At 47.3% G+C, this 69233-nt stretch overlaps 4 protein-coding genes and 1 non-coding gene across 10 annotated transcripts; 2 read left to right on the forward strand and 3 right to left on the reverse strand.

Annotated features, from left to right (window-relative positions):
• Positions 1–5821: 5821 nt before the first annotated feature.
• Positions 5822–30426, reverse strand: NCAPD2 (non-SMC condensin I complex subunit D2). Of its 5 annotated transcripts, none has more exons than XM_058018295.1 (31): positions 30329–30426; positions 29448–29523; positions 29294–29352; positions 28666–28847; positions 28020–28159; positions 27618–27745; positions 27410–27533; positions 27170–27317; positions 26114–26311; positions 25478–25612; positions 24838–24922; positions 24043–24220; positions 23715–23836; positions 22574–22783; positions 20441–20615; positions 18845–18929; positions 18576–18709; positions 17467–17599; positions 15873–15957; positions 15607–15768; positions 15175–15389; positions 13432–13543; positions 12981–13104; positions 12626–12781; positions 12248–12425; positions 11116–11210; positions 8993–9073; positions 6752–6938; positions 6402–6528; positions 6112–6270; positions 5822–5955 (listed from the first exon to the last, which is right to left on the reverse strand). In XM_058018295.1, exons 1-31 carry the CDS (start codon positions 30417–30419, stop codon positions 5873–5875), a joined length of 4167 nt encoding a protein of 1388 aa, XP_057874278.1. In that variant the 5' UTR covers positions 30420–30426; the 3' UTR covers positions 5822–5872. The 5 variants fall into 5 exon arrangements, with proteins under 5 accessions (XP_057874278.1, XP_057874277.1, XP_057874276.1 ...); XM_058018294.1 differs by lacking the exon at positions 30329–30426 and adding an exon at positions 29614–29761 and having other exon boundaries at positions 24043–24217; XM_058018293.1 differs by lacking the exon at positions 30329–30426 and adding an exon at positions 29614–29761.
• LOC131080785 (small nucleolar RNA U85) lies at positions 28922–29244 on the reverse strand. The gene has a single exon (XR_009114217.1). It is a non-coding gene; the product is annotated as a small nucleolar RNA U85 (small nucleolar RNA).
• Positions 29989–30715, forward strand: MRPL51 (mitochondrial ribosomal protein L51). Its single transcript, XM_058018298.1, has 2 exons — positions 29989–30273; positions 30444–30715. The coding sequence occupies exons 1-2, from the start codon at positions 30003–30005 to the stop codon at positions 30638–30640; spliced, it is 468 nt and encodes a 155-aa protein (XP_057874281.1). The 5' UTR covers positions 29989–30002; the 3' UTR covers positions 30641–30715.
• Positions 30716–32980: 2265 nt separating this feature from the next.
• Positions 32981–38283, forward strand: VAMP1 (vesicle associated membrane protein 1). Of its 2 annotated transcripts, none has more exons than XM_058045747.1 (5): positions 32981–33038; positions 33686–33845; positions 34656–34814; positions 35079–35130; positions 38067–38283. In XM_058045747.1, coding segments are annotated over exons 1-5 (459 nt in total). In that variant the 5' UTR covers positions 32981–33036; the 3' UTR covers positions 38153–38283. The 2 variants fall into 2 exon arrangements, with proteins under 2 accessions (XP_057901730.1, XP_057901731.1); XM_058045748.1 differs by lacking the exon at positions 38067–38283 and adding an exon at positions 35531–37947.
• Positions 38284–43651: 5368 nt separating this feature from the next.
• On the reverse strand, positions 43652–50638 carry SCNN1A (sodium channel epithelial 1 subunit alpha). Its single transcript, XM_058018361.1, has 13 exons — positions 50621–50638; positions 49986–50359; positions 49361–49616; positions 48327–48511; positions 47446–47546; positions 46614–46777; positions 46209–46307; positions 45660–45777; positions 45337–45415; positions 44956–45013; positions 44773–44828; positions 44168–44243; positions 43652–43978 (listed from the first exon to the last, which is right to left on the reverse strand). Exons 1-13 carry the CDS (start codon positions 50636–50638, stop codon positions 43652–43654), a joined length of 1911 nt encoding a protein of 636 aa, XP_057874344.1.
• Positions 50639–69233: the final 18595 nt, after the last annotated feature.

The raw sequence follows: 69233 nt of genomic DNA on the forward strand, positions 1-69233 counted from the left end.
ACACAGGCATCCTCAGCGAGGAGAGAAAGTGGTGAGTCATAGCAGGCTCAGTCTTGTGATTTTAGTTCATGTCCTGACTATTTCCTTGTGGCTTTCCCAGGGTGATGTAAAGGCAAGGTGCTGGGGCTCAGGTTAGGGTTTGGGTAAGAGGGAGCTGGCTGGATTGCAAAGTAAAAAATACTATTGCTGTAATTGCTGAGGATAAAGATTTACTCAAGCGAAGAAGCCCTTAGTGGGCATCCTGACAGGGCTCTTAGCCTTAAAGAGGGTCTTTAAGGGGGGTAATACTGAGCTTAGGAGCAAAACTCCTGGCCCAACAGGATGCATCTTCCCTCTGAAATATGAGAACCAGAACCATGATGAGAGATGTGACTGTAGTATCTGGTGCCTGCTGACACAGTGTGGGCTTAGAAAGGACCGGGCTCTTCACTGCTAAAAGCTTTTGCAGAGCACTAAAAAGCTTATGTCTGTTTCCTGTCTTGAAATGCTGGAGCTCCTTAGGGGCTGGATTATAAAGTCACCCTAGAGCTGAGGCTGCTGAAGGGCAGAGTGCAACAAGAATACACAGCAGCCTTCTTGTAGTTGGAATTTGGGACCACCTCTCATTTGAGGTTCAAACACAGCCTCCCTCCTCCTCCTCCCCTCCTGAAATCAACCTCAGCTTTCTCCCTCCTACCTGTAGTCTCTGTCTTGGTAAGGACACAGTCTGAACGCTGGCAGAGAGCAGAACCAAGAAGAGGAAAAATGAGCAAGGCCACAACCGAAGCCCCAGCATCTTCTTAGCCCAGGGCTGGTGGGAGGCAAGGCAGGACTTGCAGCATCTGTGTGGGATGTGGTCCCTAGCCCCTCTCTGCCTTTATAGCTTTGGTTCTGGCAGGCAGCTGGCCCCAGCTCCCTGCTGAACCACCCCCTGGAGCTCCTGAACCTTTCAGCCCTTTTGTCCAGGGTGATATATTTCAGGGTGAGCTCAGCAAGACCCCTTCCTCTAAAGAAAAAGGACACAAAGGTGTTTACTGAGTGTCTGGGAAGACAAATGTGAGTTGAGCTGCTGCTGGCCAGGACTCGGAGGTGTCTGTCAGGGTCAGGGGACACTTTGAAACACATCCCAAAAGGAGGATATTGAAGGCTGCATTGTGTAGGAGTATTGAACATCCTCCTCATAGGCAGAGTGCTGTTAATGCGATTTCTCTGATCAGTGTGAGCATGAACTGCAGCTCAGGTAGAGTTAGGCACACTGCTGGCTGCACAGAGTGGACACAAATTCAGCTCTGTGACAACACAGGCCTTTGTTTTTAATATTTATATCTTGGTGAGACAGTTGGGCTGGGAATGAAGAGCTCCTGCAGCAGAAGGTGGGTGAATTCCAGTACTACACAGAATTTGTAGCAGTGATAGGAGCATGGGTCTAGCACTATTAGCATATAATTTGCAGGCTGTCTGTCCCAAGTCACCATCTGGAGGACTGGGCTGAGTTTCCAGAGGAACCGTCACAGAAAAGAGCTTGTTGAGACTCAGCTTGCACTTTGTCAAGCTCAGGCACACAATGGGAGCAGGATAGCAAGGAGCAGATTCCTACCTCCTAAATCTTCTGGCCGTTAGTTCCCCCCACTTTGTTTACCTCTTCCATTTTACTGTAGTTTCTCACCAGCTGAACAAGGCAATGAGGTCACTGTTTAGAGATCAGGGTGCAGAGGTCAGCCTGGGTATGAAGACAGAAACTAATCAGCAAAGTTTGTTAGGGGAGAGGAATGGGGGGACTGTACCCTAGCACAGGATTAGCAGTGGGTATGCTGGGAGAGTTTAACACCCCAAACTTCCCTTTGTTCAGTACTGTTGCACAAGTCAGGCCAGAACTTGACAGAACATGTTCTTCTGCCTGCTTTTGTTTATTTTTTCAAAGAAAGAAGAAAATTAGGAAAAGGTCTTCTGCAGAGATAACAAAAGTCACAGTTCAGATATTTGCTGTCTCTCCCTCCTTCTCTCCATTTTTTGCAGGCATTTTACACTTGCAGATGCATGTTTGTGGGTCCATTTCTTCTCTGCCCAAGGAGACAGAAAGTTTTACAAACCTTTTGCATCCAGTCCTTGAGAAGTGAGTATGGCCCTTCACTGTGGGGCACTGATGCTGGAAGCAGTGCTTTGCACAGCTGTGGACATCCAGTTTTGTTAGCTCCAGCTGATGGCTGCAACCCATGGCTGGTGCTGTGTCCAGAGCAATGTGATGCTCTAGTGATCCTGTGTGGCATTCCTGTCACCCTGCCACCTGGGCCACCACATGGAGGGGCTCTCGATGCCCCACTGAGACATTTTGTGGGAAACAGGATTACTTTGAATTTTCAAAGCACAGGGAACTGCTGGACAGCCACGGGACACACGCCCCATGTGGGCATTAGGATGGGGTGCCTGGGCACAAACGGGGTACAGGGAGGTGTGTGCACAGCCTTGTGCTGGATGTGGTAGTGTAAGGAGCCCTGTGGTGTGAAAGTTCCAGAGGGATGGAAAAGGGAGGAAGGACAGGAAGTCAGCACATGTTCCTGCTGCATGCAAGGTGTCCCAGAGGATGCTGTTCTGTACTTGCCAGTCACATGTGACTGTCCAGAAAGAGCTGAGTCAGTGTGCTCGAGCACTCCTGCTGCCGGCAGGAGCAGCTTCGCTGGAACACACCGGTTACATGAGTCAGAGTCACTCCTTTGCTGAGGGAAAGGTAAGGGCAAAAGGAACAGCACTTTGGTTTTGATATGAAATGTAGCAGCAGTTTGATCTGGCATTCCTTGAATGGGGTGCCATTCAAGGCAGAAGAATGCCAGAAGAATGCCAGAAATGTGTTTGCAACTGCTCCAAAATTCCAGTCCACTTGCACAAAGACTGAGCCCTGCAGGGGTGGGCAGGCTCTGAGAACTCAAATGACAAGTGTCCTCCTTGGGTTCAGCAAGAGCTGGGGCTGGCAAGAGGGAAAGAGCCATCACTCTCACGTATCAAGCAAGAAACTTCAGAGACTGCAGAAACTTTGCAAATTTTCTTGCGGATTCTTGTAAGTTCTTGCAAATCCAGCAAAGCCTGGATAAAATGCAGGTGCTCAGTGACTCAGGTGCCGTGATGTTGCAGCTGCTCTGTGTCCCAGATCCTTGCTGGGACTGCAGTAGAACTGAATAGTTACTCTGACATGTCCTGGCAGTGACTGTGAAGTGAAAGGCTTTGGCAGACAAGTCCTTGATTGCCCCAGTTTTCTCAGACTCAAATAGGTTATTGTCCTTTTTTCCTCTCTGATGCTAACAAGTTTCCTTTATAAAAACCCTTCCCTTTGGATGCTGGGGCACTGACTCTAGAGCTTGCAAGACCAGAAAAGTGCTGCTGAATCACAATCAGCCTTCTACCAACAGTTGCTCATACAGGAAAGGAGCAGGGCAACTGGACACTGGGACATCTGGGAACTGAGTGAAGAACCCTGAGGGAACACCCCTTGGCCCAAGGTGATAGAAAGGGACGATGGTGCCTGCAGGCTCTAGAAGTGTACAATATTGACATTATTCCACTGGTCCCATTTGTAGGAGTTCAGAGCAACCATGGTCAGGAGTCCCTAGAGAATGGAAACACCATTGATCTTGGCACTGAGTAATCCCACTGCCTCAGGAGCAGGGGAGTGGGATTACTCCTTCAGCAGTGATTTATGGTCATTGTGGCAGTCACCAAAATATCTCTGTGAGGAACAGAAGAGCTGCAAATATCTACTTAAGGCTGTAGCCACTGTGTAGCTGCCAAAACCCCTCTTAGATTTTGCCTCATCTTTCTTCAGGACTTCCTTTGCCCATGACACAGGACTGCTAATTCTTCTGATATGAGGGGAGGATAGTGAGGAGGAAGGTGCTCCTCACTATCTGCAGAAAGGGACCAATCAGAGCTCTCACCCACTGACTTCTCACTCCCACTTTCCCAGGTAGTACAGTGTCTGAGTGTCCTGAGCAAAGGACAGACTGCAAAGCAGTGAAGGAGCCAGCACATCAGTCCAGTCACTGATTGCCAAACCCTCCTTCCAGAAGGATGATTGTGTTGATCTCCTGAAGGAAAAAGTTCAACCACTTGTAGAAAAGTATGGTCTGAAGGTGAGCCAATGCCTAAAAGTTTTATGGCCACCTCACTTCCTCTATCCACCCGTTCATATCTCCCCTTCTATATCATTAGCAACGTATTATCTCACATCGACACACATTGATTGCTTGTAAAACTTTGAGCCTGGGCAGGCATCCATAGATGCTGTCTTTTGCTTTTTTAATTCCTGTATGTGAGTGTCATACCCAGTGGGTGGTGAGGGAATCACGTATGGTGTGCATGACTCTGTGTTGTATTTACTGTCAATGCTGTAGCTGCTACCTTTGCCTCCTGGAGCCCTCACCGAATATTTTATCAGGAAGGAGGGGAAAAGGACAACATTACTGTAGCTTTCTGATCTTTGTATTTCATGTGATTGTCCTGTGGCTACTGGTGTGCTCTGGAGTTGGAGCATATCTATCTTGGTATTTGGCTATTTTAGTCTGGTGGCAAGTGGGCAAGTATTTTCACTGAGTCATGGGTCTCAAGTGGGGTGTTTATAAATACACCTGTTACCCCATCATTCCCCACTTTACTTGTTTCTGAAAGCATTTAACATGATTTTGTCCATTCAGGTGTGCTCAGGTTAGTGCAAAGCTATGCACTTCCTAATGATTGGTTTTGTTTTTTTTTAATAGGGATCAAAATAAGCTACAACAGCTACTTCTGCAGTCAGCATGCTCTACTTGCTGGGGGAACCTCTGAGCACAACTGTGGGAAGGTGGTAGAGCCTCAGAGACAGAGACTGCAGATCTGCAGGAACCAGTGGAGAGGAGGAGCACCCTTCCTATTCCTGCCCAGCTGGTGACTAGTCTGCTTTCCAGGCAGCTGATAAGGTAAGAGGAAATAATTCTGTAGTAAGAGCTCTGGGACAAATGCCAACTTGCCTCTAGACAGAAGGTTAAAGGTTATTTATGTGATTAACACAGAATCTAATTTAGGGCACTTCATGTTCACAGGGCAGTTTAAGGAGTGCCAGGACTGACTTGAAAACTGATGTGGCATTTGCAAAATGAAAAAACCCAAGTGCCAATTTTACTTGAAACATAATTGGATTTGCAGCAAATACATTCCAGAAAACAGTAAGACAATCAAGGGTATCAGTATTCTTAGTAACTTATCAAATAAGCATTATTACAAGTTACTTCTAAAGTTTTAGCGTTGGGTTGGTTTTGTTTTTCAGTTTTTAAAGATGTATTTTTTCCTTTACCTATTGTTTATTCAAGTGCTCTAGTCTAAGGTAGCCTTTCTCTTTCTCCTCACACCCCACTCCCTGAACACTTCTTTGATGCAATATGCACAAGAAAAACATGCAGGTGCCTTCACCTCAAAACCCTTGGCTTGGATTTACAGGATAAGGGCTTCAAAAAGCATGAAATATAAAAGGGCCTAAACCCAACACCACTGCATTGGTCCTGTGATAAAAGCCGAATAGTGTAGAATAAAGCACATACAAAATAAGAAAGGAATGAGCTTTTTGTACTCTGTGGGTAGTTTGGCTCTTCTTAGACTTTCTTCCAAAGATTAAAAAAAAAAAGTTAATAAGAACAGCTTATTCTCATCTGCAAAGTCAGGGCAAAATCAGTCCAAGTGCCATGTTCATCATCACTGCCTTTCTTTGTGGAGATATCAGAAGAAAGGGTTGGAATTGCTTTATGCTGGTGTTAACTTCCATTTTGTCCTCCTTTAAAGCACTGTCGTATTCTGGGGTAGTTGAGACAAGAGAAGGCGACGGTTGCATAAAGGGAGTTTTATTTTTAGTTAAAGGCAGTGGCAGATGGCTCCTTCAGCGCCGCCGTCGGGCTGAAGATCTGGTGATGGGAGTTGTTTTGGTGGGGGTTTCTTCCTCTCTTAATTCTGCTAATAGCTCTAAAGAGAGTAAAACATGTCAATAATAAGCACTCTGCCTTGAGCAGAGAAATCTACAGGCAACCTCCACAGTGGTCTGAAGCCCATGACCAAAGAGACATCCCTGTTGGGCATGTAGTCCTTCCCCCCTCAGAGCACACGTGTGCAGCGCCTTACCATCCTCAGAGTTGTTCTCCTCGTCACTGGAGAAGGTAATGACGGTTTTTTTGCGTGGAGGGCGCTTCCGGGCACGCTTATGATTTTGGAGGATGCGGGATGGGGGCGTGACAAAATCATTATCTGAGTTGGCTGGGCTTAGGGGCTGGCGCCGTGAACCTGTCAAGAAAAAGGGAAAAAATAGAGAAAGGCAGCAAACCTCTGTCTGTAAGGCTGAGGAGAAGTGCTCAGGTGTTTCTGCTGGACTGCAGGATCAGGGGAAGGCTGGAATGTCACAAAAAGGAACATACTTCCTATTGGTTTCTGCTTGGCTGGTGCTGGCATTGGAGTCTGACTACCGTCCTGGTATGTCTCTGTGGAATCCAGTCCTCGCTTATGGGAGGCAGACAGCTTCTGCTCCAGCTCTTCAGCTAGAGCCTGATGGAGATGTAAAACAGCAGTGCAGGGGAAAAAAAAAGAGAAGGTGAAGGGAGAGAAGTACTACATCCATAGCAGAATTGCCATCAAGTTAAAGGAATAAATTGATAAATTGTTAGCGTTGAGGAAAAGTCTGTTTAAAATGAAAAACTGCAGGGCTTTCCAGTCCCTGCATGTAAAAAGCAATTGTTTTCTGGCCTGGACCCTTGTCCCACAGCCTTACTTTAGCCTCAGGTTTGACGCCTGCTCTGCGGAATCGAGCCAGCACGGTTTGGAAACAATTGTAGACAGCTGGATCTTGGAGCTTGTCTGCAAAGCAGTCATAGTTGTCCTGCAGCTTGTGAAGGCCCCGCTCCGAGATTGGAAGCAGAGCAAGGCAGTGGGACAGATCCCGATACTGACGCTCAGTCCTGGCAAAGACACAGATCACCGTTAGCTCCTACGAAAAGGGGTGTGTGAGGATGAGCACATCCCATCCAGAACTACCAGCATTTCCTGCAGGTGCTTCTGCCCTGGACAACATGAGATTCAGGTTGTTCTGTTACAGGTCAGCGACAGGGTGCTGTGCCATACCACAGATAACTACCACTGTATTCCATGACACTGACTTAGTGCCTGTTGGAAAAACATGAAGGCTCCACTGCTAAAGAGCACAGTCACTTGTTTGAAAAATGTCAGAGGTTACTGCTGACCAGGAGGAAAAGACTCAGTGAGGTCAGGACTCCTCTTGAAACGCCTTATTTCAACCATGTAACAAACCCCCCTGGCTGTTCATTTTTGCATGTTTGAGATGATCTCAAGCAGAAGCTGTATTTGATGTTCTCTCTCCCTTTCCTGGTTAGTTACATAAAGAAGGTCACAGTCATTAAGTTATAAAGTCAGCAAATAACAAATGCTGCATCAGAGAATGACTACATTCAAATTCCAGCAAAAGTTACTGGAATAAAACCAAAGGGAAGGAAAAACAAAAGCACAAACCAACATCCCTAATGTAGATCACTGTGATGGAATGGAAAGGGAAAAAGCAAAGCCAAAGCCCCTGTTTTTAATATACACTAAGTGAGGGCCTCAAGTCTGTCCAGCACAAGCTGTCTCAGGATGCTCTGCTCAAGCCCAGACAGATGGAGAACAAAGCTGCAGCATCCAGGTCTTCCACCTGTAGTCTGAATGACACCTGGCAAGTTCCTATGTTTAGAAGTCCAGAAATGCTGAGGAGGGTGATGGTGGCTGCAAATCTGCTCTGAGAAGCTCCTGTTTTAGCTTGGAGTGAGAGTCTTGCTCTAGCAGTACCACTAGTGTGCACCAAGCTCATCACCTTCGTGGTACAGAAATATCAGGGCATTCTACTAAAAGTGAGACAACACACACACAGACAGTTAATTACAAATGTGGTGAGAAGAGCTCACCAGTGCTCCTGGGAGCTGGAGAGAGGGACCAGCCTCCACTCTTTCTCAGGAAACAAAATCCAAATATTTTGGGAAATATGCAACTCCCTGAGGCAGCTGAGCAGGTCACATGCCCAGGCACTGTGCACAAATGGCCAAGATAAGCAGACAGCTTAAATCTCAAGGGCAAAGCCACAACAATGGAAAAGGAAAACCACAGGAATGGAGGGAAGCAGGGTACACCAAAACCAGTGGAAGCTAAAATTAAGATATCTCACTGGAATGGAAGGAGATAAATTTCTATTATTATTCTTCTTGGAAAGAAACAAAAAGTGTATGCCTGGTCAGTGAAGTTACAGCTCGGGGAGCAGGAGAAAAGCAGCAAAAAAGCCTTAAAATCCAGAAAGCAAAATTACATCCCAGATTTACAGCATGGGTCCTGCACTCTATACTCTATAATCAGCAATGTACAAGCAAGGTATGCACATCTTGGAGATGGAGCAGAGCAAAAGCCAAAGTGTATGGTGGCACAAGCCCTTAGGTAAAATAATAATAATAAAAAACCCAGAACAGAGTCCCAGATGTAGACTTGGTACTGAGCAGCCCATGCACACAGAACAAGGACAGGCCTGTATCAGCTTGATAGTTGAGATCATCCCAGACAGGACTGCTAGAAAGATCCCAACTTCTCAGCTGAACACACTGATTTCCTAGCTGAGCTGCAAGGGAATAGCCTGTGGAGAAGGATCACAAAAGTATGTAAAATCCACATGTGGGATGTCTCCTTGCTCAGCTATAAAGAATATCTAGACTGTCACAAAACTTTTTCCTTAAAAAAGGGAGGAAGAAGGGGTCAATCACTGCATAATAAAACCAAAAACCTTAATTTATAAGTATTCATGTATTTTTAGGAGAAGGTAGTTAAAAAAAAAAAAGGGAGACCTAAACCAAGTTATGTTGCATTTGTCACATGAAGAATATAATGGGAACCTTTTACAATCACAACATACAAGCTCTTATCTTCTGAAAAATCCTGAGAAGCAGAAACACTTGTCAGGAAAATTAAGATTACAACCCACCTGGCAGTCCGGAATCTCTGACAAAGTTTCTCCACCAAGCTCTCTGTTTGTTTGTCTTTTGTAATATATGAGAACAGATGTCTGCAAGGGGAAAAAAGCACAAAAGATTAGAGCCCACAGAGGAATCCCCATTTCAGGGAGGAGGGGTGCTGAAAAGGCAGCAGTGCTGACTTCTTATCTGCTCCTTCCATCCAGTTTTAAGAGCATGCAGCACCTCCAGACAATCTCCTCACCTCACAAGTTGCACTGACAGAGTAGTTTGTCTGACAAGCAAACCTTGAGGGGAGCACAGTGGCATGCAGCATTTTTCCTCCTCAAAACCATGCTTGTGGCTTTTTCACTATTCATTTGCTGAAAGTGTGTTGTTGCGTTTTGGATCAATGCAAAAGTGAGCACCACTTTGCACTAAAATGGGAACAAAGTCTAGCAGAACTTAAATGCTAACTTCATCCATTAGCTTCTTGAGGGATAGAGACACCTGGACTTTAGCACAGTTAAGTACTGGTGCATTTTGCACTATGTCCTCTTAGAAATCACTGAATAACTTCTATTTATTAAGAAGGTGCTGCTGCTCTCCCCATTTCTTGTACCAACATTTCTGTTTACTTTAACTCAGTCAGGTTGCCACTGGCCTTGATATAGTTGTTCTAAAGCACTTCCTAGTTCAGTCTTTGTTATGTCTACAACCACCACACCAAGCTGCTTTTCTAAGATACATAACAGAGACAATATTGTCAAGAGTCCTCCCTTTGCATTTTTTCCAGCATCAATTAATCTTTAACTACTATTTCCCTTCTTTTCCTATTTAAAGATATGTGGTGTGTTAACTGATTATCAGGTCTTTAATTATCCTGATGCTAATTTGATACCTATCTACATTGTTCAATCAATACTGCCTCTTCTCTTATTTGCCAGACACCTCCAGTTCTCTCCACAAATGTTGCTGGAAGTAAAAAGTTCACCTTACACCTGTTTTAACCCCACCAATCACACTTTAATGCAATTGCTACAATTATGCTCTATGTCTGTGGTAATACCTTCAGTTTGATATTAATTAAAAACAGTATTGAAAAATCCAAAATTATTAAATTATTTGGATTTTTATTTTACATGCTGCCTCTTGTCTACCTGTGATGGTTTGTTTCACTTCAGGCATTAACTTCTATGCGTGCTGTCAGGAACTACAAGCTATAATTCCCAGTATTTCACATTACCCTCCTTAATTAAAGCTGAAGCAAAGATATCCATCTACTTTTGCCACCATAAATTAATTTTAGTTTCAATTACACCCTCACTAATAGACCTTTTCTGTGTCTTGCAATTCCTACCTATCCAAAATCCCATCCCTCTTCCCAAATGCACTGGATTCTCATAGACAGGAAGACTACTTGAAAAATCGCAGGAGATTTTATTGCTCTTCTCTTCAGCAACAGCAATACTTTTGTCTAACACCCCCTTCTATAATCCACAGGGATTCAAATGACTCAGAAAAACCCTCATGTGGTCAAGTTTCAGAAATGAGAGGAAAATGTCTGTACTTTACCAATAAAGATATTATTAGTGCTGTCTATGAGCAACCTATAACCTCAGATTGAAATATTCCAAGATCTCTATACTCCAGAGTCAGGCTTTCTTGAAAAAAACTGAAACCAAACAAGAAAAAAAAAAAACCAAACAAAAAACCCCCCACAAAACAAACCACCAGAAAGCCAACCCAGACCCAAACCTGTTACTGTAACTACAGCTTTACTAAAACTGCTTACAAAACTCCAGTAGCCACCAAAATGACAAAGGCAGCAGCTTTAAAACCTGTTGTGTTTTCCTAATGTTGCATGTCCACGTTCCCATGCATAAAACCAACTATTTTCCTTTTCTAGAGGGAAAGTAATTTTGAGTTGGTGGTTACTCTTTGTAGAGTCTCTCCTCACTCCCAACAGTGTGGCTTTAAAATCAATTCCCCTCAGCATGACTCCATTTCCAGTACAGACTGAAAAAGTCAGATCAAAGAGAACAACTGAAAAAGCATTTTGTACACGTCAATGTAGTTTTTCTTCCCTTGATATGGCACCCCCTTTGCATAAACATAGTCCTGGCAATAAGGGATTTATTTAACCTCAGAATACCTCATAATAGTGTGGAAGGATTCCTCCTCTATGCTGCTGTTAGGATCCGAGAGATGACTGATGATGTCTGGAAGCAGGTTATAGACAGCATTACCCTGTGCAGAACACAAGTTTCTACATGAGATACAGAATTAGAAAGGATAATTTGAGTCAAGCCAAATAAGCTGCCCACTTAAAATTACCTCCTTTTTCTCCACCCCAAATCTACTGACTGAAAGCATCAGCTTTTTGAAACAAGCTCACACAGCCAGCCAAACCTATCCAGGACTATTTGGCTGGGGAGGAAAAGCCCAGCCAACCAACAAGCTCAACACTGCACCCCAGCTCTGCTCTTTGGCAGACTTGGATGCAGTTTCTTTGCCTTCCAACCTTGCCACAACCCAACAAAAAAAGCTTCCTGTTGAAGGAAACAGCTCTTTAGTTCATGGAACTGCTTCCCATTTTCTTGCCTGAAAAGATCCAATCCATATTCTCTTTCCCACTGCTTTTACACAGCTTTATACATCATATAGTCATGCACCTTTCAGAGGTAGGAAGTCAGTGCAGTGAGGTGGCCAGCTCTGCTTTAACAAAGCAAACCAGGACAGAAAAGCCCCAGTGTCACTGCAGCCTCTCAGGCAGTAAATCTCAAACTCTGAAGGGCCCACACGAGGCCGCACATGGAATGAACAGTGGGGGTAACACTGCTCCTGTTCTCACCTGCCTGGGCAGAAACTGCTACAATTTAAGTATCTCAGTGTCCCACAGCCAAGAACAACTCAGAAAGGTTTCAGAGAAGGTGCACTGCCTGAGCCATAAGGTCAGGGAACTCTGCTGCAAAGCCTACAGGTGAGTTACAGAAAATTGCTCCTAACCTTGTGCTGGGCATACACAAGCAAGCAAAGGGAAAAGGCAGTGGTTTGGAGCCTGCTTTCCAGTGTGATTGGATGAGGTCAAATTCAGCAACATCAAGCAAGGATGAAACAAAACTTGTATTGCAAAATTTTTTTTAACTACCCTCATTTAGTCCACAGAGAGAGAGACCAATGGCTCTACACCATTAACACACCTTCTCCAGGGCTCATGTAATTGACCCAGCCTCCAACAGCCCTTGCCTGCTCTTGTGAAATAAGGTCTCTGAGCATCCACTTACCTTGCTGGCCAGTTCACCAAAGAAGTTCTGAGCCACTGCCACGATTGCCTCCTCTGGGTCTATGAGCAGAGTTGCCATCTCACTCACTTGGCCCTTGACCTTGACCATGTCTTTGAGGATGAGGTGAGTCATCACCAGCCCAGCCGTCTGCCTCACACTGGGACAGGGGTCCCGCAACCTGACGGGAGCAAAGAGTTACTGCAGAAAGCACCATGGGAGTGTCTGAGTTATTGGTGCTTGTGACAGCCCAAAGCTCTGGTCTTCCTGCACCAGCATCTTCAAATTTGCTTTCTTGGGTCATTCTCACCTTCTGGAGGCCCAGAACCTTCCACAGGGTGTTCGTCACATGTCCTCTCCCAACAAAGAGTGTAGCATTACCTGGCATAGAGATGTGATGTCCAAGGCTCCACCAGGTTGGGGAAGCGGATGGCTAGATCTCCTGCTGCAATTATGAGGTTGGATCTCACATCAGGCAGGGGGGACTTCTCCATCATGGTGAACAGCAGACGCAAGTGGGAGTCACAGAACTCAGTGCTAACAAGACAGGGTACAGGAAAAAAGGGAAAAATAGGAAAATTCCATCTCTCAGAGAGCAGAGGGGAAAAAACAGTTAAAAAAAAAGTGACCTATGAACACTGTGTTTGTTCTTTCCTTGGGAAAGGAATTGCAACATTTTCTTGTGCTTTAGTACTAGGAAGGCTGGGGAAAGAACTCTGGCATGGCTCGGCAGTACCTGATCATGCAGAGTTTGCCAAGAGTGAGGGCTGCAGCAGCTGACAGCGCCGAGTCACTGTGGGGTCCAGGGTTGTTGCAGATCTTCAGCACCAGTGGAACAAAGGCAGAGAGCAGGTGCTTCCCTAGAAAGTGAGGATAAAGACAGCGAGCATGAGAGCACTGTGCATCGTGCTTTAGGAACAATTACTCCATTTATCTCAGAGCTGCTGCAAACTACAGTAACTGGCTGACTCACTTTCACCACTGAACAACCACCTCCAGAAAGGCAGAGCCAAGAAACAGACAGCCTACGTGGAAAGTGACACCATGGAAAATGACAGTGCTTCCTTCCAGAGGAAACAGCCTTCCTCCTGTTCCTTCCTCCCTTCCTCCTAAGGACCTGTTGCCTGCTGTACCTGCTCTTTCACACAGGCAGACAGCCAGTATTGCTCAGTGGCAGCCACACTCACCATCCAGAAGTTCTGTCTCACAAATACTGCGGATGAGCTCGGCCTCGGTGTCATCAGCTGTGGCTCCCACAAGGCCTAGCTCCTCCTCCATATTGGACTCATTCCCTGTGCTCTGTGCAGAGAGAAGACTGTAAGACAGATGTCAGGCAACAATAACCTCTTTCTTCACAGGTACGTGCATGTTACCAGCTGCACAACTAAAGTGGAGAACAGACTGACACAGAGTGTAATAACCCACTTTCTCCCAAGAACTGAATGAAGCTGTGAAGGGTAGTCTGGGATTTGCCAGTCCACATGCTACAGAACACCAATCACAGGATCACATAGTTAGGTTGGAAGTGACCACAGTGGATCATCTGCTCCAGGAGGGTCTTCCTAGAACACATTGCACAGGACTGTGTTCAGATAGTTCTTGGGTATCTCAAGTGAGGGAGACTCCACAACCTCTCTGGGCAACCTGTTCTAGTGCTTGGTCACCCCCACAGTAAAGAAGTTCATCCTCATAATCAGGTGGAACTTCCTGTGCATCAATTTCTGCCCACTGCCTCATGTCCTAGTGCTTGGCACCACCAAGAACAGTCTGGCTCCATCCTCTTGGCACCCCCTTCCAAATAGTTACAGACATTGATGTGGTCCCCTCTCAGTCTTGAGGCTTACAAGAGGCCCAGCTCCCTCAGCCTTTCCTTCTAAGAGATACTCCAGTCCCTTAATAATCTTTATTGCCCTCCACTGGACCTGCTCCAGGAGCACCTTGTCTCTCTTGCAATGAGGAGACCAGAATGTAAAGAAAGCTTAAACTACTGACACTACTAAGATAAAACAGACCTAGGAGACATTCAGCATCAGTGTGTGAGTCCTGCATAACTTAAGGGACATTCAAATACTAAAAACAAGAAGCTCAAAGCAGCCTTTGAATTGCTGGTTTTGTGAGCAAGATTATGGGAAACCTTATAGCAAATAAAAAGCAACACAAGGGAAGAAAGGAGACATTGCAATGGGGACCAAATCTGTATCCATCCAACTGCTACTTTTTTGAAAATCTCATACTAACCTCCTCCTGTGTGGAAAATGGTAGTGACACTGATAAGCAGGTGGATGAGAAAATGAACTACAAAGTTCTCTGTAGACTTAGCAGTATAAGCATCTAATAGAGACTGGATACCCAGATGGACACAATGTTTTTCTCTATTCTTACCCAGGAAAGTTAGCCTCATTACACTCTGGAAAATGTTCCAAGATAGACCTAACCAAACAGGGCATTTGTAGCATCTAAATCACATTAGAAAGACTACTGTTAAACCTTCATCATTACTACCTAACAGAGGATAGGACTCTCAAATCTCCTGGACTTTGGCTCTAGGAAGCCTTTTTCTAGAACTCCAGGGCACAAATGGATGTTTCTTCACCACTACTGCATCAGTTGCAAAAGATTGCACTGGTAAGAAAGAAGATGATGAGTGAAAGGGGAATGTTTTCCTGAAGCAGGAGGATAAGCATGGCCAGGACATCACCCTTCACTCCCTCCCTTCTGCCTCTTCAAAACTCAAGACCAGCATGGAAGTTAACTGAATAGGGTCCTTCAAGGACCTCAGCTCTCCCTGTCAATCCTGACCAATACCAGTCTGTTTCTATTCCTGAAGTACACATTGCCCTGTACCTCATGCAGCCTCAGGATTGCATTCTCTAGAAATTTGCTGTAGCTGGGACACCAGAAAAGCTGCCCAAAAACCCCTTGGCTCTCACCTGGGGTCTCTGCTTCTTTGTGCTGGTGTGAGATTGCTTCTTGGTCTTCTCCTCTTTGAGGAGGCGGCGCCTGCGTAGCTCTGCACTCAGTGACACTTCCAAGTATGCTACCTGCTGCAGTGCCACCTGTCCCACAAGGGCCACCAGGTGCAGCAGCAGAAACGTGGAGAGACTGCCAGAACCATCAGAGACTCTGTGTGGAGAATCCCCTGCATCTAAAGGAGAAAAATGGCCCCAGTTCAGTGTTGATCTAGACCTCTTCCCTGTCAGTTAGTGCCAAGTCTCACCATCTCCACACTCCACAGACTCCTTCATAGCACTTACACCCTCCCATGCCAACACTTCCACCAGCCCCTCAGCTCTACTCTCCTGCCACCCAAAGCGGCACTGGAAACCACAGTACAGATTTCCTTCACCAGCTTTTTTCCTCACCAGCTTTCTGCTCATCATCCTCCTGCAGCTTCTCCAGAGCTTGCTGACTGCACACATGCAGGATGTCAGCACAGATCTCCTCTGCCCCTTCTGCCAGCTGGTAGATGAGTGTTACAGCTGCCTCCATGAAGGGGATCCAGTGACTGCTTGGCTGGGCAAAGCCTGATGAGAAGAGGGAGCAATGTACCCACACATACCAATGATAACACAGGTGGTCTCACAGCCCAACCCCATCCCCTCCAAACCTGTTGCTGACCTGGGCTCACCTTTACTCACAGTCTCACTCAGGCAAGCAAAGAGCATGTGGTTCTGGGGCAGTCGAAAAGGGGCACTGTTCTTCCCCAGTGCTGGCTGCAGAGACAACAGGTGAGTTACACAAGATCCCCCCATGCCCTTCCCAGTACTCAGCCTTCCTGTGTGCACAATGTTCATCAAACCCATGCCAGGGACATCCAGTACTGCTCTGCTGCTAAACATGCAGCAGGGGCATTACTGTCACTTGTGACACCAGGGTAACTACACTGGGAGGATTTAAAGCTTGACCAAATGATGATCCCAGGCCAACCCAGACCCTTCTCACCTTAAATCAAGATAACTCTTTGAAATGTCAAAAGGATTCATTTAAAATCTGATATTATTTACTCACTCTCTGCAATGAATAAAGAGGGAAACCTCTGGAGCATCTTAGAATCAACAACAGTAAGTCCAGCTTGCCTTGGGGTACTCCAGAACCACAGAGGTTTGTTTAAAAGCAAAATATCATCAGTGGAAATAACCCAGGATAGGTCTGGATCCAAGATCACCTCACACTAAGGTTGTTGCATATATTCTGTATCAGGCACACCACCTTTTAGGTTGGGAATAAGATAACCTAGAGAAATACTAAACCAAGTATGACAATACCTGAGGTGTCCCAGCACACCTGTGTCTGCCTGATGAATATATACTTGAACAAAACAGAACTGGCTTGAGGATTTACCAGCTTTCAGTAGCTTGAAATAAGAACTCCTGAGTCACCTGATTTTCAACTCCTGATTTCTGGCTGGGAGGATGGGTGGGGAACAAGAGCTACTGCCAGTCAGTCAGCCACATATTTTCAGTTCAGTCCCTCCTCATATACAAGCTTAACTGCAGACTTAAGTCAACCAAAAATTGAATTACAGCCATCTTTAGAATATTTAAGAATGTTGTGATACACATTAACTCATGAAGTTCATACAGCAACATCCCCAGTGGAAGGGGCTGTCACAGAATGATGCTGCTCTGTAAAGGAGGACTCCTTCTGTGATGGAACTCCTGAATTAAAATGCCCCAAATGACTGAGTCAAAAAAAAAATAGATTTTTTTTCACAATTGTATTAAAAAAAAGAAGTATAAATTGTTTCCCAGGGAAAGAAGCCATCAACTGTTATGTTGTTCTAAGTACAACATGGACAGGTTTGAAAGCCTTTCATGTTTTATATTCTGCTATACAGCTGACAACTCCTGAATATCAATTAATAGGGAGGGCAAAAGAATCACACCACCAGAAAACATCAGTAGAGGAAAGGGCTTCATGGTTGAGAAAACACAAATCAGTTTAGAATTGGAAGTCTGAAGAAGAGAATTGAAAGGAAAACATATTTTCTTGTGCACTGAACTCTTTACTAATTGAATCCAGCCTGTTGCCTAATGAAAATTCTTTTATTACATGTTCACTGGTGTGTGCTAAGCTTTCCAGACAGTGCTGCTGAATGGTCTCAACCTACTTAATTTCAAAATCTGTAAAAATTTAATTACCTCTCTCTTTTCTTCCATGCAAACAATTTCCCCCCTTTCTTTGTTTCTGGACGGACCTAAAGAACAAACCCATAGCCTTACCTTAGGGTTACTGGCAAGCTTGGAAATAACATTGCATACTTCTTGAGGAAGCCTGTAGTCTTCACATGCCTTCTCAGACAGTCCCACTGTCACCAAGATGTCCAGGTTGGTACCTATGATCTCTGGCTTTCCTCTGTGGAATGGAAGGGATGGGGATATCACATGAGGTGCTGCTGAAAGTTTATGGAACTATGGATAACCAAGAGAAATACTGCTTGTGCCTTGTGGAAGGGAGTGGTTTGAATAAGAGGGGAAAAAATAAAACCCATCCAAACGACTCAAGATACAGCTAGAGGAGCAGCAAGCAGTATTCCACAGAAGCCAGTGTAATCCACTCTCCACTAGGAGATGAGTTTATCCATAGTGATCAACAGCCTCTTTGTAAAGAAAGAAGATTCTTGACTCTTTTTTCCCATCAGAAAGAACCAAAATTTAGAGGGGTAAGAAAAACAAAAATGCTGGAAAGTAGGAAAGAGTAGAGAAGCTCAGGACTTGTGACATATACCATTCCTTCCTCTACTGTGGGAAACAAACCAAACCAACATTTATCCAAAAAAAAAAGCCAATCCCAAATCCATACCCACCCGTTCCCATTTCTGCCTGTGAAAGAACTTTAGGATCATCATTATGCAGGCCTGTTTCTGACTAATGAAGGACTGAAGTAAGGACAGCAAGAAGTGCAAGTAAGGTGAATGCCAAAGGGGAAACTGAGGAAGTGAAAACCTTTTAGTGCAGATACATTTTTTTGCCCCCAGAAAGTGAAACAGATTCATTTTTCTTCATGCTAAAGGCTCCAGACATCTCTACTCAGCAGCTTCTCGCTGTTCTTATCCAAACACAGACAAAGCTGCAGAGTTGTGACACTGTGAACTCTGGGAAGGAATGGGTATTCACACAAGGAAAATAATCTCACCATAATCATTCAGAGGCCGTGTTGGTGGGATCCAACAAAACTATGTTTAGTTCCAGGCTTCATTACCCCACGATAGGGTTACTATTTTTGAAGCTAGAGCCAACGAGTCAGCTGATGCAGCACCCACAGTTCTTCAATAAAATCGACTCCCTGAACACCCTTCCACTGAGAGGCTTTGACCTGGCCCCAGGCTCACCGTGCCATCATCCCCAGCAGCATCACGGCAGCGCGGCGCTCCAGCGCCGAGCACGGAGACTTTTCCGTGAATCGCTCCCAAAGCAGCTGGGTCACAGCAGGCTTGATTTCATCCTTCTGCACAAACTCCGAGATCTGCGAAAGGCATGCAATTAAAAAATTAGAGAGAGGCAAAGGAGAATGAACTTCAAAGTAAAGATGTAATCTGCATTGACTACTGTTTGAATAAAACAGATGCACAACCCAAACCCAGGCAAGGCAAATACTCACTATCTCCTCTAAGCACTGTAGCATTCCCAGTGATGCATCCACCATGATGAGAGACAGATTGTGCACCAGGGCCTGTGCCTTGGCCCTTCAAAAGGGGAAAAAGAACAATAAAATATTAAAAGGTAAAGAAAAAGCAACTGTCACAATTACTGCCCTATTGAAAAGGCTGAAAACATCTGTTGGAGAACAGACATGATCCACAGGATCAGGAAAACTCCCACAATAAGCTTGAGTTCTCAAAGTCATCCAACTCAAGTGCCAATGACCATGATGTGGGCTTGTAAGTCCATTGCCTTATGCATTGGTGCTTCTTCTGGTGCTTAAAGATCCAATCAGAGGCACTAAGCAGCCACTTCCTAGTTTCTTTGCAACCACAAGTCAAAGTACAATTCCCTAGAAACTGAAAATCTCTCTATGAACAAATGAGGACAGAGCACCAACTGCAGGAGTGCTGTTTCCAGGCAATATTATCAGGAAGAAATAAAAAGCAGCAGGTGCTCTTTATTTGCCTGATGGCACAAATGAGGGTGACTTATGGTGCATCTCACCAAGGATCACACTTATTGCACGAGTATCCAACAGGATTTACAAGTGTGTAAGCACTAAAAAAGGGCAAGTGCCACAGCAGAGAGGAGACACAGCTCTTCTCTAGTATGGGAGAAGCAAACTTGCAAGTGGTAGCCAGCTCCCACCACCAAATCCTCAAGAAGGATAAGCAACAAAGACTGTTTAACATCCTCCCATCTTAACATTCTTAACATCTAAGGCATGTAGAAATTGTTAGAAAAAGATTTAAGATGGGTCTGACTGAAATACAAACAGAAATACATGTGAAAGCACCCAAATAAGAAAAAACCTTGTATAGTGTGAAGGATAAAGAAATGGGGAATGTGTTGTGTGCATCAGAAGACGAATGCCTACACGTGACCAAGGCCACAGCATGTATGACTTGTCAGCTAAAAACCCTGAGGTTTGGTAACAGAAATACAGTTTCAACTTTAGACCACACTGTTGCTCTTATTATCCCAGCAGAATGAACAACTACAGTTGTAAGAAACTCAAACAACTGACATTGGCCAACAACTTTGCCCACAGAGTGACGTATATAAGACTCCTGGACATGGGATGACTCCATATCAACAGGTGACTCCTAACAGGCTGAAATTCATTTTTGCCAATCAAGAGCCCTTCTGGCAAGAGAAGAATTCATAATTAACTCTTCTTGTTTCCTATCAGATAGGGACTCTACCCAGAGTATTTAGGCAATGCTTTGTACGAAAGTGAAATTTATGAGAATAAATATTAGTGCCTGACAACAGTTTAACTTCAAGTAATTCTCAGCATCTGCTTTGCAAGGTCTCACAGAGGTTTGCTGCATGAATTTCCGACACGTGAGCTCTATGACAAACCAAGGACAGAAGCTCAGCAGTAGCTCCTGCAGGAAGACTGGGATACTCAGATAATAACCTCACATTTCAGCTCAGCATGAAGCATGCCAGCTCTCAGTTTTCTTCCTCTCCATACCCCATTCCCAACAGCAGAAAGGGAATGGGGGGGAGGGAAAAGAAAAAAACAATTGATTAGGGAGATCCATACCTCTCGGAATCCTCGCTGGGGCTCAGATAGAGCTGTCTGTAGGCATTGAGCACAGCCTCCTTAATTCCAGGCTCCTTTGACCATATGAGGGGCAGCATCCTGCGGACTCCAAGCAGTGCCTGGGGCACGCCAAACTGTGAGACTGCCACGAAGAACTCAATGGCTTCCTGCACCACTGCAGAGAGAACAGTTGTGATAGTGCAGTTCTTCCCCAGTTCCCATTAAAGAGGCCATTAAAACAAATTCATTGGAGTACTGGTCTCACAGCAAGCTTTACAAGCATCTAGGAATCACTGCTACTATCTGCTGAGGGCTTGAGTCAGAATGGGATCACTAGCACAGAGATGTAGATGTCCCAGAAAAGAGACACACATTAACAATATCACAGCTAAATCCAATGTGATATAGTTAGGGAAAAAGCACAGAGACTGTCTTTGAGGAAGAACAAAATTCTCTTCTGGGAAACAGTAGCTTTGGGAAAAAAAGATCTCATAGTCGCAGCAGACAGCTGAATATAAGCCCCAGTGCAATGCTAAAACCAGAGGAACTGAGCTATTTGATGTACAAATGGGGTAAGGAGTACTGTGTTTGGTTCCAGCTTGACTACTCCTGAAATAGACTGCTCAGTCTTCTCACAAGACAAAAAAATAAAACCCCATTAAGTTAGAGCACATCACAAGACATCCACAGCAGTGATCAGAGGAGTTGTGCTGCAACAGACAGTTCATGGAGTCTGACCTCTGGTTAAGTAAGAGCTGTTACCAGTATAAGCCCTTACAAACTAGAATTAAGAATATCTATCAGGTGAGCTGGTATGCTTTCCCTGTCCCCAGTCACACCAGAATACATACATTTGCAACAGAAAAAAAATTAAAACTTCAAATATTAAATCTTTAATTAAGAAAGGGTCAATCTGAGCACACACCTCCCTTAGCACACACCAGTCTCTTCCTAACCCAGCAGCATACTCTCTCCAAATGGAGACAATGTCTCAAAGCACTTCTGCTATTCAGACACTAAATTTGCCTTCCTTATACAGCACAGGACACCACGGAAATGAAAAGTTATTAAAATTTGTGCATCCATTAAAAAAACATCCCCACAATCAAACCCCAGGTGTTGAAGTACCAGGTAGGGCAATTTCTTGGCCTTGAACTTCAAAGGATTGCTAAAGACACTGAACCCAGGAGTTCATTTTTTTGTGTGCAAATAGCTAACAATACCAAACCTTGCTGGGGAAGCCCACATGCTTATCACAAGTAACACGAGCCCTCAGCAGAGATGAAGCCTCAGAAGTGTTTGGATGAAGTCTGGGGCACTGCAGTGCCCACACCATCCACACCCCAGATGTGTCCAAGTGCATGCACTGGAGAGGAGGGGAGCAGGACTTGTGCCCCTCATCCCTTGGAAATGCCAATTTCTGATAAACACTACAAAAAAGTCTAAGTGATTACAGTAGTTCTAATATTAAATATGAACAGCTGAATTAACTCAAAGGCCTTCTGATCACCACCTTTCTCTACAGCACTGAGGAGGACCAGGCCATAGACACTGTTGATCAGGCTCATGTTTAACTAGAGAATAAAGTTTGAGGAAAGGTGAGTTAGATGAGACCAGCTGCTTAGTTCCCCTCTCGTGGCCAGCAAAACAGCTGAAGCTGTGTCAGGGCACTGAGCACATAACCAAACCCAGCTTCACTGGCCAGGCTTACTTTGGGAGAACCTCAGCTTGAGATGATGCACATGCATCCCTCCCCACAGGAGGCAGGGTGGCTTCCACAAGTGAACTCACTTTGGTCACCTGACCGTTTTTTTTTTACTTTCAGAAAGTCCAAATATATTTCATTTGTTTTATAAAACAACTTTTAAACATATTAAAAAAATCTTTTTCAATCTTGGTATTTACAAAAAATGGATTCCTAAAAAGCCTGTTCATGCCCTATTCAACCCCTTCATGACACTCATTTATATGGTGCTCACTTTTCCAATACCCTGGAAGTGTCTATGACATCTGCCTAATGAAGAGCAGCTCCTTCAATCTTTTCTCCTTCTCCTGGAGCTCTACCACTCCATTTTCTGTCAAGCAAGGAAAGAGCTAGAATGCTGAATGGGGAAAAGAGGTTATTTCACATACCTGAGACAGAATTTTCGTACATCATCTTGCTGATCAGGTTCAGAGCTTCTGTGATTTTCACTGAGAAGTTGTAAGCATCTTGCAGGTAGTGCACCAACATCTCCTGTTTGACCAGCTCTGTTTGAGGCTGCTCTTCCTGTACAACTTCTTCAATCTTGTCACTGCTGTTGTCATGTGGAGGATCCTCACTGTTCTCACCTGGGCATGAACCTACAAAGCACACTTGTTTGTGAGCAGAACTGAAGATACAAAATAAACAGGCACAGTTCAGGGCATTTTAACCCTCCTCTCCCCATCTCACAGTGATAGCTTCCAAGAGCCAGGATACAAAAATCCAAATTCTGCAATCAGACCTAGCTCCAAATCTCAGCGTGCTGTGGAACAAGTTCCAGCACTACAGTGTGATGCTCCAGAGAACTGCCAGCTGTAGTAAAAGGGTATGGAAAGGCATGGTCCAGTTGGGGAAAACACCATTAAAATGCTGATGGGGTTAATCTGAACTTGATGATTCCCTAAAGATGGATAAGGGCCCTAAAATGGAACCAAGAGAAAGCAAACACTACTATTCCACAGCAGTTTGTGCAAATGTGGAGAGTTCACCAAGTTAAGATTTTTAGACAATAGACTTCCAACAGAAATATGCTCAATGTGATTGGCTAAGTAACCTCATGCTGAAACAAACACCAAACTAAGTGTGTGAAATCTTAAAAATACACCCAGAGGCTCAGGCCCCAGATAACCAAGGCTCTGCTTGAACCAGATACTTGGTCAAGGCTGCATTATGTGCCACCACCTGTTCAGGAAGCAGAACTCCTGACGAATTCAGACAGGGCAGAAGGGTGTGAGTGGCAACACTGGCTCCACTCCTCTCAGATATGTGAGTGAACACACCAGAAATGCACTTCTATTGGGACCATGGAACTGTTCCAACCAAAAATCAAGATCAATATGATCCAGCTAAATGCCAAGGTACTTGGACAAACCATGAACAAACTGTGCAGAGATGCTGCAGCTCTGGGAGCCATCAGGTAACACAGAGACTGAGCCTCAGAGGTCAGAAGGAGGGACAGAGTATTCCAGAGGGTTTTAATCTGGCTCTGGCATTATTTTGGACTTGGGGAACAGAGAGTGATACAGTTACCTGTGTAAAGTCTCTTCAGAACACCCAGGATTGTTGCTTCCTCGTTTTCCTCCCCAGAGCCCACGAAAGGTTCCTTTCCCTGGAAGCGACACAGGGCCTTCTGCGTAAGGCGGGCTGCGCTCCTGGACAATGACATTGCCCAAGAGAGTATCAGCAACACATCAGAGCAGAACACAAGGGAAACCATCCAACTTTGCCCTGAGCACCTGGGAGAGCAGCTCCTATCAGCATCTTGTACTGGATGCCCACGTCAATCTCTTCCTACAGAGTAATGTTATTGGAAATCACCCCTTGGGATAAACACGGTCAAACTGCAGAGCCTTCTTACTTGTAATTCAGCTTCTTCAACAGCCTAGTGATTTGCTCCACTGTCCTCTCCACTGTTTCTTCAACTTCCAGCACTTCCTCTTCCCCTTCCTGCAGTGGTTGAAAGAGCTGCTGTGTGGCAGCCCTGACTTCTGGCAGCATCGCTTCCCACTCTTCCTCTGGGGTGATCACTGGAGCTACTTAAAAACCAGAGGGATTGAAGAACACAGACTCAGGTGACACCTTTAATGGGAAGGAAAAACTCATCTGGAACTTAGGAACTTCCCCTACCACCTCCCTGGCAAGCACTGTTCCCATTGCTGATCCCACCCAGACTGCAGTGAGAATAAGGTAAGAACTCTGACTAAAACAAATAAACCACTCAAGGTAGGAAAAAAAGACAGGTAAGAGAACCATCATTTGTTTAGCCTTGGACTTTGGTGCTGCCCACAAATCAATTTTAAATAACATCTGATCAAAATCATGACTCAAGCAGTCCCTGAGTGGTAGAAAAGAGAAACCTGGGAGGGTGTTCATAGATATTTTCAGTTCTTATGCAGAAAATAGGATATATAGCTATAAGGACTGTTGATTTAGACATGGATATTAATGTGATGCTTTTATAACAATACCATAAAGAAAACTGTTGTGAGTTTAATACCAGTGATCTGGTCTCACCATCTCACACAGATAAGGTCTGAGACAAAAGCTGTCACAACCTGGAAGCAAATTTAATATGAGGAAAAGTACATTAATATGAGGAAAAGTAATTTCTAGGACTATCCTAGAAAGTGGAAAGAAGAAGAAAGGAAATTACCTGCTCTGGGTCTGCTACGATCCCTCATTTCTTTCAGTTTCTCTACTTCTTTCTTTAGTGGCTCATCCAAGTCAGTCCAGCTTAACTGAAGATGTCAGGAAGAGAAGAAGAAATATGTTAGCTATCCTCCTTTTCCTGAAATGCCAGAATTCTCCTCTCTCTTCCACTCCCTGCTTTAGTTGTCAATTCCCATAGATAACTGTTTTGGGAAAGTGGAAGAGTAGACTCTGGCCCCGATCCTAGAATGAGAACTGCTCTAAGTTCCCTGTCTAAGGCTCAGAAACTCAGGAGAAGGTGCAGCTAAACACAAAGAGCTGCACATCCACAAAGAATATTTTAAAATACTAATTTTGATCCTAAGGAGAGAAACCTCACAGTGGACTCAAAACTGCTGCAGGTTTTCACCTCAGTCACACCCCTCCTGGCCTTCAACATAGCTATGAATTTCACCAAGAGAGGGATGAGTCCAAGAACTCAAAATCTGAACCTGGGAAGACCAGAAAGCTGCCAGCTGCAGAATCAAAGGCTACACCATTCCTCCCACAAGACACATAAATGCTACCGCCCTGGCTATAGCACACTGCAGATATTTAGCCTGCAAAGAGGTATCTAACACATCTACCATATTAACTGGAATTACCTTGCTGGAGAAGGGGTTATTGGACAAAAACGCAGCCAGGAGCTGGACTGCATTCTTAACCACTAAGACAGATTTGTCTTTGAGCCGCCCAACAGCCAGCGACAGCACAGCCTGAAACTGAGTCAAAGGCAGGGCCTAGAACACAACAAGAGCACAGATAAAGTTATCAAGAAGGCTCAGAGACTTGGGAAAAGTTTACTGCAGACATCTTCATGTACTAAAAGCACAGATTATAGATTTACAGAAGGCTCTAGGGCTCAAAAGACCTCTGGATATATTCTAGTCCAGCATCCACTGAAAGCAAGGATTTAGGTTATCCAAGATCCTGCTGAGTTGAGTACTAGTATATCTGGTAATTGTGATGTTCTCCCATACCAGTGTGTGAAAAGAGGCTGTATGCTATGCTCTTTCTTCTTGTTCTGGTAAGAGTGAGCAGCATCTAATTTCCACCCCCCAGTTCCCCCACCCCAGGGATCTTGGGTCTCTCGGAAGAAACTGCAGCCACCACAGTACACAGGGACAGCACCTTTATCTCTTAAAACTTCAGTCTCTGCAAACAAAAAGCAGGGTGGTAGAAATTCCCACAGAACACACAAGATGGAAGCGAGGAGCACCATTTGCCCAGCACAGACTTGCCTTGCACTGCACGATGCGAGTGAAGAGCTGCAGCACGCGGCTGCGCACGAAGCTATGGACGTCACACACGTGGGCCTGCAGCATGCTCAGGAACTTGTCCCGAGTGCCACGGGCTGCTTCCTCCAGCTGGTCACCATTCAGCACCTGCACCAGCACTTCTGCCATGGCTGCCAGAATGGCGTTTCGCATCGTGTAACTCTGCCAAGACAGGAGCTGGTCAACTAGGAACAGACCATGCCCAGAGTTTGGGCCTTCCACATCGCAGGCTCCAGCCCTAAGTGAATTTTTCAGAATAGATATTGTATTAAGTTTGGGTGAATACAGCTGTGCGTGCAAGACAGAGTAACCTTTGCTATGAAGACAGGCTGAGAGTTGGTCTTGTTCAGCCTGCAGAAGAGAGGGCTCTGAGGAGGCACCTAAAGGGGGCTGTGAGAGAGCTGGATAGAGACTTTACCAGGGCATTCAGTCATAGGGCAGGAGGGAATGGCCTCAAAGTGAAGGTAGGTTTAGATTACATATCAGGAAGAAATTCTTTACTGAGAGTGTGGTGAGGCACTGGTACAGGTTGCCCAGAGAAGCTGTGGATGCCCCATCCCTAGAACTGTTCAAGGCCAGGTTGGATGGGGCTGTGAGCAACCTGGTCTAGTGGAGGGTGTCCCGAACTATGGCAGAGGTGTTAAGGGCCCTTCCAACCCAAATCCTGCTATCCAGTTAGGTACACAGAAGCCAAGAACTGACATGAGAAACACTTACAGCAGATAAAGAAAAGGTAACACAATGACAAGCTCATCAAGTGCTGAAGAACAAGGGACAACAGTAGGGACCTCAGACAAGTAGGCAGTCTCCTGTTCTCTGACATCTGATAGTGACAACCAGACAGGAGACTGCCATGGTTTCTGTTCCCTTTGCATCTTTTAGGTAAGGTCAGAATTTATTCCAATAGAGCAGGTTTTGGATACTTGAGCTCTGTGAAAGAGGCTTTGCTTCAGACAGAAAAACTGGATAGCAGCATCTTTACTTTGACTTTTCTGGACAGGTGACTTTGCAGAAACATACCTCCCCATCCAAGTGAGGCAGGAGAACACTCATGTTGGAGAGCACCAGAGCTGGAATCTGTTCAGCCAGTTCACTTATAAAAGTAGCATAACCCTTGACTCCAGAAGCCTCACGAGCCAAATCCTGGGGACATTTCTGTCCAATTTCCCTGTACAGAAAGATGAAACAAGGAATGGGGAAACAAGGAATAGCCTCAAATTGCTGCAGATAAAAGGACAAGCCTCCAAGTATTTCACACACCTTAGCAGTTCTCCCACCAGGCTTTTTAGACCATACTCTTTAGCCCAGAGGCTCACAGCCTGAGCAAACACTGGGGCTACATGTTCAAAGTGCTGCAGCATCTGTGTGATCTTCAGAGTGGCACCTTTAACACGTGAGAAGGAAGAAGGAGGTCAGGGAAAGTAACTGGGAATGGCTTCAGGGAGAAGGCAGAAGAGCAGGAACTCACTGAACATGCGGTCACAGTGAAGCAGAGCTGCAGCAAGCAGGTGTGTCACAGCCTCCCGAGTGAGCCGGTACCTCTGAAGGCCGATACTTGGGTTCTCCAGGATACGGTAGCAGCTGCCCGTCATCAAGCTACACCCACAGAAGACAGACAGCAAACCTCACTATCACAACTTGCACAAACATCATTCTAGCACACCACACATTTCTGTCTGAGAGATTCTCCAAAAGTGTCCTCTAAAAGTTAGCAAGCATCTGAATTTTTGTGGCCTGTGTGAGGAGTGGTTCCTATGCGCATTGCTTTTGCCTCGAGCTGTTTCCTCAGTTTCCCAATGATCTGCACCCCACATTTTTATTCCTCAGAACCAGTCACTCATTCCACCAATATCTCCTCTCCAATTCATACCTGACAAACTCTTCTTCCACCACTAGACCACCCCAAAGCTGACGGAGATCCAGCTGCAGCAGCTGTGTAAGCAGCCGTAAAAGTGGCTGCCTCTCCTCTTCCCACAAGGATGCAGAAGTCTTGGCATGGTTCTTCCTGTTCTAGAAAGGAGGTTACACAGTAAGATACATCAGCAGCTTCACAACAGACAAAACCCCATCACTAACTACTCTGCTTCCTTCAAAATATAAGAAGTCTGTTAAATTGTACAGCATAAAGAGACACACAGTGAGATGTGTGAGATCACAGGGGCTTTTCTCCCCCCAGCTCAGGCCAGCACCAGTGCCTTGTGTGGTTTAAGGATTATACCTGCATCCACTGCCATCACAGAAAGGAAATCTTGAGAAAACACTGGCACACTAAGTTCCAGCCAGAAACTCAAGAATGAAATAGAAAGGTCTGGGCATCCAAGTCCCTTCTGAAATTTAGACACATGATTGTCCCTTTGCTGTTTTCCATGCACAGTTTCACAGAAGCACCAGCACTTCTCTGGCTGACATTATGTTTACATAAACCCAGCTATAAAATCTGACAGATACTACAGAGTTCAGCAAGCTTAAAATTTTATTCTGACTTTTATAATCTTTCCCCCAGTCCCTTCACCTACCTTCCTACCAGGATCTGCCTCCGAGCAACTGTTCTTGCAGGTTTCCATTTCAAAGGCATCCATCAGGCCAGTCAGCAAATAGCAGTTCATCTTAAGAGCATTGAGGTGAGCAGCCCGGTCTGCATGGCTCAGCCCAGAGTCACTCAGGATAGTGGGAAGTTCATTGGAATGATGGGACACCACTGAGGAGAAGCAGAAAGTCATGAGCACTCCTTGCCAGGTGCCTCAGCCATCCTCTCTTTGGGAGGCTTAGAGCAGCCATCAGATTACCAAAGATGTGTGCTCACATCTCACCAGCTGTAACACGGGCTGCCCCCTGCAGCCCAGACCTTGGGCACACTGTCTTGTCCTATCCCCACAGCCCTCCTTCAGCTCAGAGAAACACTCGCTCTGAGCTGAAACATCCCATAGATGCATTTTCCAGGGACAGGGGCAAGAGGATTTTCTGTCGGTCTGCCCTTACAGCGAACATGCACAACTCAGCATCATCCACCAAGATTACAGACCCGTATGACAGGAGTGGGCTGAGGGTGCAGCCCAGCTGGCCGAGTCACATTAGCCTTTATATCATCATTGAGCTGCCAAGGGAAACAAGCTCTCTGTCAGTCCGGAAACAGCGGGTACCCACCGTGCATCATTAGCTCCAGGGCGTCCTCCTTGACAGCCGTGCCCACGGTTCGGAAGTGGCTGCGGGACAAGCACAGGGCGTAAGGCGGCGAGCGAAGAGCGCGGGGCAGAGGGGCGAGTGCCCGCCCTCCCGCCCATCCCTGCCCCGTACTCACTGCAGCACGCTGTACACGCAGTCGAAGTGCTCCAGCACGGCCAGCGCGCCCCGCGCACGGGAGGCGGCCCGGAAAGCTGCGGCAAAACACGGAGAGAGGCGGGGGGATGCCCGTGAGCCAGCGGGCAGGACCGGGCCCGACCGGAAAGGGGGTGTAGGGACCTTACCTGCGAGTGCGGGCGGCAGGTCGCGGACGGCCAGCACCTCCTGCACCACGTAGCGCCCGGGGCCGCCATCCCGCAGCAGATCGGCGGCAGCGAGGGGCAGGTGGAACTCCGGGGCGGCCGCCATGGCCGCCACAGCCCCGCACGGCCCCAGGCGCTCGAAACCGCGCGCGCAGACCGCGCTCGCCCCGCCCCTTCCCGCCACGGCCCTATCAGCGCCCGCCGGCCGCGCCGCGCGCCGGCCCCTCGCCCAATCGCCGGCTCCCCTGCCCTCCCGACCGTTGGTGTGACGTCACCCGCGCGCCTCTGCGCTCAGCGGCGGAAGGGGCGGCCCGGCAGCGCCGCCGCGCTTCCCGTCCCGTCCCGTCCCCGGGGCACCGGGGGGCTTCCCCATGGCGGCGGCGGCAGCGCTGCTGCTGCGGGCGGCGGGCCGGGCCCTGCTGGGCCGTGCCACTCTCCTGCCCTGCGCCGAGCGGGGCTTTAGCGACTGCGGCGGGGCGCGCTGGGCGCCCGCGCGGCCCGGCCTCCCCGTGCCGCTGTCCTCGCCCCTGGCAGGGCTCACCCGGCCCATCCGCATCAAGGAGCCGCCCAAGCGCAAGCCGGTAGATCGGTGGACGAAGAAGCGGGCCTTGTTCGGGGTGTATGATAACGTGGGGATCCTGGGTAAGACACACAGGTCTGTGGGCCCAGGGCGGGAGTGGAGGGAGGCCGGACTCACCTGCGGGATGGCGCCTCTGCCAGCAGCGACAGGGCGGGGAGGATGGGCGCCGGCCGCCCTGGGAACAGCCTTCTCCAGGGCCTGGCTTCATCTGTTTGTGCTCTCCTGTTCTCAGGCGGCTTCCAGATCCACCCGAAGAATCTCATCATGGGGCCCACCTGGCTGCGAGGCTGGCGGGGGAACGAGCTGCAGAGGTGCCTCCGCAAGAAGCGCATGGTGGGCGATCGGATGTTTGCAGAGGAATATCACAAACTCAACAAGAGGATCCGCTACTTGTACAGGCGCTTCAACCGCACCGGAAAGCACCGCTAAGGAACAGCAGTGCCTTCAGCCCGTGCAGTGTTGTTTTGTGGCATTGCAGTCAGAATAAAGCCAGCTTCCACACAATTGAGTTCCCAGTGCTTTCTACAACCTTTGCTGCCTATTTCTACCCGGGTCCCAAGGTCCTGCTGCTGCTCCAGGCCTGAGCTCCTCTGTGCCCTCTCAGTCATTACTGACGTACTTCTTGCAGGCGTCTGTTCCAACCTGCATCCCTGAACTTGACCCTCTGCTTCTGTGTTTTTTTGGCCAGGCTTCTAGCATAATTTCAGTCTCTGAGCCCCAGGTTCACACATCTAACATGACAATTCCAGTATTCTCCAGCTTAGATTTTTCCTCATAGCCAAATTTTTCAAATTAATGCCACGAGGTCCTGCTAATACATCTTCCTGCTCATGGCTTTCCCCATTGCCCTCCACTCGTCTGTGGTTAAGTGTGAATGATCCAAATTTAATTTAATTGCATCAAAATTTGTCTTAAGAATGGGATTTGTCTTATTCCACACTCATGATGATTTTATCCCCTGCAAAGGACACTTTATGACCAAATGGCCTTTTGTTTATAATTTAGGCAGGATTTGCAAAAGTAATTCAGGTATTTAAATGTTTTTAAAAATTCTAGCTTCTAGTTTTCAGTAACTGTTGCCAGTTCCTTTAGAGGAGAAGTTACAGTGAATCTCAGCTGGCATCCCTCTAGTCCAACACCACACCACTGTACACCTGGGAAAATCCATTAGATGAGCAGGCATTTGCATACCAATTCTGCCTTAGTTGTTAATTTAGCTGCTAAGTAATCCAGGGAGTTACCTGCTGACTTGATGAATCTTGCTTATGAGCAATACTGCTCTGTCTCCAAAAGCATTTGTTTGAAGCAGCAAGGAATGAATGGAAAGAACTTTCTTTAGGCCTAAGCCTGAGGAAAGTGAAGGCAAAGTCTCTGTTTAAACAGCTGAAGTCCACATTTTCAGTGGCAGGGTGACCGACCTGTGGGACTTGCCAAAAGGTGCTGTGGATTCAGGAAGCTTGCGCAGATCCAAGTGGAGACTGAGCAGGTATAGCAAATCCTTGACTGAAAATATGTCAGAAACTGGAAAAGTATCAGAGAAAGTGTCTTGTACCCTTTGTCATCTCTTCATCCCTCAGCACCAACCTGGCAAAAGCTCCATGGCCACTAATTGCATAAGCTCAAACTTATTTGCAGTGGTTATTGGAATGGTGCTCAGACTGCAGTGGAAAGGCTGCCAGCCTACAGAAGCTTCTTCATCAGCTTGTGCCTTCATCTGAAGGCAGAGTGTAAGAACCTGGAGTTCTGAGGTCACTGCTAGACTGCTCCTATCTGCAAATCACCTGTCTCTAGTCACAACGCTGCATTCTTCTTCACCTTGTAACCACGACCTTGTAGTTACCATGCTGTAAGCTGTAACATAGCTGTCTTGTGTACCTAATCATCTCTGAGATCTGACACTAAAAGCTTACGTGAACATCCTGCATCACCTTATGGAAGGAAAAGGTAGTGAAAGTGTGAGCCTGCACTTGTCACTCTACTCACCATGCAAAATTCTGTATGAAGAGTCTTCTTGTTCCAGAATACTCCTGCCCCCTTTTTTGTCCTGTGTTGGAGAATCTCCCCTTCTGATCCAGCAGGCTTCTCCAGATATTTAGACGGAAAAACCCCAAACGCATTGCTGTTCTCGGGGCTGCTGTGGGAGCCTCATTGCTCCCAGCAGGCTGCAGAAGCTCGATCGGGACTTGTTCAGCGTCGCTTTCATGACGCGCTGTATGCTGGAAGCGGGCCAGCGACACCATCTCTTAATTGCAAGGCCAGCGGCTTAGCCAGAGCCAACAGGCACACTGCGGAGGTGGGATTTCGGGAGCGCTCCGCAGCCCCGCCACGGCGGCGCCAGCCGGGCTGGGCTCCAAAAGGGTGCAGGTAACCACGATCGGGCCCTGCGTGACCTCCACGGAGCGCGGCGGACCCTGTCGGGGCCGTGTGTCGGTAGCGGGGCGGTGCGCAGCCCCGGCCCGGTGTGGCGGAGGGAGCGCCGGGCACCCCCGGCCCGGCACGGCGGGAGCTCCGCAGGGGCGGGGCCTGGGAGGGGGTGGGGCGCAGGGCGCTGCTCCCATTGGGCAGCCCCACGGCGGGGCAGGGCTTGTTCTGTGGCGGTCTGGGGGCGGGGCTAACTTTATGTCCTTTTCCCACAGGGCGCGCAGTGCTGATTGGCTGAGGAGGAACTCAGGGGCGGTGCCGAGCTGCAGCTCGCTGCGGAGCAACTTTTGATTGGCTGCTGTCTCTGTGGGCGGGGCCGCGCTGTTATAACTGCGGGGTCTGGGGGCTCCGAGCTCTGTTGGTGCGAAGCTCCGTGCCCTCCTGCCGTTCCGTCCGGCCCGGCCATGTGAGTGTCCGCCCGACCGGCCGTGGGCGAGCTGCGGCGGGCGCGGCGTGGGGGTGGTGGTGGTGGTGCTGCAGCAGCAGCAGCGTGAGGGACAGGGGTCGGTGCAGAGCCCGCGTCCTGGCCGGCGGCGGTGGGGTCGGGTGGCGCATTGCAGCAGCCGCAGGCTGGGCTGCCCGCACCGCCCCCGGGCGGTCCCGCTCCCCCGCTGGCTGCGTGGGTGAGTGGGTGCGTGGGCCGTGCCCCAGTGGGGATGATGTGCGGGGCCCAGCCGGAGCCAGCCTGGCCGGCGGCCACCACTGCGCCCAGCCCGGTGCTGCCCGGTGCCCCCGCGCTGCTCCCTATCCCTCTTTCCCACCTTCCTTCCCCGGCTCCCGGTCATGTCCGTGCGGCCAGGTCGCTGTTCCCCCCGGGAGGCCGCAGTGCGTGGCGCGACCGCGCCCGCAAGCTCTTTCGGCGAGGGGCTCGTTCCATTCCCGCTGCCCCCTCGAGCTTGCCCCTGCTTTGGGGTCTCCCTGTTCCCGATGCGGCGGGATCCAGCGAGGCTGCTGCCAGCGCTGCTGCAGCCCGGGGACACTGGGGTGCCTGTGGATTTGGGGGGTTCTCTCTCGAGCCGATGTTTCCCTTGGCTCATGTGTGTGCTCCCCTAGGTCTGACCCGGCTCAGCAGCCCGCTCCCGGCGCTCCCGAAGGAGGGGCTCCCGAAGGAGGCGCTCCCGAGGGGGCAGCCCCCGGTGGGGGTCCCCCCGGGGCTCCCCCCAACCTGACCAGCAATCGCCGCCTGCAGCAGACGCAGGCACAAGTGCAGGAGGTCAGTAGCTCTGCCAGCCCTGACGGGTGCCCGGGCTCTTGTCCCACCGCTCTGCAGCAGCAGCGATGTTCCCGACCCGTGTCTGGCGCTGAGGGGGTGGCTCCTTTTGTCATGCCAAAGCCAGAAATTAATTAATGCTGAATACTCAAAAATAGGGTGGCAAACCTATTAAAGAAATTGGAGGAGAGATTGCTTTATGTTTAAAAGCCACTTCATTCCAGATATGACTTCCAAGGACCAGGCTTGCTAGATTGTTTTGGTACCTCGTTATCGCGCATCTCTTATGGGCATAAAGCTGTACGGCATCCAGGACGGCTCTTAATCCCTGCGGGCTGCTCCAAGGGAACGCTGTGTGCAGTGATGTGGGGAACCCTTGCCTGGCTTCCCGGGATCAGAGCCTGTGGCTTGGCTGCTGTAGCGCCTGTGTGCCTCACCGGGGCAGCAGCACGAAGCTGATAAGGAAATTTTGCAGCTCCCGGGAGTGAGTGAGCACAGGGCTCCTCTCGTAGGGAGGGTAGCTTTGGCTTGCTGCTGGAATGGAGAGCTCTTAGAAGCAGATGAGAATGTGAGGCTGAGGACCTGCTTGAAGTGTACTTGAAGTGATGTTTTAACAGTTACTCTCGGAATTTTTTTTCATTCCAAAGTAGGCAATGACTTGAAATCACTTCTTTCTTACCCTGATCTTTCCCCCACTCTTGCTCATGTTTTTTGTTGGATAGTATTGCAACATCGATTATTGGCTGAGTAATTCCTTTTACATTTTCAGCTGTCTTTAACAATATAACTGCTCCCACTGCTCTCCCTCTGCAGGTGGTTGATATAATGTGTGTGAACGTAGACAAGGTGCTGCAGCGAGACGAGAAGCTGTCCGAGCTGGATGACCGGGCAGACGCGCTGCAGGCCGGCGCCTCGGTGTTCGAGAGCAGCGCGGCCAAACTCAAAAGGAAGTACTGGTGGAAGAACTGCAAGGTGAGCTTCCTATTGCCATGACCTCCTTGTCCGGAGGGAGCTGGGCTACTCCTCTCCTGCAGAGCTTCCAAGTGTAACTGGGGCTTGCTAATAGTTTCAAATGCTTAAGGTTCTTAATGCTTTCTTAATGCTTTCGCTGTGGGAGGGCTTTGAGGCCTTGGCTGTCTTGCCTTTGAGGCCTGGCTTGGGTTCCCTGGCTGTCAGGAAGAATGGGAGCTTGTCAATCTGTTCTGAGTATTGCTCTTGGACAATCTTTTTCTTCAGATGATGATCATGATGGGAGTGATTGGTGCCCTTGTGGTGGTGGTGATTGCAAGTAAGTACCCAAAACCTCAGGCTCAAAGGTGAGGAAATACCAGCTCTAGAGTACTCTTAACTTTTCCTTTTTGTTTTGAGGTCTTGAGGGTCTTAGTTATGTAAGTGTCAACCCTAGTCTTTGGGAAAGGGAGGTAGAAGTGCTGGAACTCCCTCACTTAGTGTGGAAAGGGTATGCTTTACCTAGTAATATGAGGAATGGGGAATGCTATGACTGTAGAAATGGGAAATTCTGCCTGCCGGGTCAGATAAACCTGTAAGTATGAGGGGTGTTTACACTGGAGTGGGTGGGTTGGCAAGTTCCTTCCCTGATGGGTGGTTTGGAGTTCTCTGAGGGACCTTTGGTGTAACTTGCCCTTTTGTTCTTTCCTTTTTTCTTTTTTCTATTGCTTTGTCTCCAGTCTACTTTTTTACTTAAATGTAGCTCCTTCAGTCTGCAACCTCCTGTCCCCTATTACCTTGCCTGTCTCTTCTTGCCTCTGAGTTTTTCCTTTCCTTCCCTTTCACTTAGCTTCCTCATTGATTTCGTTATTGATTTTAATTTATCTTCTGTATAGGACTCTGAGCTGCTTACTGAACATAGGTAGCCTTTTCAATAGCTGCTGCAGCTTTAGGGAGCATCCTCTAAGTTTAGAGGAAAGGGAAGCTGAGGAAGAGTGGGGTAGCTATTTGCTCCTGCTCTTCTGCAGAGAACTTTTTGTGTTTATTTTTGGGTGTAAGCTTGTCAAATAGTGCCTGTGTGAACTCTAGCAAAATAAGAATGCCTTAACACAGTGCCTTTTGGGATGAAGGACTGCAGCATGTGAGAGCCTCTAGTGTTCTGCCTAAAAAGAGTGGCAGCATGACTTGAGCTTTTCATTGAGCTTCTGAAATAAAAGCTAGTTTGTGTTGGCCAGTGGCTGTGAGCCATCTAAGCTACACCTAGTAATGTAGGTTTCTTTAGCCATGGAGGGGTGAGCACTCAAAGAAATGATTTATTCTGCCTGAACATGGCCATTTCAGTTTTTATAAAGGAGGGCCTACATGATTACCTCAGTCAAGTGGAGCAGGCTAAACACAGTTCAGTGAAAGGGGCATTGCTACTACCTGAAAGGCATGTGTGGGAGTAAAGCCTCTCTCCACAAGGAACAAATGAACAACAATTAGTCAAATATGCCTTTCATCTATGCACACACAAGCCAGGACCCTGTAGCTTCCTACTATCTTGTAGCTTTCCAGAAGGAAGACTTTGGAGCAGTGGCAGAATGGGAATTGGTGTTTTGCTTTTGTGTGACTGGGTTGAAGGTCGAGGAAGCTCACTGCCACAGCAGATAGAGGTGAAAAGGGCTGGAGGTATTCCAGATGAGGCTGAATGAGCTGCATGGCTTTCTGATTAAGAATATCTGCTCTGTTTCTGCTGCCACAAAGCCCTAACTTTCAGCAGGAGTTAGAAAACACTTGAAATGGTTAGCTGGGGATTCAAAGGGGAATGGTGCTCTGGGCATGGATATTGCAAAGTGGCATCAGATCTCCCAGTTTGGCAACTTATGCCTCTAGAGATCTTGCTGATCAAACTGAATCCTCCTACTTGCTGTGGGTTCTCTTGAATTTAGGTCCAGGGTGGTTTCCGATGGAAGTAAATGTGTGGCTGTGGCTTTCTGTGAGTGATTCCCTTGTTCTTCTCCATCAAAAGTAACAGGAGCTGTGAGTTGTTTGAATGGTTGTCAGACATGGGTTAAATGAGCTGCCCTGTTTCTGTAGAGTCTTCTGAGGAATGTGTATCTTGTCTTTTAACATTTTTTAACAAGCTGAGCTGTAGCCTGTAACCTAGACTGGAAAGAGGGTGCTCCTTCAGTTTAGAAAGCTCTGCCTCTGTTCTGGAATACACTGGGATCTGTTTAGGCGGGGAGGACATCACTGGAGTTCCCAGATAGGAGCAAAGTACAAAAGATGGGAGGAGCAGATGCTTTTTGTTTCACTGGATGTGCTGGGGAAGCCCCTTTCGGCCTCCCAGGACACCTGGCAAGGGGCTAGGTTTTGCATGCTCACTTCCATGGCCCAGCATTTTCATTTGAGTTCATCTCCCTGCAATTCCATTCCTCTCCAACTTGGGGGAGGGCAGAGATGAAGATCTGGAGTGAAGCAGCCCTCGTCCCCTGAGCACTTCCCTAATTCCCTGGAGCTGAGATGGGATGGACGGTCAGAAGTGCATCTGCTGAAGAGGAGCCAGGGCCTGCTTGTGCCACCTCCTGCTCCCATTTTAGGGGGTAGGCTTTTACAAGCTTGAGGCCCCCAGACCAGCAATTCTCTTGAACTCTTCTAAACAAGCCTTTGGTGCCCCATTCCTCCTGTCTCTATGGGAGCTGAGGTCCCCCTAGGCTGTCTCTTTCATTTCTTTCTCTCAGATGTTGTATGTTGCCTCCTCCTCTGCTCCTTTTCCCCTCCTTTGTGTCTCTGTGCATGGGCAAAACAAATCACCAAGGCCCTCTTAGTAAAAGCAAGGGACTCTGCTGCCCACAGCATCACAGCCACTCATGCACGTGCAGTTTATTTACTTCCTCTATAAACACAACTGTAATCTCCTCTGGCATGTTCTAGAAATCAGCTCATGTACTTTTAATGGTCTCTAAGAAACACAATTCACCACCTTACTGAGTCTGTCTGGTCTGTCAGTGAGTGGGGAGGGGTTGGGATACCAAACTTCTGGAATTTCTTTTGGTTGTGACTTCCATAGCATGCACATACCTGAAGTTGTGTCCCTCAAAGCAGTGGCTGCTTTTCCATTGTAAAATGGTGGTAGTTCCAGTTGTGCTGGAGTGACTCTGGTAAGTCTGTAATAAGATGTGAGAAGCAGCAGCTCTGGGGGAAGAGGCTGCCCAAGCCAAATCTACTTTCAGCGACTGAATGTCCAGCTAGTGTACTGTTCAGGGGACTGACTTCTGTGCATTACTGTGTTAGGGGCAGCTCTGCCTCTCAGGCTGTGCTGCCTTTGGACTTCAATAACCTCAAACCCAGAAAACAGTTCTTCATTGGTGTTGGAATAGTTGGAAAGTTCAGGACCCAAATGAAGACCTCCAAGAGTAGGATGCTGTTCACAATATATATTGGAGCATGACTGGAGTAAAGGTAAGTGCCCCTTTGTTTTACTTCACTGTACATTGGAAACTCATTAAAAGGAAATAACAGAGCTTTGTCCACTGCAGACTTCTTTTAAAATTAGGTACTCATGCCCTTATCTGCCCTTATTGCTACAAAAGCTAGGTTGTAAGCCAGTCTTCCATGTGGCTTCTGGTTCCCTTATGATCAGTCTTTGTCCAGTCTTAAACATCACCAAAATCCACTCCAGAACAGTGAACACACTGGAGCAATTCTCAACGGTGAATTTGGAGCAGGGCAGCTAGACTTATTCTTCAAAGATGGAAGCCTTCCTGGGAAAGGAGGGTGTCTGGACTGGCTGGTGGATTAAAGCAGCGTGTACAGTCTAAAATTCCCCACAGTTCAGGCCTGCACAACCTGAACAAACGAGTCGTGCTACAATTCCTGCCAAGTTCTGTGTTGCGTTCCTGTCAGTTCTCAGCCTCACTCATGTAGGGGGATAGGGAAGATGTTTTCAAAGGACAGATGCATTTTTGGACTGTTGATGATGCAGTGTCCAAGTCTCTAGCCAAAGCTGGGGATTGAATGCTCATTTTCCAAAGCTGGCAGCTGCTCTGGAGCACAGAGCTGGGGCTGAACATACTGCTGAAAGTTGCCCCAGGGTTGAGCCCAGTTCATGAGTCATGTTGTGGCTGTTTGCAAAGACTTGAATGTCTAGCTATAAATCCTTTGTTAGGCACTGAAAATATCATGTTCTACTGGAAGCTCTTCTGTGGTGCCATCCTTACCTGCATCAGTGTTTCTGCTGCTCCTGCACTCTCTTATCCCAGACAAAACAGGGTTTTAAATGTGCTCCAAAAGCAAGGCCAAGGCTCTGGGAGAATAGTTCTTTGAATGTTTAATTAAAAAGTCAAGGTCTGCCTTTAAACATGGAACATGCTTAACATGCCTTTGAGCTGGAATGGATTGCCCAGAGAAGCTGTGCATGCCCCATCTGTGGAGATGGCCAGAGCTGGGTTGGATGGGGCTTTGAGCAGCCTGGTCTAGTGGAAGGTGTCCCTGTCTGTGGTAGGGAGTTGGAGCTAAGATGTTCTTTAAGGTCACATCCAACCCAAACCATTCTGTGCAAAATGCAGCTCCCATATCAGCTGCTTCATCCTTCTTCAGATGTGACGGAAGAAAAGCCTCAACTGTACAGCTCCTAAATGGATATACCCTAAACCTTCCTATCTCCAGATGCCTGAAGCATTGCTCTGGCCTTTCCTGAGGTGTTTCTGTGCTGGTTAAAGCCAGGTGCAGGCTCTCAGCAGTAGTGGGGTTTGTTGTCTCAGCTGGAGAGCAGCCAAATGATGATGGGCAGGACAGATTTTTCTTCACAGCTGGAATGCAGCATCAACACTTGTTTAATGAACCTGGCTTCCTAGGGAAGTGACAGAGGTCCCTGCTCTGATGTATCCACTGGGGTTGGAAGGCTTAACTTGGTGAAGGAAGGTAGTAAGGGGGAGGTTTAATCTTTGTTCTGACCTCTAAACAAATGATTGCTCTGAGAGATGTAAGAGATAAAGATACAGGTTTTACAAATAGGCAGCTCAGCCATGTCTGTTGGATACTGAGCCTCCACACTCCTGATAATATTTGACCTATTTTTGGCCTGAGATAGAGTACAACACTTACACAGAACACCCTTACTTGCTCCCCAGGTTTCAAATATGAACAGCCTCATAATGTCCTTTCCTTCAGCACACAGACCGACCCACTAAATGATTTCTGCAGAGGACTAAATGACACTTTCTTTTTATGCTCTTCCCTCAGAGGCTTCTTTTCCAAAAGCCTTTGAACTATTTTTTAAAACTAAATTTGCCATTAATGTATGAAAAATTTAATAAAGATTATAAGCTCTTTTTAGTTCAGTGCTTTTAAGCATACACTTGGAAGCTGAAGGCTCCTTCCCCTCTTATGCTTACAGGCTCCCTTTAAATATTGCGTATTGTTAAATACAGAGAAATGTGACTGAATGTGGCTGTGCCTCTGTTCCTGATCTCTGTGGTTCCCCTGTGTCCTTTCACCAGCAGCACTACTGCCCTTTCCATTTCTTGATGTAGCCTGTAACCCTGCAGATTTTACTGAACCTGTCCCAGGAACTTGGTAATCCTTTCTTCAAATTCCTTCTCTGTTTTACCTCAGTCTGTGCAGACAATCCTTGATCTATCTGTCCAGCTTCTCTCAAGCTCTCCAGCAGGCAGGGTTTTGTTCTTCTAAATATATTGTTTATTTTCCAAAGTGATGGTTCTCTCATTTTTTTCTAGCTTCCCTAGACACTATGTTGTACTTCCATGCCTTTCCTCTATTACCTTAATTCTTGTGGAAAAACAATAGTTTGGCATCTGTTCCCAGCCCAAAAAGACACAACCTTCAGCTGTTTCCTGCAAGTTTTCCATGTCCACAAAATAACTCTGCTATGCCTCTAACACACCTATGAGTACTGAGCATCCCCTCAACTTTCTCCTCTTGTACAAATTCTCCCCAGCTCAGACCTTTAATTTGCCTTTTGCTGACCTGCAGATCCCCAAACTTGCATGCTTTCTTCCCTTTTCTCCAATTTTTCATGTTCTCTGTGAAGCACTCTCATTTTTGGGCTCTTGTTTTCAGCCAGACCAAGCTCACTCTACATCTGCTGAGCTCATTTGTGGTCTTGTCAGCCTACAAGAAATGTAGGGATTATTTCTGGAACAAGCCCCTGATTTCTCCCAAGATGGCAATTTTTGCTCTGATTCACAGGACAGGAAGGGCTCATCTATTTACCAACTTGTATAACTGTTTCTTCACATTTGTACAGGCTTTTAATTCTGGATTTACAGCTATCCTGAATGGTGCCATTACTTTTGAGTTCATCAGTCAAAGCCCTTTTTATTTTTTTTGCATTTTAACACTCTTATGGAACATCAGATAGGATGTGGTTCAAGCTTCCCCCAGGGAATACATCACCACCTTCTGCAGCTGTATTTCTTTATTGATGAAGAGAACTTACTGTTTCAAGTAGTTATGCCTCTGATTAATGTTGCTTTAATCACCCACTTGACTATGCATGATGCAGCAGGTCTCATCAATTTTATGGTTATTACAAGGTTATTTATGGTTCTTTATGTGAAGAATCGTGTCTTACTCTTTGGATACTGAGGAAACATCAGGCTTACCATATGAATCACTGTATGTTTATGGTATACAAAGACTGTTTTGAGGTGTTGCACCTGCTCTTTATCCTTTCTTGATCTAAAGGCGGCTTTGTGAAGCAAACAGCTTTGTGTCCAGTGTCAGGTTTTTGCTCATTCCTGTGCTAGAAAACACCCAAGGCATCAGTCTGCAGGACTGAATTTGTGACCAAGAACTGGGTGCAGCATCCTAGTTCATCTAACTGCCTGCCTTTTGTCTTTTAATTGTGGCCAAAGTTACTTTGAGCAACTAAACCTAGCATTTACCTCTGCCTCTTGGGCAGTGTTTTTACAGAACATGGAAGTACCTTTGCAGAGACAATTTTGAGATTTCATTCATTGCTCATTCTTTTTTTACTTTTAGAAACCAGATTTTTTTCATGTTTGCAGAAGCACTGTTTTTTTTTCTTGTGGGAGGCCTCCAAGGAGGAATACAGGTTTCCACACCTCTAAGTGCTTTTTTTCAGGCCCCTCCCTCCTGCTGGGCTGCCACCCTTGCTGAAGGGCACCTCCCAAATTACAAGCTTCTATTCCTAGCAGAGAGACATTAGCTTCACTTTCAAACAAGAATTATCAGCTGGGCACTGGGATAAAATTTGTAAAAGCAGGAATATTTGTGCAATAAAGAACATAGCATTTGTGTGTGTATGTGAAGAAGAATAAAATCACTCTCTGCTGGGGACTGGAAAGTGCTTTTAGGTAATCAAGGCAAGAGCAGTACAACCAGCATGTGTTTAGCATATCAAAGGGAAAAATTAGGCAACAATTTAGATATTGCAGTAAACTCCTCCAGCTTCCCAAGGGCAGTGCATCTACCTTAAATTTTAAAACAGCTTCAGTTTTTCTTTTGTTATGATTAAGTAGTTTTTAAATTCAAAAGTGTCTGTTCACAGTGTGACTAGTTACAGGGTTCCACAGGTCTTCACCTAAACTGCTTAAATTCTGGTATCTCTGTTTGTCCTGTGAAGTGGATAATCCTGTTTTTTAAGGACATCACCCTTGCTCTCTTGATACCCCATAAAGTGCAGAGCAAACACCATTGCAGCATAAGTCTGAGTATTTGTAAGAAGAGTATGGCAGGCTCTCTGCACGAAACGTGTTCTCTTATACAAAGGTCCGTCCCCCAGTTAGTCCCTGAGAAGAGGACCATTTTTGCCCACATGGTCCAATGAAACAGGCTAAAGCTTTCCTTGGAAGCACTTTTGGTTAAAGCCTGCCGTAGTTTCCTGTGCTTCCCTCAGGAACAAGAGGCTCAGCAGAGTTTCTGTGGGAGGACCAGACAAGGGCTGGGAGGAGCAGAACATGCACTGCATGGCCTGCGCTGCTCTGAGCCTCTCTTGCAGGATCCCATTGCAGCAGAGGTAACATCTGGGATTTTTGGAGGGTGTTCATAATCCTGCCAAACTTTTTGTTTCCCTCAGGTAGAAAGCAGGGAGGGTCAAGCAATTGTAGAGATCAATTTGTCCCAGAGCTGTTGGCAAACAATCAGATAGCTGGAGGTACACATGTATGGTGTGTCCCAAGGAAGGGGGGACATCCAAGATCTACCAATGTCATAAAGGCAGCTTGAAAAGGGAGCCTTTACTTTGCCAGGGGTGTTTTGTCCTGAACCTGGGAGTGGCAGCAAGCTTGGAGCACCTCTCCAGAGCATTGTGCGTAATACAGATTGAGATCGTGCCAGTGGCTCTTGTCTCAAGGAGCCTCTCCTGGGGGGAGGAGAGGGTAGGTGACACAGTCTTGGGATCAGAGCTCATGAAGAATGAGGAAAGAGCAACCAGTTTAGGGAAAGCTTAACAAAGCTCAGCCTGTTGAGAGATTTGTACCCTAGCTAAGACTCCATTCCTGTTCCTTGTCATACCACAGAGGAGGCCAGTCACACCTGCCAAACCTCTTTAATTAATGACAGACCAGAACTGTGGCAGCATCCTTGTTGGAGGGAAAGGAAAGCATGCCTGCACATGTAGGTGTGCACATGCACAGAGCATAAGGAAATCTGGAGGACATCTCCCCCACACATACACTAGATCAACTCTCATCCCCGGTGATCCCACAGCAACAGTATTTTATGAGACTGAAGAATGTGCCTACAGAAGTGAAAGCAACGAGCCCAGGCCAACCATGGAGCTGTCTTTTGCTGTGGTCCATGTGCAGCACCCAGAAAGAAGGAAACACAGACAAAGAGCGCAGCCTCTGCTCCAGCTGCCAGCCACCAGTGGAACAGTGCAGGAAGCCGCTGCCTCACTCGTGTCCCTCCTCCCCATCCCTGCTTGGCCCACGTGGCTCCAGGCTGTTGTAGGAGGGCAGCGTGGTCACCACGGCCTCCACGGTGAAGCGATGAGGAGCACGGAGCGCCGGTGCCTCGTCTTGGAAAGCGGCATTATCCTGGCTGTTCATGGGGGGCACCGCCGCGGGCAGCTTCTGCCGGGAGCGGAACCAGCGGAATCCCAGGATAAACGTGATGGCAATGAAATCCAGAACCAGCTCTGCAAGCTCCATCACAGACAGGACAGAGGATCCAAACCAGAGACTCCACTGGTTCCCAAGCTGGGACAGCAGAGTCACGACCTGCAGGAGATGGAGAAAGAGCAGTGACAACAGCCCTCATCTGGGACTTTGCCTCCCTGCCTGTTCCCTCACCCTACCCAAGGAAAAGAAACAATATCCAGCAATGCTGCTGGAACGAAAGCTTCCCACAGTGGAGGGACATCGTGGGGGAATGGGTGGCCAGAGAAGACATGCTAGTAAAGTGTGTACCGTGAAGGCTGGAGACTCCCCATTGGTCTTGTAGTTCCACTCCTTAAAGAAGATATTCACTTTGGCAACTCCGTTCCTGTGAGTGAGAGATGACACTCAGTAACCCAAACTCCTCAATCCCTGCATTTCTTCACCAAGCCTAATTGTCCCCTTCTGCCCCCTGTGCTTCTCCCACACATACTACCCAGAGGCTTTCTCCCATCTCTGCAGTTCTCATTCTGCACTAAATACAGTCTTTGGTACTTACAGTGCACTTCTGACACCGTACTGTAAAACCCAGTGTTTGTGGCAAAAGCTCCTGCACAGCTCCCCTTCCCACTTTTCCACAAGCACCTACTGTGTCTCCAGAACACACAGCAAGTGCTGGGGCTTACTATTTTCATATCAGCATCTGACCTCTTTCAAAATTTTTCACTTGGGTCCCCAGTCCTTGCTGAAGTCTTGCTATATATCTACTCTGACTCAAATCCACTGCCCTTGTCCACAGGTCCCATGCCTGATCTCTTCCCATTAGTAATTTAATCTTAACTCTTAACATTTCCAACACACACATTCCACTGGGAGGGTTTCTGGTTTGGACACAGTCTCTGTTTAGGGGCTCTCACCTCTTGGATGTGATATTGTATTTGTTCTGTTGTGAAAGCATGTAGAAAACCCAGTCCTGAAATGAAAGTGCAAAACATTGTGTCACATGATCACAGTCACCTCCTGCAGGTTTAGTACCCATTGAGGAAGGACTAAATGGACGGTGGGAGCAGTGCTGGGAAGCCAGGAAACCCTCTCCTTACCTCTGAGACAGCAGAAGGCCAGCGGGAGTATCCAGCTGACAGCTGGTATTCTGTCATTCTGCAAGGCAAGGGGAGGCTGTGTTAGCTGGTGAAGCTCTAGGAGCCACAGGGCCAGGTCTCACCATCCCCAGGCACACCTGGAGATTCCCTCCCATGCTGAAGTTCCACCCACTTCCCACCATGTGGAATGCACAGTCCTTGGGAGCTCACCCCTAGGCCAACCCACACGCTGCTCCTCAGCCATTTTGGCTTCCTGATGGGAGAAATGCCATTTCAGGTTGGGGCTCAGCCTCTCACTCAAGCTTCTGTCCATCAGTGAATGCTTCCCAACACTTGTGGGAACACTTTCCAACCTTCCTGCCTGACTGATGATCAACTTACTTGCAAGGTTTCCGACATTTGTGGAAACAGCCCAGCACATCAGCTTTGAACTCAGCCAGGAGTTTGTAATAGCAGTAGCCTGAACAGCAAAGAAAGTAAATCCAGGTAAGCTCACAGTATCTTTAGACAAAAGGTGCTGTGTGACAGCAAGGGGAACCCAGAAGAGGTTTCCTTCCACAAGGGGCTAATCATTCAAGGCAAGACTGTCTTTTGGATGTCTCACACCAGGAAGCTCATTGAAGACAATGGGACGTGCTGGGATGTGGGCTGGACCAAACAGGTTCAGGTGGGCACGAGCTCTGCTGTCCCTGCTGTCCACTCACCCCAGGCCTTGTGCTTCGTGTAGTCGCAGTACTCTGCTCTCCTGGGCAGGGGATAGAAGTAATATGCACAGCCACAGCGCTCTACCATGTTGAGCTGGAAGCAGGAGCGAATGCAGACCTGGGAGGCACATAAGGTGGAAAAGGCTGATCAAGGGAACCAAACCCACTGTGCTTGAATCACTATTGACAGAGCCCAAGGAAAGGCAGGGCCGTCAGGGGGCCGGAGCATGTCAGGGAAGAGGAGAACCAACATGACCTAGGAGGGGTCAGCTCAGTGAGTTACCTGCTCGGTGTATTGGGATGAGTACAGGTGTGAGTTACCTGCTCGGTGTAGTGGGATGAGTACAGGTGTGAGTTACCTGCTCGGTGTAGCGGGATGAGTACAGGTGTGAGTTACCTGCTCGGTGTAGTGGGATGAGTACAGGTGTGAGTTACCTGCTCGGTGTAGTGGGATGAGTACAGGTGTGAGTTACCTGCTCAGTGTAGCGGGATGAGTACAGGTGTGAGTTACCTGCTCAGTGTATTGGGATGAGTACAGGTGTGCGTTACCTGCTCGGTGTAGCGGGATGAGTACAGGTTTTGCACTGGCACGTCACTGCCATCCTCTGTGCAGTCGCTGTAACTGCCCCCGAGGCGCTCGGTGATCTCCTGCAAGGGCAGACTCTCACTGCACACAACAGCCCCACTTTGCTCTCCTCTTCCCACTCTCCCAACCACACACTGCTCATCCATCAGTATCTGCTCTTTGTGCTTTCCTCAGGATGCCAGCTCCCCCTGCTTGCCTCCATTTCATTGTTCACTGATAAACTGTAGCCAAATGCTTCTCATCTAATCCAACAAACTGTTCTTCCTCTCTCTTCACTCCATGGGATTAGTCCCTTCCCTTAAACACACACCACAGGTCCACCAAGTTAAACCTCCCATCCAGAGCTCTCGCCCCTTCTGCTTGCTCACCTTTCTCATGCTGATGGAGGTCTCGATGCCAGGACGAACATTGAAGCCCCCATCATCCATGAAGGCTGGCTCATTCTGGTCATGGACCATGACCCTGGCTCCCGTCACCGTGGACAGCAGAGGGATGAAATCGTTCTGCTCGGTGCGCACCACCAGCGAGAGACCTGAGGGAACACCAGAGAGCCAGGCAGGTCATGGCCAGCTGTGCTGCAGCAGAGAAGGGAGAGCAGGATGCTTAGAAGGAAGTCTGAAAGAGATAAAGGAGAAGACAGACATCAACCAGGGCTACACCAAAGCCTGGCAGCAATACAGGGTGGCTGGAAGGAGGCCAGAGAAAAAGCTGGAGGCTCCAGAAGAGGCCAGTGAAAACTGGATTTCATCACTGTGGTTAGAAAAAGACAGAACTGGGAACTGAGAGAGATTTCATGGAGAAACTTGAAGCCAGATGGAAGAAAAGCCTGAAGATGTGGTCTGGAGAGCTTTCAGGGAGTTTAGGAACACAAACAGGTCAGTTTCTTGAAGGGGAAATGGGGAAGGTGAAGACCAGGAGCACTATGGCTCAGCAGAGGCCTTGAGGAAGGGCCAGCACAAGCCCAGAGGACACAAAGAGCATAAGGATCAGGCACTGATGAGGGAGAGAGAGCTCAGTGGGCAGTGGTGAGGGGCAGCCACGTCCATGAGACTGCTCTCTCCAGATGGGTGAAAACAGCTTGGGCGAGACAGAGCAGGGCTGCAATCTGCCATCACCAGTACTGAGCACAGCAGGATGCCCATAATGACTCCTAGGGAAAACAGAGCCAAGCTTACTCACCAAAGAGTGCCTCTCACCCACCATTATTGATCCCAGGCATCGAGGATGTCCACACGCTGCTGCTGTTGTCATTAAAGGTATAGCAGTTGCCATACAAGGGATGGTGGAAGTGGGTGTAGTTCCTGAGAGGAGAACAGAAACAGAGTGAGAAGGGCTGCAAACCCAAGGGGAAGGGCTTTCTGAAAGGAACAACTTTGTTTTCCATCAGCAGGGACAGGGGCTTACAGCAGATGGGCAGTATTTGTTATGTAAACTCTCGTGAACAGGGAAAAGCAATTAAAAAGTGCTGTAAAAAATGTCCTGGAGCTGGACGGGTTTTTACACGAGGTTTTTCATGCTGCTTTTCAGAGCCCAAATGGGTTTTAGCAGTGCTAGCAATTACTATTGTCTTCCTAATACTGATGAAGCTTTTAGATTTTCCTACCCCCTTTTCTTTCCTTGCAGATCGTTTTCATTCCACTACCTCCTTGGGGCTTTTTGACCAATAATGGCAGGAGACAAGTGGGATATGTTTTTACTGTCTTTTTGTGTCAAATCTCTCTTATTCCTTCATGTGGGCTGATATGCACCATTTTACCACTGTGGAGGGTAGAATAAAAATACTTCTACGCTGTGCATCTGTGCCCTCCCTGGTGTTTGTACTGGTATAATTATTTCATTTGTGTGAAACCCAGAAAAAGGCAAAACCATCCTTTGAGGTTCATACTTCCAGGTCACAGAACCTGTGGCCCTGATATGCAAAACCCACAGGAAAGACTCAAGAAAGATCCTTTGACCTTTCAAATGGGAACTGAACAAGGAATGATTCCCCCTCAGAAAAGAGGTTCTCTAATGTGGGTTCCTTGATTTCCCTGGCCCCCAGGCACAAAGTAAGTGTTTCCAGGGGTGTTCCCACTACTTACGCCTTGTCACAGGTTGCCTCGTTGAAGCGGCAAGCATAGATGAAATTCTCAAAGTCAGACTCGTCCAGGGCTTTTGCATCAGGCACCTGCGCCAGGATATTGATGTAGTGAAAGCTGTACCATTCCCGCACGGCATCCACTCCCGAGGAGTACGCCTGGTGGAAACAGTCGTTGTTTTCATTGCACTGTTGAGAGGAAGAGGAAGAAGAGGAAGAGCCGTGTCAGAGAAGTCCTCTCATCCAGGAGACAAGGCTCCGCCCGTGGATGAGCTGCGCTCCCTCAGCACAGGCAGGTGACGGAGGAAGTGAAGAGTTCCACAGGACTCCTGTGTGTGACCAACGGGTGATCAGATGGAAAAAAAAAGCCAGGGCAGCTCCTCGGTGGAAGGGCACCGCCAGGTGAATAAGCGAGGCTGAGTAAGACGCAGGAGGCAGCAAGGTGTACAGGGTAATATGCACATAAATTCAACCAGGAGCTTTAAATTCTTGCGTGGGGAGCCCTTCCTTCAGGGTGTGTCCAGAAAAACGTCTGTGATCCTGTGGGAACCCCAGTTAGCTGCTGAGCGATTAGCTTGTCCTGCAGTGCCTTTTTAAATGCAAAGACAGATACCCTGGGGCGAGGAAGCTGCTAGCTAGGAGCAATTGCGACCATGATCACCTCTCAGGTGGCCCAGGACCATCAAATACTTTCTCCTTTGCTATTGTTGGGCAATGCAGCAGCTGATGCTGATAAACTGCTCTCAAAAGCAGCAGCAAGGATGATGTACCCTCAGGAAGGACAAGGTTTTTCTGCTCTTGGGAAGAGACTACACTGACTTGGACATGTCCCCTGGGGCCTGCAGGAACATGGATAGAATTTGGGGAGCAGGATTGTATGGAGCAAAGGATTCAGCTCCGCTTTTATCTGTCATTAGCAAAAGCCGGCGGAGATTAATCAGATTTCTGCACAAGGAAAGGCATGGCCAAGGGTCTAACAAGACAGAAGTAGCCAGGCAGACTGGAGTGGGTAGGGCATGGGGTTTCTAGGGATCTCACCAGAACAAAGCCAATTTTCCAGTCATTCTTGTCCACTGAGGGGCTGTTCTCTGGCAGGTTGACTAAGTTGTCCCGCTTCTGCCTCCGCAGAGGATGGCGCTGGATGTGATGGAGCAGGCTCCTTGAGCTGCGCCTTTGTGAGGACGACGTGGACCAGTCTCTCTGTGGCAGAGACATGTTGTAGTCATAGAGGTCTAGCAGTGTCTGGTGGGTGATTTCATCCAGTTTATCCAGCTGCTTTCGGATGGCGCTGTATCTGAGCAGGGGGGAGAGAAGACCAGCAGGTTTAGGGCTGGATGCACACAAACAGCTCTGAATAAGACGTGCAGCAGAGTTTGCTGGGGTGATTCCTGCCCCCAGCTGTAAATCTAACCCCTTGCTGGAGGCTGCCTTGCAGGAGAGAGGTTAATCTGCTCTAGCCCGGCGGCAGTTTGCATCGCAGCCTGCTAAATGCACCACCAGCAGAGCTGCCCAAGCTCACATGCCTTACTGTGAGTGCCCCGCGGCAGCAAAGGCCTCTGAAAAGCACAGCTACAACAGTCGAGGACCACGAGGAGAACCAGAGTAGGTGCTTCTGTCCTGCACCCATCAAAGTCAAGGCACTCAACATCTCTGCAAGTCTTACCTGTACGGATTGAGGGTGCACAGCGTCACGGCCGGGAAAGTCAGCCGGTCGGAGTTCAGGTTGAGGTTGAGGTTGACAGGGTAGCTGAAGTACTCCCTGTAGAGGATCCCGAACTGCCAGTACATTAAGCCGAAGGTGAGGAAGAAGAGGACGGACCAGAAGGCTGTCTTCATCTTATTCTTTTTGGAGCACACCAGGCGGATAGCCCCGTGGATGGTTGTGTTGCTGCAGAAGAACTGAAATAGCTCCTGGTAGGAGCTGTAGAATTCGATGAGACCCTCCCGCTCCTCTTCTTTCTGTTGCTGCTCCTCTTCTTGCTTACATTGTCTCATTTTCTCCCCTTCTGGCATCTTGCCTGCCTTCACGGACCCGCTCTACAGCACAAACCCAGAATTAGTCGCCCAGCAGGACCGTGGCTCCGGGAGGCCATGCCCGCTGCACAAACCGGCTCTGCATCCCCATCCTCCCCGAGCCCCGCTGCTCTCACCCCCCGCTCCCTGACCCCCGCCCAAGCTGCCGGTCCCGCTCCGAGTCCTCCCGTCCCACATTTGCCGCGGAGTCGGTCCTGCCCCGCCAGGAGCCCCCGTCCCTCCCGCGGCTGCGCCCCCCGCCCGCCCCGGGGCCGCGGCACTGACGGGGGGCGCGGTGCCCATGGCGGGCGGCGGCTGCTCGGGCTGGCACCGGCACCGGGGCTGGGACCGGCGAGCTCTGCCCGGCGCTGCCGGCTCTCCCGCAGCCTCCCCGGCTGGGCTGGGACCGGTTCCTTTCCAGTTGGAGCCAGCACCCCGCCCGGCTCCTGCCCTGCCAGCCTCTCCCCGCCCCTCCCGCCTGTCCCTCCTGCCTGCCCCCTCCTGCCCCTTCCCCTTCCCTCAGGCGCCGCTCCCGGGGAAGAAAAGCCTCTTTAAACTCTCAAGTGTCGGCGGCGGGGCAGCGGCGGCCGGGGCGCAGGGGACACGTCGGGGCGGTGACCTTGGCGGTGCCGGCGGGGTCAAGGCGCTCCCGGGGCGGCGGGGCCCCCCGGCCCCCCGAGGGGAGCCCGGCCCCGCCAGGTACGGCCGCCGAGCAGCCTGAGCCTCCTCCTCCTCCTCCTCCTCCTCCTCCTCCTCCCATCCCCTCCGGCGGGGACGCGGCGTCCCGGCGAGCCCAGGCGATGCAGAAAGAAATTTGGCAGCGCTGGTCCCCGAGGCAGCGCCTGCCCCGGGAACCCCCACGGTCTGTGTCCCTGGGACCTTGCCCCGCCACCCACCGGCGGAGAGGACCTGGCCTACATCGCCAAATTGTGCTGTCCAAGGGCAAAGCCGCGAGTTTCTGGTGAGATCTGCGAGGGGATGAAGCTGGGACAGAGCAGGCTGGGGCCGAGTCAGTGATACACCTCAGTTACCGCATCGCCTCTGCTGGTGCCTTCGCTAAAGAAATCTTTTGTGTCCGCAACTGCCGGGCCCAACCATGAGTGGGAACTTGTTTCGCTGAGCTGTGCCTGGGAAATCAAGGCCTCCCGGCATTACCCAAAGCCTTCCAGTGTTTCCTCGGACCACGGAAATGAACACCCTTAGCAAAACGTGATCGAAAATCCCAAACACTTTCCCATCATTATAACCCTGAAACTCCTTTACCAATCTTTTCTCCCAATAATTTTCTTTTAAACTAGCTGTCTGTGAAGTTGTCACTTATTTCTTCTCTTTCTGGTTACCTCCTTCAGATACCTCCTTGTTCGGAGTCTTTGGTTACTGAATTTTGATCCTTGTTGAGTTGGCTGTGGTTTGGTTAGTGACTCAAAATACTCAGCCACTTTCACCTCTTCATATTGCAAAATCCCATGCTTGAAAATGGCAAGCAGTACACTTTTGAGGCCAGCAGTTAAGTGTCAGCGTGCCAGAAACAGCCTTGTGACAGGTGCTTGTTACAAACCTACAGCCACAATTTGGAGCGTTCCGCTAGCTCTGTCCCGTGACAAAGAGCAATGCAAAACAAAAGCATCGTTTCCCCTGCAGTTCTAAACTTAATTGTACTTCCAGTAAATTAATTTTGAACTTTCATCAAGATAAAACTTGGAAAAAGTGGGTGCTGTGAGGTGAATGGACTAATATTGTCAAATGCTTATTAAAATGTGGCTTCCTTGGAGCACTTACTGCATCCACTTCTGGGGCCCCCAACTCAGGAAGGACATGGTCCTTTTGGATAGAGTCCAGAGGAGGCCACGAAGGTGGTCAGAGGCTGGAGCACCTCTCCTGTGAAGGCAGGCTGCAGGGAGGGAGTTGGGGTTGTTCAGCTTGGGGAAGCAAGGCCTGCAGTGAAACCTTGTGGCATCCTTCCAGTGTCTAACAGGGCTACAAGAGACCTGGGAGGGGGCTGTTTATCAGGACATGTCGTGGTAGGGCAAGGCAGAATGGCTTAAAACTGAAAGACTGTAGTTTTAGATTAGATTTAGGGAGAAATTTTTACGGCGAGATTGATGAGGCACTGGAACAGGTTTCCCAGAGAAACTGTAGATGCCACATCCCTGGAAGTGTTCAAGGCCAGGCTGGACAGGGCTTTGAGAAATTTGATCTAGTGGAAGGTGTCCCTGCCCATGGCAGGGGGCCTTGGAACTGGATGACCTTTAAGGTCCCTCCCACCCCAAACCATTCCATGATTAGAAGTATCCTGGGTTGGGCTGACAGTCCGTGCAGCTCCCTATCCTGTTGTATATAGGTGAAGCCTGATGAAATAGAGCCTTGTTGCCCTTGTGGAATCATGGCTCAGGCCTGCTGCTTTGGCTAAGTAGAAGAGGACTATGGGAGAGGGACTCAGCTGGAATGGGGGTACGGAGACATGAGAGACATGCTGCGGAGACTGCTGCGTGTCCACGTTGTGGTGTATGGTGGTTGGCTGACTTGGGCCTGTTGTGCCTTAAAACTATGTAAACTGATAACCAGCTAACTGCTACAAAAGCCTGATTTTTGCAAAAAAATGGGCTTTTGAGGCTTGCCACCATCTTCAGTGTCAGTCTTGTGTCCACCATTAAATGGTGACCCCAGATGTGTTAGGGTTGGGACTGCAGACCTGAGAGCAGCCAGCGGTGGAGCTCAGTCAAGCAAAACAGGCGGACTTGAGAGCCTGAAAGTCTGGATGATTTAAGAAAGCAGAGACATCTGACTCCAGTGAGTGACTGGGAACAGAGACATGGGGACTCAAATTGCAGCAGAAGGAAAATCTGTTTTGAACATTCTGTTGCGAATATTGCAGCAGAGAGGTATCCATTATGAGAAGTGGACGCTACACACCTTGCTCATTTGGTGCAAGAGGAATGGGTGAGAGTGGATGTACAGACTGCCTCTTTTGTTGAAAGATGGGAGGAGGCAGGGCAGGTGTTATGGAAAGCAGCTACAAAGGGGAATGAAATAGCCAGAGGATCAGTAATGACGTGGCTATTGCTTGGCTGGGGACTCATTGCTGTGATTAAAAGTCGATAGAGATGCAGCGGTTGCTGCTGCTGTCATCACTGCCTGGTCATGAAAGCTCCTCTGTTTACTAACCACCCCCCCCCTTCCAAAACTCATTCCATCTTCCTCTGCCTACAAGATAGGGTTATGGTGAGGAAGAGGTCTGGGGCCAACAACAAAGCCACACAGACCCAAAACACCGGGATGCTGGATTGCAATGACGGGACAGATGGCGGCTTGGCAAGGCAGACCCTTACAGGTATTACAGTCATCTCTCCACATTGGAGCAGCTTTTATTACAGGTTAGAAAAGCTTGTACCTTTTTCCTAGATGAGAGAGACCTTGATGTTAAAAACTCCTGCGTGCAGGAGGAGTGCTAGACAGATACAGATAATGAACTCTGGGCATGGATCCAGGACACAGATCCTGGGAATGGGTCGATCCCCCTGCCCACGGCGTGGCCCCACAGTAGCACCAGGCCCTGCAGCCACAGTGGCCACCATCACACCGCCTCCATGTCTGGGATAGCATGGATGGAACACCACTTGCTCTGGGACCTGGATCCCCTGATCTCCCTGACAGGGGAGCTCTGATGAGCCCCCTCAACTCATCAGAGCTCCCCTGTCCCCTCTCAGGCCCCTGGATGGTACAGCCACCCCCCCTAGCCCTTGCTGAGCTGCAAATGGGTGGCATGGCAGGATCTGGGTTCTTTGGCAGAGACACTGATATATTGCATGATTGGTGGAGCTTGCCCTGTGGACTGTGTGCTCCCTTTTCAGGAATTTTGATTTGAAGTCTGATTGAACTGAATTGACACTGATTCTTCGCTAAGTTGCAATGGTGTTAGCTATTACCACGGTAATAAAAAATTTACATACCTGGAAAAATATTTGCAAGTGGGTAATGTTTCAGTTTGTGGACAAGAAGGTTCATATTTGTAAGATACAGTGCATCCTTAGAAAATTCGGGGGATCCCTCCTTGCAAATATTTTAGGTCGATGTTAACGGAACAGCAATTAACTTTCAAGCCTGCAGTTGGCACAAGTCGTAAATTAGACATTCTTTTGCTCACATTCCAGGCAAATCTTGAACTTTATCTGCAGTAGCTGTTCGAGGAGAGTTAGTTATAATTACAATGTGAAATTCCTCTGCAAAGGCAGACAAACTCATCTCAGCATTGCCAGTTTGCTTCCTTTTTACCTCACAGCTTTAACAAGATAATTTTATTGTGAATCTTTTGGTATCAAAACAGTTTATCAGTCTTACACACCCACTAAAGTAACCAAGTTACTTGTGTAAAACTCATGGCATTATTATATAACTAAGTTCTTATTGTTTTAGCCTTGAATATTTATATCCCATTGACCTTTATAAGGCCAAGCTCAAATCTATTGTATAGGCAATCTCAAAAAGCTGCAGGTTTGCAGGGCAACTTGCCAAAAACTACACTGTTGCCACTGTTCTGAGTAAAGCTGCACTTAAAATACAAAACAAAACCAGAACCAAAACTCTAGCAAAGAGTTGCTTACACCAGAAAAATCTTTGCTATGAATGCATAAAATCACAACATGTTTGGCAGACCTTTATAATATCTCCAGTAAATCCATGTTACTGCTGTTTCAGTTACAAAGCAGTTGTTTGCCTTCATGTTGTTACTTTGAAGTTCTGTTACATTTAAATTCTGGCAGGTTAAGGTTCTGTTAAATTTTAAGTTCTGCTAATTTCTGTTAAGACTAATTTCGGTTAATACCTGTTCATTTGAATTACAAGATACAGCTATTTTGTTATAGAGATAAGATAAAACCAACTGAAAGATGAAGCATTAGTAGCCACTTGTTTAAAATATAAGTTAGGAAGTTGTGTAAAATATGTGAAGATACGGTTTCTTAAATCCTTAATTTCATCAAGGACTTTATGAATGTAAATGTTTCACACTGATTAATTGACATAATTATTTTTAACAATCACTGCTGTTTTATCTTCCATAGGTAACACTGAAGAATGAGTAACAATTCCAGATTATGACTGTTATTAGTTGTAAGCTGTTTAGTAGTTTCTTTCTTTAACTTTTGTTCTGTTTTAATGTCATGACATGAATCCACTGACTCCTTATGACAGGTATTGTCCATAAGATACTATTTAACTGAGGATAAATGACAAAGCTGCCTGCTTTATGAGCTTTAACATATCTTTGTGTAACTATCTGCAAGACATCCATCATTTTAGGAAACTTTCCTAGCTGCTGCTAAGGAGAGGCTTGTTTTTAAGGTATGTTAAGGAGACCCCTCCAGTTGAGGCCTTGGCTCTGGCCAGGCCATGGCTCTACCTGGTCGGGCAGTGCACCAATAAACCCAGGTGTTTTCTGCATAAAAACAATACTCCAGTCACTTTGACTTGCCAGTTTGGACTCATGACACTTCTTCTAAAGTGAACTTGGAAGCCTTACCTGGGAATGGTTCTCCAAGTCTTCACTAAAAACAAGGCTTGCCAGCTGTTGCAGCCTCTAGGTGATAGTAGAGTATTTAGGGAATTGATAATGTATCATTCTTAATTACCATCCTATCTCTTGTGTGCTACTGATTTAGTGTATTTCCTTGCCTATGTCTGCTTACCACATGTATTGTTTTACTTTCATGTTGCCTTCATGTTCATAGTGAGAAACGTGCATGTTGCAAAAAAAAAAACAAACCAAAAAAGGCACAGGGCTCTTCAAGAACATTTAGATTATGCAATATTGACACTAGAAGTTTTGAAAACAAATCATCAAATTTAATCCCCAGCAGAGCGATACTGCTCTGAAGATTTGCATGTACAGAACCAATTTCTAAAAGCTTCTACATAAAGATTCCCAACTGGATGTGCAGTGGCAAGGCCCAGCTGATTTACTGACCTGGGGAGAAGGTGTGCATGTGTTTAATTGCCAGCAGGTCGAAGGTGGCTGCCTGCTCGCATGGACAAACATCAATTGCCTCTGAGGATGAGGCCCAATAAAAAGAAAAGTGACCTCATCCAGCTCTTGTGGCCAAGGCAGGAGCAGGAGAAGGACTGCCAGAGCATGGCAGTGTCTGGAGACTTACAGGGGCTGCCTGCCAACAGAGGCCTGATGTCATCGTCGTGGTAATGTGTTCCTACTAACCTTCTGCAGTTATTCCCTGTTCCAGGCTTCCGAACAGACGTTCAGTGATGTCAAAGTCAACATTTCCAGCTAATGGACTTCCTCCTGCCTAAACAGCACGGCCCCTGAACTCCAACCATATGGACTTTAGAACAGTAGCCTTTGATTTCCACTTCCTGGGAGACCTTGGACATTATCCTTTCATTCTCCTGTGCTGTGAGTCTGTTTGTCAGTGGCATGGTTGTATTTCATGGGTTTTTATTGATTGTGATCTATATTCCATGTGTCTTATCCTGTGTCCAGCAGAGGACCAGTAATACTCTTAAGCCTTACAAGTGCAAACTGTTTTAACATCAGGGAACACAAACCCTTTGCATAGGAAACAGAAAAGGGGGAATTGTTGTGTATAGGTGAAGCCTGATGAAATTGTCAGCCTGATGAAATTGTCAGCCTTGTTGCCCTTGTGAAATCATGGCTCAGGTCTGCTGCTTTGGCTAAGTAGAACAGGACTATGGGAGAGGGACTCAGCTGGAATAGGGGTGCAGGGATGTGAGAGATGTGCTGCGGAGACTGCTGCGTGTCCACGTTGTGGTGTATGGTGGTTGGCTGACTTGGGCTTGATGTGCCTTAAAACTATGTAAACTAATAACCAGCTAACTGCTACAAAAGCCTGGTTTTTGCAATAAAGTGGGCTTTGGATGCTTGCCACCATCTTCAGTGTCAGGCCTGTGTCCACCATTTGTACCTCATCTTGGGCAGTGCCAGCAGGAAATGTCACAGTGCAGGAACATGAGCTCTTCTGACTGGTGCCACTTGCAGGTTTCATGTGCTCAGACAGACCTGGAGACTGGGAATTAGGCAGCATTGGTGCTTACAATTACCAGTGGAACCTATGGAGATGCAATCCAGTTGCTTCACAGAGAGGAACTTGCGTAACTTTTATTATCACAATTTCCTGAAGTTACTGTTACAGTAATGGACTGATCCTCCAGTACCACCTCTCTCTTCCTGGAATTGTGACTCTGTCTTACTGGAATTGTGCCTCTGTCTTACTGGAGTAGCAGAAGTTACTTTGCCTCTGAAAATGCCTTTTATAAATGAGCATCTTTTATACTTATTTAAGTTAACAGCACCCACCTAGCAACTACAGACAAATTTGGTAACCCGTAGGCATTGTCTGATTTCCACAGTACGTAAAAGGATTTTAAATTGTCTTCAACTGATCTTTGCAAATTACTTCAGAAATATGGTTCTCTTTGTTAGTGTGAGTCAAAGGTAACTTACATTTTTTGTTTTCTTTTGACTTGAGGAATAATTAAGACCTCAAACATCTGGACTGATTTGCTGTATCCAAATGACAGTCTAAAGCAATTTTCTCAGCGTTTTGCCATAGCTGACAATTTCCATCACCTTGTTGTTTGGGAGAACTTTTGGCTGTTAATCAGATTTAGACAAGAATAGCAGATAATGATAATACCCATGTATCTGTATATCTCTCTATACACATACACATCTAAATTTATTTTTTAGAAGATTTTATCCATGTGTTGTTTGGGTTTTTTTTAAGAATTAAAAAGCCATTTACTGTCCCTTTGACCATTTCCAGTGGCTTTGACAGCTGTGCTCTGAGTAATTCCCCTTTCCCTCTTTTTCCCCACAGTGTGCTGTTCAGTTGCTGTGCATTTTCTGCTGCTGTGGCACACCTTGCAGCAGGTATCAGCCCTGAGGTGACTTCCAGTTGCTTCAGTCATGAGAATCTCACCTTTGGCTGTGGCTCTGTAAAAGTGCCCATGTCCCCCTGGTCACACAGGTGTGCTGCAGATCGACTGCCAGTGCACAAGGGGACCAAAAATTTATCTTTAACATTGCCACAATTACCACTTGATTCCTCAAATACTTTAGAGACAGACAACAAATCTGTTGCCAGCTCAGCTGCCAGTCTCAATCTCCATCAGAAGAAGATTAGAATTTGCTAACTCTTCAGGGTTGGGGTTTTTTTTTATTATTATTATTACTTACATCTTCCCAGATTTTGTGCTGTATTTTGGGTTTTTTTCCCTAGTGTGTACATGAAGTAGATCACTGAAGTGACCATTTTATCACTCAGATTGTCAGTCATAAGTGGTATCATTTCCTCAGGCGCACTGCAGTGTAACAGAAGACAGTGGCAAGAAGTTATTGGTGCAGTTTGCAAAAGCAACTCCTGTTGATTTAGGTGATTAGGTTCACTCCTCCCTCAAGCTCTCCTCACACAAGAGTCTTCTGAGCATTTTGCCCATCCACAGCTTTCTGGATATTTCCATCCAGACGTATTGACCTATCAAGGTGAGTCACACCTGATGGAACTGGTTTTGACACTGATGGTTATTACCCTCACTGCCATTCAGGCTCAGCAATTATGGGATAATTTGTTTTCTGAAATCCCAAGTCTTGCAACAGGATGAAAGATGTTCCATCAGGCACTACAAATCATCTTTGGAAGTTTGGTTCATCATATTTACTCCACCTCTAACAACATTTTAAATCCAAGGAGCTTTGTGCTGAGAAGATCCTTGTCATTAGTTCCTTTTCTTGTGAAATGGGAAGAGCCCTGTTGTTCTGGGCAGTGCTTCTGTATATTTCATCTTCACAAGCTCTGAATGCATGATTGCTTTTTATTGCTACTGAACAACCTTTGAGTAAACATGAATCACTCTTTATGGCACCAAATTTGAAATGTTTCCTTACCAGCTACGCAGATTATCTGCCCAGGTAGGAATTTGATAATGATCTGTAGTACACACAACATTTTAAAATAGAACAAGCTTGTTTTTTACACACTGCTACTGTCCCTGCTGTCATGGGAAAAAAAAAAGGAAAAAAAAAGAGAAATCTCTCCCTGACTGGTATGGATTCCAAGAGCAACAAATTACACTTGTTGTTGAACTACTTGTAAGACCTTTGATCCATTTAATTCTTTCGCATATCTGTAAATGCAATTGTACTTTCCTTCTGCTACAAAGCAAAAGCCAGTGATTATTTTGGGTTTACTTCTGGATGATCTGCAGCTGCTTATATTTTTCTGCATTAAAACTAGTGATCCAAACAGTCAAGGAATAGCATCAGTCAATAGCACAGGTGTTGCTGTAAGTTTGCTTGGCCAAAGAAGCCCCAGCACAGCAGGTACCAAAGATGGGTGGGTGTGAGGCTGCACATTGAATGGCTGCTGTCTTCAGCAGGGAGGTGTTTCCCCAGGTGCAGGGACTCCTGGGGGTGATCTCCAGAGAGGGTCTTTATTAAGAAGCCATCAGGGATTTGCAAACCAATGTACTGGGCTGTTGAATGCCTTCTCCCTTGCTACTGATGTAACTTGCCGGGCAGCAGTGGTGTCTGTCCCAAATGAGCAGCATGTCCATGTACACACTTCCACTCTTTCATGTCCCCAGGAGGCTGATTTCCAGTGCTTGTCTTCATTTGTACCTTGTAGGGCAGAGTGGCTGCAGAGAGCCACTCTGGTGAAGCAAAAGGGAGCCCCAGGGGAAAATTGAAGCTCTGTGTGTTATCTGTAACTTTCAGCGTGAAAGATGGGAGACTACTGGGCAGAATCATGAAAATAAAATACTGTAGGACTGAGAAAGTCCTGCTGGAGACTGGGTGGAGGAACCCAGTCTCTCTTCCTAGGAGAATGAATTCAAGGTGAGTAAACCCCAGCGGACTCTTGTGGCAAACCTGAATTAGCTTCTGTCATGTAGCTAACTCCCATCTGTTAGCTGACTCCCAAATGCAGCTGGCTCCCATCTGTTGTCCATGTTTCAGGGTAAGGGATATTGCTTCCTGGAAATGGTGTATGAGGCAGAGTGCTGAAGCAGCCCAGTGACCCAGACCCTTTAGCCACACACCTTTGTGTCCAAGCCAGCTGCCATCTTCATTACTTGTGACCCATTGTCCTGCACAAGAGAATCCGAGCCACCAAGCTCTACCTCTGCTGCACCTTCCCTCGTGGAGGATCTCTCAGCCAGATCCACAGCTCCACAGGCACTGATCTCATTCCAGTCCTGCTGCTGTGGGACCAAGTGTGGAAACGGCCAGATGAAAATTCCCTCCCATTGGCACAGCTAAGCTAACACACATCTGGAGGCTGGGTGGACAGTCCAGGCTGGAACAGCAGCCAGCAAACCTATAGGACTGGTTCTGCATCTGCCTTGTCCCGAGGGGCAATTAATAAGTGGGCAATCAAGATGGAGCCTCTTTGACGTCCCCCCACCCTCCCCTGCTCTCCCCAGGTGAAATCTTCAATTTCCTCATTCCAGCCCGAACAATATAACCATTATCACAGCCACCTGACTCCCTGGCTCTCTGTCCCCACCCCTTTCCTGATCTCTCCTGCCTGTTCCTGGAGATCAGAGGCAGAAGCAGCCACCTCAGACCAGTTTTTCATCCGGCAGCTGCTGCTCCCCAGCCAAGAGGGATGGCAGGGCTGGGGCTGGTCCCCTGCGAGCCCAGGGCAGCACCTGCCTCAGCACAGCTCCGTGGATGCAGGTGCTCCCTGATGCCTGCAGCTTTACCAGAGCTGGTGGCAGGACAGCCTTGCTTGTGTTTAGCTTGATTTTTGACACTGCCTCATGTGATTCTCCAAATGCCCTCCCCAGGCACTCCCATCCCAGTGGTTTCATGTTGCTTCTGCTTCTCGGCTCTGCTTTGCTGATGGTGATCTCTCCTCTGGAACACAAGCCAAAACCTATACCCTTGAAAAGGGAATCCAAATGTAATTAAGCCCTTAAGAAGAAAAGTCAATCTATAAATCCTGATTCTTTTATGGGCAAGGCCAGATTTCGTAGCCAAATGCCCAAGGGAGCACCTCCCACCACACCCTTCTCCAAAGGAGGAGCAGAAAGCATCACCCCCACTTTCCAGTCTCCCTTTTTTTGTTCCAATGTTCAATTCATTCTTCTGCTTGAGAGGTTTTATGTCTTCCCTTGCAAGATCTCTGGCTGGCAGTGACGCAATGGCCTGGAAATGGTCTGAAAGGTCTGGAATGGCCCAGGAGGCAAAGAGCCTAAATTTTGTTCAAGGTGTAGCTTGATAAATTCAAGTGAAGCTTTAGGTTACAAGATATTCTTTGGTGTTGTCTTGTTTTTTATAATCAAGTAATCTGAGGTTTGTCCTCTGTAGGACTCAGAATATCTGGATTCATAAATTAAATTTTTTGTTTGTTTATTTCATTCTTTCTTTTAAGCAGAAAAGTTTGGCCAACAAAATGTGAATCTTAGTCAAGCCATGTGACTACTTCCAGTGATACTGAGAAGAGTGAGATTTCTTCATTATAGTCACTGCCCCATTCTGCCATTTCTTCTTTTAACTCTATATCAAGATTTCAGCTATCTCAGATACATCTCACCTACCAAGAAATTTGTCCTTCTGGGTGAATTTTGGGGTTGGGAAGGGGTTTTCATCAAGTGAGACACACTGATTGTTTTTTTAGAGAAAGAATCTTCCTCTGTACCTTGAAAAATGGTCTACTTCAAGGGGTCTCTGGCTTTTTGTCTTCCATATCCCCTGCCAGTAAAGAATGCCAAAGTATTTGCTCCTGGTGTGAGAATATGCATGTTTATCAACTGAGGCAAATGATCTTTCATGCTAAGGACTTATTAAGATGTTAATGTTATTTCGTGGGAGGATGGGTCTGTGAGGATGATTTGGGTATGTACAGAAATATTAAAGAAGGGAAAACCAGCAATTTGTAAAGAAGCCAATACTAAACAAACACAGGGCTTCAGAACTGTTTTAAAAAGATGGAAAAGATTATAAAAAGTAGGGTTGAAAACAAGGGAAGGAGAGGGAGCTGAATGGAAAGAACAGTAGTAGAACTGAAAAAGAGAAGGAAGTTGTGCCCTCCTTCTCTGCAAGCTGCACCTGGAAATGGTGGGAAATCAGTGTTACCACCCCACACACCCCTCTGCCACTTCCCTTCATTTGTCCTTAAACCCTTTTGCCTCCTCTTGTCACCGCACCACTGTACCTGCCGGGGCAGTGTTCTGTTCCCTTTTACACCTCTCTCTGTGACATTCCAGTGCCCAGCACTGATGACTATAACAGCACCTGCCACAACTGCTTTCTGCTGTGTGTCCATTTCACATTTTCATCGCCTGAATTCACTCCTGTCACGCTTTGCCATCCTTGGTAACTGGGCACGCTCATGGGCTGAAAAACGGGGTGAGCACCTTTTCTTGTGGGCTACAGAAACAATTGTCCAGTGGGGTAAGGGAAGTCCAAAAAGCATCTGAAGTTGTCTACAAATGGAAAACTAGAGAAACTTTGTAATGTTGCATATGGAAAGGCAGCAAGTCAGGTCAAACAAGGAAGGGCTAGCAAAAGGAATCAAAACTAACAGATCTCTCTTGAAACGCATCGGGCACCTGCCAGATGTTCTGAAGGGCAAAACAGTGATGAGGCTGGGCAGGGAGTGCCCAGCAGAGATAAGGCCATCACAGACACCTCTGCAGCCTGTGTGAAGTGCTGAGTGATGAGATCAGGTGGCAGAACCCATTCTTCAGCAGGGTGGGGTCTGCCAGTGAACGTGTCTGAAACCGAAGTGCTGCGGAAAAGGCTGCTCCACACACTGACAAAGCAAACAGTAACAACCTGCCGGGAGCAATGGCACTTGTCCAAGAGTCTTAAAGGATCTCCGGAGTAAAATGGCTGAAACTGCTCCAAGCAGTGTGTAACCCCATGTTTACCCTTGGTGTGGGACCTCAGGAGGGGAAAGGGCTGAATGTGATGCCCCAGTTTGGCCAGGGGCAGGTGGTGAAACAGTTTCTGGGGCTTGTTTGGGCTTCAGATGAAGATAACATGAATGAAAAGATGAGAGATTAGTACAGCTAGAGACTAAGAGGGTCTGGAGCAGCCTGGAACAGCACTCCACGGTGCCTATGTCCCCAGCAGGACATCCATGCTGTCCTCTGCCAACCTGACAGGATGTGTGCTCTGGTCCACCTCCTGAAGGTTTGCATGCATGCTTGGATGAATGCTGCCTGTGGTAGTGCAGCCAGCCAGGACTGTGGAGTGGTTGGCTCTTGCTGCAGGACATAAGGGGTGTGGTGGTCTAGGTGCTTTGACCCTGGTGGAAGCTTCTGGTGAAGGGGACAGCAGCAGCGACAGAGGGATGTGTTTGTGTCTCTTTCCTCTCCTTTCTCCTTTCCTGATTCAGGAGAAGGAGCTCCCCATGCTGCCACCTTCCTGAGGACATGGGTGGGGATGGTCTCCACTCTTCTGCTGTCTCTCCTCTCCAGGGGCTGCTGCCAACTGCTGCTGCTCCTGGAGCCTGAAATCAGCCTTCTCCACTCCAGATGGGCTTTTGAACTTCTCAGATAATTTTCCATCCGGAGTGAATATCTGTCACTTTTCAGCATCTGCTCATCACTCATTGAAGGGAATGCATGGGAATCCACCTGGGTGTTCTAGGGGAAGTGGAATTTTCAACTGACCTGGGAGGAGGAGCATGTTTTTGCAGTGGGTGGGAGCTGGACTGACTTAGTGTTACACATCATGCTCTGGAGGGAAGCATGAGTCCCGTGTTTTGTCTGGGACGAAATTCAGAGCTGGTGGCCTTGGAAAACAAAAAGACTGATCCTTTTCCCTTTTCTTCTTTCTCCTTTTGTTCTTTTGTGTGTGTGTGTGTGTGTGGTTTCTGTTTGTTTGTGGGTTTTTTGAGAGACAGTGAATAGGAAATGTTACAGGCACTTTGTTGTCCATTGTAGCTTATCAGTGCTCATGTTACTGAAGTTCAGGTGAAGGACACTTCAGACAGAGTGTTCAATGAGAAGATTGGTGTCACCAGGAGAAGCAAACACGCAGCACTGGTGAGGACGTGTCTTTGGTCAGCATTTTGCACTCCTCAGGGAGTTGTATCCTTGTAACCCTTCAGACCCAATAAAGGGTTCTTTGCAGTCTGATCTGTGATGAACTTGGCAATTACATGTGAAGGTGAGCACAACTCTCAAGGCTTCTGACATTTTCAGAGATGCCAAGAATCAGAGAATGGTTTGTCAGGGACCTTAAAGATTACCTAGTTCCAACCCATTGGGCAGGGTCACCTTTCACTGGGCCAGGTTGCTCAGAGCTCCATCCAGCATTCTCACGTGTTTCTGGAGTGACATCTCTAGGCTTAAAAAACAATCCTTGGTAAGCCATGTCTTTCCTGTGGTGCACATACACTGAATTCCAGAGTCACAGAGGTGGCAGGTGCGTGGCTGGTGGGGGCCAGCACTCTGACATGGAGGGTTTGAGTGGCCTTTCCTGTTCTTGTGTCTGCCATGCTCCAGAAAAGGGCTCTGGCTGAGCACGGTGCCTGTGCTGCTGTACCTGTGCTGGAGAAACCAAGCCCAGAGCTTTGGAAACACTGCAGGATGTGTGGCTGTGATATAATGTGAAGTTGAAGCAAACACAGTTTATTTAAATGATGTACCTCTGGTCAGTGCATGCTTTCTTGGAGGCAGCTGAGCTTCAGCTCTGTTCATAAAGTGCTTCTAAACCAAGGTAATTAAAGTGCTGAATCTATTTTGCTAACTAAAATTGAATGAGCAGAGGCATAATCAAACAAGTGGAACCTATGGAGAAAATATAATCCTGAGCTTTGCTTTATTCTTTGAAAAATACCTGCTCTTTTAATGCTACCTTAGACTTTCTGGCTTGTCCATATCCACAAAACAATACAGCCACAGCCTCCAAGTAATCTTTGTTGGCTCAAGTGCAAAGAACTTAATCTTTTGTTTTGCAGGTTGACAAAAGACGTATAAAATTTTGTATCTTATATCCAACAATTCTACTAAAGAATTAGTTTTAAATGCTTAAGTTTAGTATTTATTTGCACTGACAGAGTGTGCCTTACAAGGGGCTGGTGTGCCCAGCAGCTAATCAGATGATGACCAGATTCCTGCTCCTCGATCCACGTGGCCAGGCAGTGATGCCATGTGGCACTTGGCCACGGCACATTTGACCTTGGAAGGCAGCGTGGCTGTCTCCCAGAGAAGCAGAAGGACTAATATTATTTATTCCTGTCTTCTTAATGCAATCAAGTTTATATTTGATGCACTCTTAGTCTCAGTGACATTTTCTGTAATAAGTGTTTTATATTTAAAGTGGAATGAATATTGCTGTTAAGCACAAGGTCACCTTGTTTATCAGTGAGTATTACGTTTTTCTGCTTCAGAGTATCTACTTTGCTTGTTTTTGTGATTTAGAACCAGCCTGAGACTTTCAGGGATGCAGTAATTGCAGACTCTAGTGGGGAGTATCAGAAAGCAGGTAGTGAAATAAAATCAAATGCCACAGTATATTTCTCCTTATGAGGAATATGGCCAGTCGTAATGCATTTCTTCCATAGCTCCATTATTTTTCCTTCCTTCCAAGTCAGTTTATGGGCCAAAAAGGCAGACAAATTGCCAGCTCTCATTTCTGATGTAACACAGGCCTTGGAATTTTACCCAGTGCCTCTTTTCACTGATGTAATGAATTTTTATTTTATTTCATTATTGTTATGAAAGGACAGCTTGAAAAAACTATCCTGACCTTTATCTGCATACCTTGAAAGACAGTCTACCCCTCTGACTGCCCGCTAGCTAGGACATCACCCTCACTGTTGGGGATGTGATGTCTTACTCTGCCCTGAGCGTGCCTGCGTTAAACTCGCATGGTTGATTCTCTGCAGGCGATGGTGCCTCAGCACTCTGCGTTTTCTCTGCTGTGACTGGGAGATTCTGGTTTAGCTAGACCAGAGCAATGGCTCAGAGTGTCCCCTGTCAGGCGTTGTCTGACCTTCCTAATTGCTCCTGTCCTTTTGCTCTGGGCCCTCTCCAGGCTTTCGGGATAGCAAGGGCCCGTGTGGGCGGCAGCTCTGTGGGTGGGTGCTGCAGCTGCAGGCCGTGCTGGGCTTTCAGCTCCGCACTGTTGGTCACAGGTGACGGTGACTTCCCCAGTGGCTGCCAGCGAGGCTCCTCTCTTGGCAGCTTGTCCTTCCTCGCTGTCTGTGCAGCAGCCAGCGGTCACACACCCGCCTGGGCCTGGCCGGGTGTCCGACTCCAAGGCCGTCCATGAATTTTCCATGAGTCCTGAGCCAGAGCAGCAGCATCAAAAGTGAAGAGGAAGGGATCTGAGCAAAAATTGCTTCCTCCAGCAGTTACACTCTGCCCCTGGTCAATCTTAGGTGTTCCCACAGGTCAGACAATTCAGAGGGATTCAGGGATCAACAGCATTGGAGGAGTGTGGTGGTGCAGGACCTGAAGAGGCTCCACCAACACCCCTGAGCGTCCTGTCTGGCTGAGGGTGTTCACCTGGCCAGGTGACTCGTGCTCATCTGAAGGACTCCCTTTCCTTTAGCTACTGACCTTGACATTTGCAAATTTTATCAACAGTGTTTTTTACAGTTGTATCTCCTGGTGCAATTATTAAACAGCACTGTTCTTGCAGAGTGATTTTCACTATTCTTTGCAGCAGTGGTTCATTTTGGACAAGAAGTTTTGCCTGTTAGCTGCTAATTAATCCCTGTAATGCAAATTGTGATGTATACAGATGCTACCCATTTTTTCTTCAGAATTTACAAGTTTCTTGATTTTTTGCACCAGTGCTTTCATCAACCGATTGTATTATTTTGTCAAATAATGAAGTCAAGTTTCCTTCTCACAACTTTTTTTTTTCAATACTGAATTATGAAAAATATTTTAATTGTTGGAGCATCTGTTAGCTAACTTGTAATAACTTCACACTCTCTTACCTATGATTATGACAACAGAACCATCTAACAGTCAGGTGTCATCTCACTTTCTGTCTCTGGACACTGGCACATGTTTTTCCATGACCTTGGGATTTCTCTAGTACATCAGGATTTTTAAATATCAAACTCCATTGGGCCAGGTGCCTCCTCAGTCAAATTTTTCTATGATTTTGACATGCAAATTTGCTTGGCTACTGATCTGAAAATACTTATGCTTAATAGATGCTGTTAAAACTTTCCTTGGTTTGCAGAAAGATGAAGAAGTTTTTTACTATCCTCCTGTAGCGTGAATACACAAATCCATTTATTTTTGTATGCAAACAACTTACTTTTCTGTATCAAAAAGCCTCCATCAAAAGTCATCACTCTCAACAGTTTTACCTATATCCACCCAGTAGGAGCCTAAGCTCTCACTGCTATTTCTTAGTTTTCAATGTATATTGAAAAAAACTGCTTCCAAGTGCTGTTAGCACTTGCAGCAATCCAGTTTTTCCAGATTATTTTGAACACTCCTTATCACCTTGTATGCTTCATAAATTCTTGCTTTTATTGTGTGCCATATACCTCCTTTCCATACCCCTTCCTTCTGCTATTTTTTTCTCTCCTGTTGGTTTTATATAAGATTTCTAAGCTTTAACCTTCAAATTCCCTGTTAGGCCAGAAAAGGGCTGAATTTTGTCTTTTTTTTCACAGCTACAGAGACACAGATCTTCTTCATTTCGTAAACTCTCAGCAGTGAAATGTCTATTAATAAAAAATTTATTACAGCTTTCTCCTGGGGAGTCCTATTTTTCTGAATGCTTGATTTGCCATCAATTTAACCATAACTTCCCCTGCTTGAGGATTTACTGTTTTGAAATACCAATTTTTGCCTACCTATACACTCAGCCTCCCACATAAAATGCATAAATACATAAAGATCTTGGTTAATGGCTTGTAGGCATTAACTTCTATACATCTGCAGGTACACATCTACATACATGTAGTATATCTACTTACAACATGTACACATACATGCAGGTACCTGCATTTCCACATCATATATGGAGTTGTACAAACACACCTCTATGCCTTGTATTTTTCTCTGCAACCAGAGAAGAGGCATTTCTCAAAGTGCGTGCCTGTTGCCTGTAACACAGCCATGCAGCAGAGCTGAGGCTGCCCAGGCTGCCCTCCCTGGATGAAGATGTGTTTTTCTGTGAGTCCATCCCTGAATGGTCACTCAGCTCCTCCACCAAGGGCAGCCCTCCCCCTCCCATAGCAACCAAGCACTCTGTTAATATTTGGACAGGGCTGGCTTTTCTGAGCAGGATGTGTCAAGGGACAGGAGGCAAAGCACTGCAGGTGAGTGGCACTAAGGTGTCCTCCATTCTGAAGCCCTTTGACTCAGCCCATTGCTGAGGCTTTGGATTATCTGAAAAGGAGAGAGAAACAATAAAAGAGGTAAAATGCAGTAAGACCAAAGCAGTGTAAAACATCACCTCATGCTGCCTTCCACCAGAAATGAATCTCCAGCTCATCCACTCCCTGCCTCTCCCTGCAGGATCCTGGGATATCCTCCCTCCATCTCTCTTCAGCAGCAGTGCAGGGGAGAGGCAGATGCTCTTCTCTGCATCTCAATCACAAGGGAAGAGGCTCAGCCTTTAAAACTCCCACCTGTTCCTCTCCAGAGCTCAGTGAAGAGGTCAATGATGAAGACAGCAGCAATAACATCCCTCTCCTGTCCCTGGGATGTCTCTTGCTCTGCAGAGGAGGAGAAGGGTCAGTGATATTGTGTTGCCTGGAGCAGCAGAGTAGCCAGCAAGTTGTTACATCTGAACAACCCAGCAGCTGGCCGTGTGCTGCTCTTGTCACACAAGTGACAGGAAACAGGTGAGCCAAAGGCACACAGACCCAGGGCCGGGTGTGCTGGCTGCACTGATGTGTCATAACTCGTTAAACTGCAGGTATGGCTTGCTGTTCCC

The sequence above is a fragment of the Melospiza georgiana genome, chromosome 2, assembly GCF_028018845.1.
Source record: "Melospiza georgiana isolate bMelGeo1 chromosome 2, bMelGeo1.pri, whole genome shotgun sequence".
Lineage (NCBI taxonomy): Eukaryota > Metazoa > Chordata > Aves > Passeriformes > Passerellidae > Melospiza > Melospiza georgiana.

Excerpts from the sequence above, each read along its gene's own strand:
- NCAPD2 (XM_058018293.1), bottom strand. The coding sequence starts at position 29,737 with ATGGCGGCCGCCCCGGAGTTCCACCTGCCCCTCGCTGCCGCCGATCTG. Across the intron at positions 15,958-17,466 it reads AGCTTGCCAGTAACCCTAAG|CCAGCACTGGGGAAGAACAG; the intron begins GTAAGGCTATGG and ends TTGTCTCTGCAG. Across the intron at positions 12,426-12,625 it reads ACATCACATCTCTATGCCAG|GTTGCGGGACCCCTGTCCCA; the intron begins GTAATGCTACAC and ends TGCTCCCGTCAG.
- MRPL51 (XM_058018298.1), top strand. The coding sequence starts at position 30,003 with ATGGCGGCGGCGGCAGCGCTGCTGCTGCGGGCGGCGGGCCGGGCCCTG. Across the intron at positions 30,274-30,443 it reads TGATAACGTGGGGATCCTGG|GCGGCTTCCAGATCCACCCG; the intron begins GTAAGACACACA and ends TCCTGTTCTCAG.
- VAMP1 (XM_058045747.1), top strand. Across the intron at positions 33,846-34,655 it reads CGCAGGCACAAGTGCAGGAG|GTGGTTGATATAATGTGTGT; the intron begins GTCAGTAGCTCT and ends CTCCCTCTGCAG. Across the intron at positions 34,815-35,078 it reads ACTGGTGGAAGAACTGCAAG|ATGATGATCATGATGGGAGT; the intron begins GTGAGCTTCCTA and ends CTTTTTCTTCAG.
- SCNN1A (XM_058018361.1), bottom strand. Across the intron at positions 49,617-49,985 it reads TGCACCCTCAATCCGTACAG|ATACAGCGCCATCCGAAAGC; the intron begins GTAAGACTTGCA and ends CCCCCTGCTCAG. Across the intron at positions 43,979-44,167 it reads GGGAGTCTCCAGCCTTCACG|GTCGTGACTCTGCTGTCCCA; the intron begins GTACACACTTTA and ends CATCTCCTGCAG.